This window comes from Lactuca virosa, chromosome 4, assembly GCF_052849685.1.
Source record: "Lactuca virosa cultivar CGN04683 chromosome 4, Lactuca_virosa_CGN04683_v6, whole genome shotgun sequence".
Lineage (NCBI taxonomy): Eukaryota > Viridiplantae > Streptophyta > Magnoliopsida > Asterales > Asteraceae > Lactuca > Lactuca virosa.
In genome coordinates this window covers 286738280-286810368 of record NC_136429.1, presented here as the reverse complement: position 1 = coordinate 286810368, position 72089 = coordinate 286738280, and the positions used below count along the sequence as shown (strand labels likewise).

The 72089-nt window shown below is 40.7% G+C and overlaps 2 long non-coding RNA genes across 2 annotated transcripts; both read right to left on the bottom strand.

The window, feature by feature from the left end:
- Positions 1–38807: 38807 nt before the first annotated feature.
- On the bottom strand, positions 38808–40146 carry LOC145169335 (uncharacterized). The gene is made up of 2 exons (XR_013742440.1): positions 40073–40146; positions 38808–38976 (listed from the first exon to the last, which is right to left on the bottom strand). It is a non-coding gene; the product is annotated as an uncharacterized LOC145169335 (long non-coding RNA).
- A 6601-nt stretch (positions 40147–46747) lies between these two features.
- LOC145169010 (uncharacterized) lies at positions 46748–48107 on the bottom strand. The gene is made up of 2 exons (XR_013742238.1): positions 48013–48107; positions 46748–46916 (listed from the first exon to the last, which is right to left on the bottom strand). It is a non-coding gene; the product is annotated as an uncharacterized LOC145169010 (long non-coding RNA).
- Positions 48108–72089: the final 23982 nt, after the last annotated feature.

Below are 72089 nucleotides of genomic sequence, written 5' to 3'. Positions count from 1 at the left end.
CGTCAACCGGGTTAAAGGAACCGCTATGTTGGAGAAATACTAGATGAATCTCCGATAGTAACCCACCAATACAAGGAATCTCTGAATCTCGGATGGAGACCTCAAAAACTCCCACCTCATCACCGCCTCCACCTTGGCCGGATCGACCAGAATACCGTTCTGGTTGACAAGGTGTCCTAGAAACTGCACCTCGTGCAACCAAAAATCACACTTGGAGAACTTTGCTTACAACTTCTCCCTCCTCAAAGTCTCCAATACTTCCCTCTGATACTTCTGATGCTGCTCCTGAGTCTTGGAATAGATCAAGATATCATCAATAAATACAATCATTGAACAGTCCGACATAGGTGTGCATACGCGATTCATGAGGTCCATAAACGCGACTGGAGTATTAGTGAGCCTGAAGGGCATCACCATGAACTCGTAACGACCATAACAAGTCAGGAAGGCTGTCTGATGCATATCCTCCTCTATGACCCTCATATAGTGATATCCCGAATGCATATCAATCTTTGGAAACCAAGATGTGCCTTGAAGTTGATCAAATAAATTGTCGATCATCGGGAGCGGGTAACAGTTCTTTACCGTTAGCTTCTTCAGCTCATGGTAGTCGATACACATCCGATGCGACCCATCCTTCTTCTTCACAAATAAGATCGGTGCTCCCCATGGTGAATTACTTGGCCAAAAAATTCCATTGTCAAACAGCTCATGTAGCTGTGTAGATAACTCCTGCATCTATGGAGGTGCTAATCGATAAGGTACTTTGGCTATCACAGCCGCACCTAGAACCAAGTCAATCTGAAACTCCACCTGCCTCACCGGAGGCATTCCGGGCAATTCCTTCTGGAACACATCCAGGTATTCTCATATAGTCGATACATCATCCACAGTCACCTTATCCTTTTCCCGAGTATCCATCACATAGGCCACAAACCCAGAACATCCCTGCTGGAGATAACACCTGGCCCTCGCTGCTGAACAGAGAGTCGGCTCACGCTGAGCACCCTCACCGTGGATCACCAACTCTCCCCCACTTGGGGCTTGAATACGTACCAACTGAAGCCCACAACCAATCATTGACCCATTGGGGATCAGCCAACCCATCCCTACAATGACCTTGCTCTCTCGCAGGGGAATAAGAACCAAATCAATCGGATCCTGCTCACTAAATAACGCCACAATGCATCCCCAATGAACCCTCGACACTCACACCGGATGGTCATCAACAATCTCAACCTCTAGTGGATAATCCAACTCTCTCGAAACATCGTCAAACCTCTTTTTAAGCGCAAGAGATACAAAAGATCGGGTAGCCCCCGAATAGAATAAAACCAACACAGGAATACCGTTCACAAGGAAAATCCCTAAACAACAACACAAACATATAATCATGATAATTAACATAAATAAAAAGGTAAGTAGAAAATACATACTCGTGACCACATCAGGTGCTACACGAGTCTCCTCGGCTGTCGGCTGAATTGTCGTGCTCTGAATAACTGGCGCCTCCGCCTTGCCCTGGAAGCCATCAGTGATCCTCAGAGTCATCAGAGATGGTGTTGCTACTAGTCCCACCATTTCTAAACTCGGGAAGTCGACCTTCTTATGTCCCCTCTGATTGCAATGAAAGTAAATAAGATTAGATACCTGGGTGGTGGTAGTGGTAGTACAATCCCTGCCATGGCGCCCTATCTTGTTGTACTTATAGCAGCTCGAACCACCCGCCCTGCAGACTCCATCATACGCCTTTCCGCACTTTCCACAATGGCCCCGACCCTGCTGGCCCTTCGATCTAGAATCGAAAACCTTGGGTTTCTTCACCGAAACCCCAGTCGTCTGCTCATGCTCTGTCTTCCTCTTCCCTATGTGCTCCAAATCAATTTCCCATTCTCGGGCCCTAGATATTATGTCATCTAGTGTCGGGCAGGCGGAATTACTAAAAAACACCCGAATATCTGATCTCAACATGTCATGGTACCGAGTCTCCCACATCTCCTCATCTACAACATACTGGGGTACCAATAACGCTCTCTCTCAGAACTTTGCGATAATCTTTGCCATGGTCTCAGTCGTCTGTTGCATATCTAAAAACTCCCTTGCTAGCTGTTGAACCTCAACATCTGGTGAAAACTCTTCTCGGAAACGGGTAACACAATCCGACCAGGTCATGGCCTCAATGGATGGGGCTCCCAGAGCATAGCCAACCTCCTCCCACCAATCATGGGCTCGCTTCCCCAGACATGCTGCAACAAACCTCACCTTCGACCCCTCAGGTTAGAAGCTACTCATCTGAGCACATTCAATATCTGCAATCCATCATCTGGCGGTGATAGGGTCCTTCAACTTAAAGAATTCCAGCGCCCCACATCCCCTGAAATCCTTGAAGGAGAGACTGTGGGCTCCATGCTGAATAGCGGCTAGATCGGCCCTAAAGATCTGAAGGCGATCCTCCAACTTAATGATACCCTCCTTGATCGACCCAAACATCACCGGGGTCACATCAAGGATTCCTATAGTAATCTTGGAAGCAATGAACTCACGTAATCCCTCGTTAAGTGGTTCGGTATCCGAGCCCGAACCAGATCCAGATCCTAAACCTCCTGCCCCATCGTGTGTCATCACCATGTTGAAACATAACACATAAGCAATCAGTACACACACGAAGAATTTCACACTCTCGAAGTTTCTTGAATTCATCACAGTTTTGCTTTTCTTGGGTATAGATCCTGTGCTTTCAGTAGTACGGGCCGAATACTACCTTCCACACCTATCTATACCTTCCCCAAGGACTGTCACAAGTCCTACAAGTCACTTCCTTTCTATCTATTACTCCTCTCATATCATAGAGCGTCCTATGCGCCAAGACAAATTCCAAGAACTCCTTAGGGTTCCTTTCCTCACCACTCTCTGCTATTAGCTACAGAATGAACTCTGTCTAATACCAACTAACTACCACTCGAATACAATTACATACTATCGGTATGAGATAATTCTTCGATTGAAAGGTCTCACACTACAACGGTTAGACTCAGACAAGAGTTGCGCAATAGAGTTAAACCTAACCTTATAAAATTATATAATCTGAACAATATGTAACACAATGCATTCGTCCATTAGTTAGCTGATATTACCGAGAATTCCTAAAAGCACAAAGCAAGCATCATTTGAGCATCAAGTAATTCGAATCAAAACATAACCTAAACATGCTATCCTATCAGATAACTAATCTATACTAACATGTAGATCTATAAGCTCATATAATAGGCACATAAAGGCATCTCTCCTAGCATTCTATCATGCAATATTGAGTAGATCCTTTCCTTAATCTAGCATGTGGTTCTCATATCATAGCATAAAACATATAACATGTATGGGTATTTTGTGAAGACTAACTTGAGCTTGGCTGACTACACGCATCACACCCCTTTATTTTACTAGAAATTCCTTAATAAAATGTTTATTCTTTTTTTTTTAAAAATCTACCAAATCCTCAGTTTAAGTTTAGATATACTCAAGAGTGTGCCTGAATCCCTCAAACCAAGGCTCTGATAGAAACTTATAACATCCCAAATATTTCAGATAAAAATTTCATTTTTAATTCGTTGCAAAACATCCAATAAACATGTCAAAACAACCAAGTGTGAAACATGGTGAAATAATATAAGAGTACAAAATCCCAAAATCACATAATGCGAAAAACATGGGCGAATGCGGTGTGATCAAGCCAGACCCTTCCCTTTTGAGCTGGAAGTACCTAAAACATAAACTGAAAAGCCATAAGCATAAAGCTTAGCGAGTTTCCCCAAAATACCCCATACCATATATGCATAATAGAAAAAAGATAACTGGGTCTATTTTTCCCCTTCGATCTCTTTCAACCGGTACTTGGTATGTTTCACCCCCTTCGGTCTCTATCAACCGGCAGTGGTTCTACTTCACCACCAGTAATGGGTATATTTCACCCCCTTCGGTCCCTTTCAGTCAGTATAAGATCTATTTCACCCCTAAAGCTAGCATACAATCATAACAACAAGAGTCACAGAGACAACAAACACATATAAGCATAGCGGGAAATTGTGATAAAGAAAACTATCAACCTCTAAACATAATTCAGTGGGCCGAAATTGGTGTCTTCGACCCACGAGTATAGTGAAGAAAACTCACCTCAGTTTGAAGATAAACAAATCACACTCGGGCTGCCGGATCGTAAAATCCCCCACTGAAGCACAAATAGTAGAACCCTAATTAGTAATTAGGCCATTAACCCAAATCGAGAGTCCAAATCCTAAATCCTGACTCCTAGGGTAAAATGGTTGCTTACCCTTCCCTCCCAAAGCCCGAAAGGCACTCAAAACCCAATATGGGCCCAAATCCATAAAGGCCCAACTCAGAAAGACTTATAGCCCAACAAGGGCCCAAAACCCTAAAGTCTAAAGTAGACCAAAAAAGGTCCAAAACTCCATGGTGAATATGCTACGTGTACCATCAGTACGCCTGGCGTCTGAGTGCTACCATGATCGGGATCCCACGTGCGTACGCTCAGCGTACACCTATGTACGACCCAGTTGGGAAAATTCTCATTTTAAGGTCTTAATACGTTAAGACCTGACGTCCAAATTTCAAATATATCCTCCTAGGGATGTCCTTAACAATGAAGTTGGCAACTTTATCCCTTTGCATGCCTTAATAGGACTCAAGTCATATATTTAGTATTTCACTTCCATTATGTGGTCACTAACTCATGCATCATTGACCTATAGCCATCAAGATGCAAGCTTTATGGATCAAGCACCTGAAAGACATCAAAAGGAACATCTCATAACATCTGGAGTAGCATTTACTCACAAGGGTTCATCCGTGGGGCCAAAATATGCTAACTTTCCCACAAAACTAGATCTGGACATAGGATGAACAAGGTTCAGACTTTATACCTCCAATAAGCTAGAAAGAGTGAATAATCTCTGGATCTACAAGCTCCCTCTTGTCCAAAGCTTCTTTACAAGTCTTCTTCTTCTTTAATATGCACCAAACACACCAAAACACACACAAATTGGTCGATCTCTTGGGAAAATGGAATAGGGTTTCGAGGTATAGCTAAAAGAGGCAATGAAGGCTGATAAGGTGAGGGCTTGGGAGACTTAATGTGTTTAAATATGGTGCAAACCCTAAAAATTTAGGTTTTCCCCTGACTGACGTACGCCCTGCGTATGCATGGGTACGCCCAATGTACTAGGGGAATACCTTGTCTCATGCATGCTTTGAAGTACGCCCGATGTACCTTAGGTACGCCTAGCATACTAGGGTCCAAGTAAAAAAAAATGAAATAATTTCTAAGAGTTTACCTGAAAAATCGGGTATTACAACTCTCCCCCACTTGAATCAGACTTCGTCCATGAAGTCCACCTCTGCAAACAACTCTAGGTAATGCTCTATCATCCTTAGGCTCCCATGTCTATTCCGACCCCTTTCGGTGCTACCACATCACCTTTCCAATTTAAAAACCTTTTTTCATAGAGTCTTCGTCTTCCTGTCGAAGTTGGCCACTGGTCTCTCTATATAGTTTAGGCTGTCATCCACCTGAATGTCTTCCAATGGAACCACTGCGAAATCATCAACTAGAAATGTCCACAACTGAGAGACGTGGAAAGTGTTATGGATCTGGCTATGCTCCTCTGGTAGATCCAAGCGATATGCAACCCTGCCCACTCTGGTTAACACTCTGAAAGGACCAATATATATGGGGCCTAGCTTACCCTGCTTCTCGAATCAGATGAAAACTTTCCAAGGTGAAACCTTCAGGAGTACCATGTACCCGACCTGAAACTCTAAGTCTGACTGGAGTCTATCTATGTAGCTCTTCTGCCGACTCTGCGCTGTCTGAAGTCTGCCACGAACCTGCTGAATCAACTCAGACGTCTGAAGTACCACCTCCGAACTCCCCATAACTCGTTGACCGACCTCATCCCAATATATCGAGGCCCTACACTTCCTACCATAGAGCATCTCAAAAGGAGCCCGATTAATGCTGGCGTGATGACTGTTGTTATACGAAAACTTTGCCAAAGGAAGATATGTATCCCAACTCCCGCCAAAATCTAGTACACATGCTCGAAGCATGTATTCCGAAGTCTGGATAGTCCGCTCACTCTAACCATTAGTACTTGGTTTACAAAACTCATTTTCTTTATTAAAACGAAAGTTTAATGATGGTCTCATTAAGTTGGATTTCAATATTCACAATGAAACAATTTGAGAAAATCAAAGGTTTCAATAATAAGGAATAAAATTAATAAGTGAAATTGACTAAGTATCTCTCACAAAATCTATTCATGGATTGAAAAGATTACATAAATCACTTATGTAAAATTATTTGTCAAGCCTTTTGTTCTTTAACTACTAATCCATAAAGATACATGCGAATCATCTTCCGATACAAATTGGATTCACATATATCAAATAAATCAAGCTCATTTGGCTTAAAAAAATCTATCTTTTTGAAGTTGGTATATATGTTTCATATTTATATAGCCATGATGATTTTGATATATATTAGTTTAAATCAAATATCATTTGATTATTTAGGTGTTATGATCAGAACTATCAATTTAATGAAAGTTTACATATTTACTTCATAAATGGGATTATGAGAAAATATTCTTTGACACAGAATACATCTTTTCAGAACATGAATGTGAACATCCGTTAAACGATAAGTAAATATAGATTTATTCATAAATTTACAAACGTTACATGTCCCTATACGAATAGGTACAAAACATCAATTGTTCAATTACAAACTATAACAACACAAAATGCCATTCGTTTGTAATCACTTGATTATTTCTTCCAATCATCACTCAATGAGATTTAGAGGAGCAGTTCCTATTTTGGTGTCTAATTTCTTACACAAAAGAAACAACACTCATCATTTGGTCCTTTCTAGATTTTTAGGTTTATGCTGTATTTCCTTTAAATGAACTATATGTATATTTGAGTACACAATCTATTAGACTTCCTTTTTTTCATTGTTTGAACATATTTGAAGCTCATTCTACTATTCATAATGAATATCTGCTTCACTTGATGAGACTTCTCATATGTTTTATAATTATCCAAGACTTTATGCAAGTCAAGGTCAATAACTCCAGTATTATTTGAGATACATCAATATCATCACAATAATACTTCCATAAAAGCATCATGATCAGACTGACTAGTTTGCAAAGGTTGTTTAGGTATGGGATCTTTCAATATATGTAATTTCTATTTATTCTTAAGGAAGAACCTTAAGGTATTATAACAGTTATAGAAATCATAACCATCAAATTTTACTACTTCTTAAAACTAAAAAAAAGAGAAAGGATTTATAGGGCGTAAGAGTATTAACAGTTATTTACAAAATTTAACAAGGTTTCTGTGACAACCCGAACCTTTTTCAGTCAACGAAAGTCAAATCCTGTTAAATAAAAATTTCGAATTTTATTTATTTTGTCAATTTTGTCAATCTCGTAAGGGTTGAGAACAACTTAGATTATATAAATTAAATTTATATAAGGGTCGGGACTAAAATCGTGCGAAGAACCAAGTTTTTCTACGAAAATCAGCAAAGTCTCGTTCATCCCGGTGTTTACAGCCGCAAACGTGTTTACGACCGTAAACCGTTCACAGCCGGAGACCGCACCTCCGACCGTAAACCCAACATATATATAGCTGATTTTTACCCTCATTTCTACACTTCTGGCCGAAAACTCAACATTCTCTCTCTAAACCCACCAACCGAAAACTCAAGTTTTCTCTCATCTATCCTCCGAAGATCATCCAATCCACCTTGGATCTTGTTTTGGAGCATCAAGCATTCATCATTTCATCAAATCAAGCACTTTTCATTCTTGGGTTTACGGCCGTGAACCTTCAAATCTTCATATTTTCACCAAGAAGACCAAGAACAACCTTCAAATCTTCAAATGCCGAGATCAGTTCACAGACACAAACCATTCAAAGGCCGGAATCAGTTCACGACCGTAAACTACCCTAAATCGTGAACCTTGGCTGTAAACCCACTTTTTCCACTTCGATCGAGTCTCGGTAACATTTCTAAACCAAAAGGAAGTGTTTTCTAACACTTTAATTAATGGGTTCACTAATTTAAATACAAATATGTGTTTAATTATTATTAGGATTCCGTTAATTTCACGTACAACAACTCAAGAGTCCTCACTCCAGTCTCGCTGTCCAGCACATACATGTAACCAACTGTGAGTTCATACCCCTACACGTTTACTGTTTTTAACATTTTCAGGGGGAGGATACAAGCAAGACACAAATAAATTTTGTGATATTATATAAAGGATTTAAACAGGATTAAAACTTATGGGATTAATACAATCAAAAGATCATTATATTTTTTGAAACACTTAGATATTTCATCCCTTCTGTAAAATGCTGAGCATAAGGGAAGTTTTCAACCATAATTGTAAGGTTTTCAGAGTAATACACGAATTGAATACATTAACATACATATAAACTATAATAGGTATAGCTTATGGAACATTTACCTTATTAATGCACGGGACATAGATTCAACGCGAATAAACATATAAACTATATAGGGTATAGTTTATGGATCATATCAACAGTCATTTAAATTCAAAGGATTCATTTTATTCTACACTTAATCGTTAGCATAGCATTTTATGAGTGAGCATCTACGCGTACTTACTTAAGTACTAACAAAATTCATGAGATTATAACCAGAGTCTCCTGGAGGGAGAACGTGAGTTTGTGTATAGATCTATACGGGACTGACAATTTCACACTACAACTGTTAGCTGCAGTTAGGACGACATGCCTGGGTGACAAAGTCATTTCGATTCCGACACCTGAAGAACGTCGTTCAGACAATTTAATGGTCAAGTATGGTTATAACAACTCATAAATTTGGTACTAAATAATACGATTAATGTATGAATGGTAACAACTTCAATTAGTTTTATTTTAAATAATAGAACTACTATACATACTGGAGGATTCCAGGGTTTTTGTACAAGAACATACTATACATTACTGGTGATAGCCAGGGATTTCATACCATAGTTTTCATGCAAAACAATACTATACCATACTATTGGTGGTGTCCAAGCATATAAACTAACACTTTCATATACAATTATAGGACACTGTAACGAACATACACTTCGGTCTTAGGGTTAAAGACTAATTTTCAAAACTAAAGAGAATATTGGATTTTCTTGAGAGCATGTAAACATTTTACAGATTCACAAACATGTTTTCATTTCAAAAGCATACTTATGAACTCACTAGCTTTAATGTAGATACTCTTTCAAAACCACTTGTATTCTCAGGAAATCAGTAGACAGGTACTCCCGTAGGCTTTTGAGAAGACGGAGCTTATAGTGTCTCGTCTTTTATACTTTTGTTATACTTTTGTTGTATACAAACTATGTATCAAACATATGTAAATATTTTACTTATTCAATGTAATGGTTGTATTTAATTTGATTACTATGATGCAACTGTTGTGATACTTTACTTGACGTCCTCCACCCCCAAACGTTTCCACCGTTTCGGTTTGGGGGTGTGACAGATTGGTATCAAAGCATTGTTTATAGTGAACTAAGTATATCGAACCTTACATGATATACAGCTATAAAGGCTAAGGGGCCGTAGCGATCTGAACTAAAAGTATACTTTTAAAAATCTAAGTATTTTATAAGAAGTATACAAGTATACATACATACCAGAACCAGTATCACAAGAAGAACAAAACAAAAGTATTTAGATATTGGACACTGCTGTTAAACCTGGGCAATTATGTAATCATATCTGGAATAAATATAGCCTGATCAACTATATTTATTTGAGATATGAGCAACATGTGTTTGGGAGTGATGGTGGTGTTGCAGCAAGTCTAAAACTTACCAAACTCCATACAAAAGAGAACAATAGAACAGACCACACAACCTAAAATACTATAGGAGTATTTTGTCTAGAGCCAAAAACATTGTAGACATTTCATTCCAAGTGTTTCTATTTATCTTTCTAGCGATTTTTACTTGTATTAGTAGACTTCTTCTGTAAAATCGCTTAACAGAACGCTTTAGCTATCAGGTTGAGATATATCTTGTTCTATATCACCTGACATCCGACAACTATAGAGAACTTATCTTCGTTTCTCTCATGAATTATTTTAGAGAAAGATGCCTCCGAAGAAGAAGTCCAACCGAAAGAACAACGATCCTCCACCGCCTCTACCTCCTCAGTTCGATCCTGTTATGTTCCAAGCAGCAGTTACAACCACTGTGGCTGCCGCAATGTCGCAGATCAATTCTAGCGGCACTAGCGGATCGGGAAGTGGTACCCACCCCCTTAATCTTGATGGTGGCCAGGGACACCCGAAGGAGTGTTCCTACAAGACTTTATGAACGCAAAGTCCAAATTATTTGACGGAAATGGAGGTGTCATTGCCCTAACTCATTGGTTTGAGAGGATCGAATCAATTTTTGAAAACTGTACGTGCCCAGAGGCAAGCAAGGTGAAGTTTTCCGCCTGCACCTTCACCGATAGAGCACTAACTTGGTGGAATAGCCGAGTCAATTCCCTAGCTCTGCCAGTAGCCAATGCCATGGGTTGAGAGAACTTGAAAGAACTAATGCTCGCGGAGTACTGTCTACGGGGCGAAATGCAAAACTGGAGCACGAGCTCTGGAACCTGAAGATGAAGGGTTCCGACATTGCTGCGTACACTGCTAGGTTAAGTGACCTGGCTCTTCTGTGTCCCGGGATGGTCACCCAGGAAAGAAAGAAAATTGAGAGGTACATATGGGGATTGACACCCCCAACTTAAGGGAACGTCTTGGCTGCTAAACCTCTCACATTTGACAGCGCCAAGTGTCTTGCGCAGACTCTGATAGATCACGGGGATAATCATGAACCCGTAGCAGCCATTATTGAAACACCTAAGGAGAGTGGTGGGAAGAAAAAGTTTTGGAATAAGTGCAAGGGCCAGTCTTCACAGGAGCCCTCCAAGAAGCAACAGACAGTGGCAGTCCACGCTGCTACCGTTCCTGCTGCTGTTTCCACTACTCCAACAACTCCCAACCGTTATGCTGGAAACCTGCCCTTATGTAACAAATACAACTTCCATCACTTGGGAGTTTGTAGAGAAATGCAATGCAACCAATGTGGTAGAAAGGGGCACACAACTCGTTTCAGCAAGACACAAGTCCAACCAACCAATCAGGCCTCTGGAGCTGGAGTAGGCAAACACTACTATGGCTGTGGAGAAACCGGGCACTTCAAGAGGAATTGCCCCAAAGAAACAACTGCTGGCAACACATGGAAGGTGCTAGAAATAGGCCAGGAGGAGACAGTTGCTGATCCCACCGTAGTTACGGGTACGTTCCTCCTCGACAACTCTTATTCATGTATTCTCTTTGACAGTGGTGCGGAGAGATGTTTTGTCAGTCATGCATTTAAGCACTTACTCAAACACAAATCCCAACCTTTAACAGAAACATTCATTGTTGAGATGGATAACGGAAAGAAAGAGAGTACTAACGATGTATTCGTAGGTTGCACCCTCACTCTGAACGATTATTCCTTTCCAATCGACCTTTTGCCGATTTCTATAAAAAGTTTTGATGTCATCATCGGCATGGATTGGTTGAGCCCCAATCATGCTGATATTCTCTATTATGAAAAAGCCATTTGCCTCAATCTGCCATCTGACGAAGCCCTCGTTATCTATGGTGATAAACTCAGCATGAACCTTCGTATCATTTTGTGCATCAAAGCCCAAAAATACCTATGAAAAGAGTGACATGCATTCTTAGCCCATGTCATCAACGAAAAAGAAGAAGTTAAAGACCTCGAGAGCATCCCCGAAGTCTGTAACTTTCCCGATATCTTTCCCGAGGATCTTCCCGGAGTTCCTCCCGAGCGCCAAGTCGAGTTCCGAATCGACTTAATTCCCGGAGCTACCCTCGTAGCCAAATCCCCTTACCGCCTAGCTCCAACGGAAATGCAGTAATTATCCAGTCAACTTAACGAACTGCTCAACAAGGGATTCATTAGACCGAGCTTCTCACCCTGGGGAGCATCCGTCTTGTTAGTTAAGAAGAAGGATGGATCTTTCCGGATGTGAATTGATTATCGTGAGCTCAACAAGCTTACTATCAAGAACCGCTACCCTCTTCCCAGAATCGACGACCTTTTTGATCAACTTCAGGGAGCGAGCTATTTTTCAAAGATAGACATGCGATCGGGGTACCATCAACTACGAGTCCTAGAGAGTGATGTTCCGAAAACAACTTTCCGAACTCGATATGGTCACTACGAGTTTGTAGTGATACTCTTTGGTCTAACCAACGCACCCGCTGTATTCATGGACCTGATGAATAGGGTGTGCCGTCCATTCCTAGACAAGTTCGTGATAGTATTCATAGACGACATACTTATCTATTCACGAAGCGAGGAAGAGCACAGACAACACTTAAGACAAGTTCTACAAACATTGAGAGCCGAAAAGCTTTACGTGAAATTCTCTAAGTGCGAGTTTTGGATTAGAAAGGTAACTTTCTTGGGTCACGTAGTTAGCGAAGAAGACATACATGTGGACCCCTCAAAATAAAGGCAATCGAGAATTGGTCAGCACCGAAGACGCCCACAGAAATCCGTCAATTCTTGGGTCTTGCTGGCTACTATCGCAGGTTCATCCAAAACTTCTCAAGGATTGCTAAGCCTCTTACCGCCCTGACTCAGAAAGGCGTAACCTTTAGTTGGGGAAAACAACAAGACACTGCATTCCAGACTCTGAAGCAAACCCTATGCAGCACACCTATCTTGTCTCTTCCTGAAGGGACAGAAGACTTCGTAGTTTACTGCGACGCCTCCAATCAGGGGCTAGGCTGTGTGTTTATGCAGCGAGGAAAGGTTATTGCCTATGCCTCGAGACAGATAAAGACACACAAAGTCAATTATACTACTCACGATCTTGAGTTCGGAGGAGTGGTCTTTGCGCTGAAAATCTAGAGACATTACCTCTACGGAACCAAGTGCACTGTCTTCACCGACCACAAAAGCCTCCAGCACATTTTTGACCTAAAGGAGCTTAACATGAGGCAGCGGCGATGGGGAGAGCTATTCAATGATTACGAGTGTGAAATTCGCTATCATCCGGGTAAAGCCAATGTAGTAGCTGACGTCCTTAGCCGGAAAGAGTACTCTAGTCGCAGAGTGAAGGCACTGACACTGACAATCCATTCCCATCTGTCCGCCCAAATCAGAGAGGCTTAGCTGAAAGCCTTGAAACCAGAGAACATGATAGATGAGGCCTTGAGGGGAATGGAAAAGAACATAGAAATCAAGGGAGACAAAGTTTATTATTTCATGAACCGGATGTGGACCCCAAAGTACGGCGGTTACAAGGAGGTTGTCATGAACGAAGCTCACCGGACTAGATACTCCGTTCACCCAGGTTCGGATAAGATGAATCTGGATCTCAAAAAACTCTATTGGTGGCCAAACATGAAAGCAGAAATTTCTACCTTCGTGGGCAAGTGCCTGACTTGCGCCAAGGTGAAGGTGGAATATCAAAAGCCCTCAGGTCTACTTCAACAGCCAGAAATACCTGAGTGGAAGTGGGAACGAATCACAATGGACTTTATTACCAAATTGCCCAAGACCCCGAGTGGCCATGGCACTATCTGGGTAATCGTCGACAGATTGACTAAGTCTGCCCACTTCTTGCCAATCAAAGAAACATACAAGATGGAGAGACTGACCCGAATCTACATCAAAGAGATAGTTCGACTGCATGGTGTGCCTGTGTCCATTATCTCTGATCGAGATCACAGATTCACCTCGAGATTTTGGCAGTCATTGCAGAAGGCTCTTGGAACTAAGCTGGATATGAGCACAACTTACCATCCACAGACCGACGGGCAGAGTGAGAGAACCATTCAAACCCTAGAAGACATGCTAAGAGTGTGCGTTGTCGATTTTGGTAAGTCATGGAATACCTATTTTCCATTGGTCGAGTTCTCTTACAACAACAGCTATCACACTAGCATCAGGGCTTCTCCATTCGAGGCCCTCTATGGCTGTAAGTGCAGATCTCCTCTGTGTTGGGCTGAGGTGGGTGAAGCGCAACTAGCCAAAGGTCAAGTCCCTGATAGCACTCTCACTGGCCTAGAAATCATCCGAGAAACCACCGAAAAGATCGTACAAATCCGAGAATGACTAAAGGCTTCAAGAGATAGACAAAAAGAGCTACGCCGATAAGAGACGAAAACCCTTAGAATTCCAGGTTGGTGACCGCGTTCTGTTAAAGATCTCACCCTGGAAAGGCATGATACGCTTCGGAAAGCATGGAAAGCTAAATCCGAGATACATTGGGCCATTCGAGATCCTCGCTAGGATCGGCCCCGTAGCTTACAAACTCCATTTACCCCAAGAGCTTAGCAGCGTACATCCCTCTTCCACGTGTCGAACCTCAAAAAATGTCTATCCGACAAGACTCTTGTGATCCCACTCGATGAAATCGAGGTCAATGAGAGTCTTAACTTCGTGGAAGAGCCAATCAAAATCATGGATAGGGAAGTCAAGCGAACAAAACAAAGTCGCATCCCGATAGTGAAGGTTCGCAATGCCAAGCAGGGACCCGAATTCACTTGGGACCGCGAAGACCAGATGCAACAGAAGTATCCATATTTCTTTCCCTAGTCCATAATTGTAATCGTTTTAGAATTTCGGGACGAAATTCCCTTTGTCGGGGGGATGATGTGACAACCCGAACCTTTTTCAGTCAACGAAAGTCAAATCCTGTTAAATAAAAATTTCAAATTTTATTTATTTTGTCAATTTTGTCAAGCTCGTAAGGGTTGAGAATAACTTAAATTATATAAATTAAATTTATATAAGTGTCGGGACTAAAGTCGTGCGAAGAATCAAGTTTTTCTACGAAAATCAGCCAAGTCTCGTTCATCTTGGTGTTTACGGCCGCAAACGCGTTTACGGCCGCAAACGCGTTTACGGCCGTAAACCGTTCACGGCCGGGGACCTCACCTTCGACCGTAAAACCAGCCTATATATATATATATATATATATATATATATATATATATATATATATATATATATATATATATATATATATATATATATATATATATATATATATATATATAGCTGATTTTTACCCTCATTTCTACACTTCTGGCCGAAAAATCAACATTCTCTCTCTAAACCCACCAACCGAAAACTCAAGTTTTCTCTCATCTATCCTCCGAAGATCATCCAATCCACCTTGGATCTTGTTTTGAAGCATCAAGCATTCATCATTTCATCAAATCAAGCACTTTTCATTCTTAGGTTTACTGCCGTGAACCTTCAAATCTTCATATTTTCACCAAGAACACAAAGAACATCAAGAACGGCCTTCAAATCTTCAAAGACCGAGATGAGTTCATGGCTGCAAACCATTCAAAGGCCAAAATCAGCTCACGGCCGAAAACAGTTCACGGCCGTAAACTACCCTAAATCGTGAACCTTGGCTGTAAACCCACTTTTTCCACTTCGGTCGAGTCTCGGTAACATTTCTAAACCAAAAGCAAGTGTTTTTATATAAAGTATTTAAATAGGATTAAAACTTATGCGATTAATACAATCAAAAGATCATTATATTTTATAAAACACATAGATATTTTATCCCTTCTATAAAATGCTGAGCATAAGGGAAGTTTTCAACCATAATTGTAAGGTTTTCAGAGTAATACAAGAAATGAATACATTAACATACATATAAACTATAATAGGTATACCTTATGGAACAATTACCTTATTAATGCACGAGACATAGATTGAACGTGAATAAACATATACAACTATATAGGGTATAGTTTATGGATCATATAAACAATCATTTAAATCCAAAGGATTCATTTTATTCTACACTTAATCGTTAGTATAGCATTTTATGAGTGAGCATCTTCGCGTACTTACTTAAGTACTAACAAAAGTCATGAGATTATAACCAGAGTCTCCTGGAGGGAGAACGTGAGTTTGTGTATAGATCTATACGGGACTGACAATCCCGCACCGTAACTGTTAGCTACAGTTAGGCCGACAGGCCTGTGTGACAAAGTCATTTCGATTCTGACACCTCAAGAACGTCGTTCAGGCAATTCAATGGTCAAGTATGGTTATAACAACTCATAATTTTGGTACTAAATAATACGATTAATGTATGAATGGTAACAACTCAATTAGTATTATTTTAAATAATATAACTACTATACATACTGGAGGATTCTATGGTTTTTATACAAGAACATACTATACATTACTGGTGATAGCCAGGGATTTCATACCATAGTTTTCATGCAAAACAATACTATACCATACTACTGGTGGTATCCAAGCATATAAACTAACACTTTCATATACAATCATAAGACACAATAACGAACATACACTTCGGTCTTAGGGTTAAAGACTACTTTTCAAAACTAAAGAGAATATTGGATTTTCTTGAGAGCATGTAAACATTTTACAGATTCACAAACATGTTTTCATTTCAAAAGCATACTCATGAACTCACCAGCTTTAATGTAGATACTCTTTCAAAACCGCTTGTATTCTCAGGAAATCAATAGACAGGTACTCCCGCAGGCTTTTGAGAAGATGGAGCTTATAGTGTCTCATCTTTAATGCTTTTGTTATACCTTTGCTGTATACAAACTATGTATCAACAAGATGTAAATATTTTACTTATTCAATGTAATGGTTGTATTTACTTTGATTACTATGATGCAATTTTTGTGATACTGTACATGACGTCCTCCACCCCCGAACGTTTCTGTCGTTCCGGTTTAGGGCTGTGACAGTTTCATTTAGTATTTTCAATATTAATCCTTAAAAATTAATATATTTTATTTTTTCTAAAACATTAATTTACTGAAGTCTATGATCCAAGTAACGAAACAAGTAAATTATAGGTGACTATAACATTCGAGATTTGATATGTTTCCTTTTTAACCCTTATTGTAAAATTTCTACCATTTAAGTCCCTAGCTAGTACGCAGGGCATAGTCTATGATTACGCTTAGCATATTAGCTCATCGATGGATCGTAGGTTCACCCACATACGCGGGGCGTATGTGGCAGTACGCATGGCATTCGTAATGCAAGGCCAAACCCTAATTTTTAGGGTGTGCCCTATTTAAACAACTTAAGTCACCCTTGGACCTTCTATTGAACAGCCTCGATCTATGCTTACTCTCATATCGAATCCCTAAGTGTCATTTGTGAGATTTGAGCTTGAAGTGAGTTTTGGTGGTGTTTTTGGTGAAAAGGAAGAAGAAGAACACATGAAGGTTACTTGGGAGTGGCTTGAGCTTGTAGATCCAGACTCATCTTCATCTTAGCAAGCCATTTGAGGTAAAAAGATCTCATCTTGATGGTTATTTATGCTAGATCCCACTTAGAGTGTTATTTGTGTATTTTTGGGTCTTTTAAGCGATATTTGAGATTATGGTCTACTCCAGAAGCCATGGGCATTATATCTTAGAACATTTGAGGTCCCTTGTCCATAAAAATGCAACCTTTATGAGTTATTTTGGTACATGCATGTGTTAGGTTCCTTGTTATGGTTCTCATTGAGTTTTGGGTCTTATTAAGACATGCATGAGAGTAAATTTGCCAACTTTACGTGTGTTAAGTCCCCATTTAGGATCAGATCTGAGAGTTTGGCATGATGACTTAACCGATTAAGTGTTTAATGGGTAGGATCAGTTGTTTACGGAGTATGAGGGGCGTACTCAGCTCGTACACCGCACATACTGGCCCTGGAAGGAGTACGCTAAGCATAAGCCTGAGTACGCCCAACGTACTCAGATTTTTGACTTTTGGGTTGACTTTCATGGGTTTGGGCCATATTTTGGGCTTTTTGGGTTTGGACCTTGTTGGGCCATTAGAATTTTGACTTTGGGCCATGGATAGACTATGGGCTTTCTTGGAATTAGGTTTGTGATGATTTTTAGGCCCAATTAGGAAGTTGGGCCATATTAGGCCTTGGGATGCCATTTAGGAATTCAGGCCTTTTGAGAAAATGGGTTGGGCCAAGTAAGAAAAAAAGTAAAATGGTCTTTTACGCTGGATGAGGGACAAGTAATTTACATCCTTGAGTATGATATTTATCTTTGTGATTTTTTCATGTGTTTATGTATTTGTAAGTATACCGGGTGGGGCCCGATGCCAGGCGGGGCCTGATGACTGACAGATCTGTTCCGAGCGGGGCTCGATGCCGGGCGGGACCCTTTATATGTTTGATATGTATGGTATGTGGTATTTTTGGGAACTCACTAAGCTTTGTGCTTACGGTTTTCAGTTTATGTTTCAGGTACTTTTGGTTCAAAGGGGAAGAGCTCGAGATGATTGCGGTGCACACACCACATTGTTCCGCATTTTACATGACTTTCATGTGTTGAGAGAAAAACTTGAGTCACACTTGAACAAACGTTAGAACAAGTGATAATGCGGAATAAAGTTTAACTCAAAGGATCATTAAAGCTCAACGATAATAATAAGTTAGAGTTAGAAGGTTAGAAAGTTAGATGTAGAAATATAAGGAAATATAAATGACAGCAAGTATTATATCAAGTATACACTTCAGTTGATTCTTAACAAGGAATGTAATCAGACCAAGTTAGTATGTGAGATCAAACTTAGTGATTAAGTCAAGAATGACTTGCTCCGAGGAGAGATCACAAATAGTTAAGATTATATTTAGGTTGTGAGTAAGAAGAGAGTAAGATGAAAGATAAGATTCAAGATGTGTCAGAGATGTGTATTCATTCTAAAAATGAGAACTCTATTTATAGAGTCTCGAAGATTACAAAAGTCTTATCTGTTAAAGGTTGCCACGCAGGGTATATTGGATAAAGGAAAGTACTTCTAGAAAACAGATAAAAGACTAAGCTAAGTGTTGATGACAGTGGTTGCAGTTCTTGGCTACTGTGCAGAGTTGACTGTGGTTCCTTATGACAACTTCGGATCTCTTATAAGTTCAAGAGGGTTACTTTAATGTTTCAACAATTTCCCCCTAAGTGACCTCTTCAAATTTTCTTTCAAGTGTTGAGCTTGAGGAACTTGATGAGGATCCACCAGAACTTCCTGACTTCCTTAAGCCATGCAATCCTCCTTGAGATTTCAAACTTCACTTCGGCAGTCGTGTGTTTAGATTTGTTGACTGCAGCCTGAATAATATCCAACTGCTTCCAGGTCATGCGATTCATGGCAGTCATTGGGATGAAGTATTTTGTTTCATCATTTAAGCGTTTGAAGATGACTCCAAGATCTGGGAAGTTATTTTCTCCAAGAGATCTTTCTTGAAAGCCTTCAGTTAGGACTGGAGCTGGTTCAAGAGGAGGAAGGTTGAATTTTTGATCAAGTGCCAGGTGGATTTCATCATCAATTCTTGTGAAGTCACACACAGTCTCTTTTAGAAAGGTACAAACGCTTTCATAAGCAATCTTCATCCTCGGGTGCTTTTCAGACTTGTTCTGAAATACCTTTGCAATCAGGAAGACTTCTTCCGGGTTCATGCAAGGGAAATCAGCTTGGGTTCGGACATAGTCTGAGCTTCTTCTGGTAAGGGTATATTGGATGAATTATGCTTCATGAATTTTCGAGGCTTGTAATTTTTTACTACGGAGGGTCTGTCATTCGACCAGATTTTCTAAGGGCAACCTTTTATTGTCGGGAATACTGCGGTCAAAGGGTTCAAACACTGTGAAGTATTTTGCATTGGGGGATATGGGAATGTCCCAATAACCGTCAGAAGGAGGTTCTGCGTATGTGAGATATGGTTTGTAATCTTCATCAAGTAATCTTCTATGCGGATTGACCCAGGAGTTGATGAGGGATTCATCCATTGTGATATCAAGACCATTTTCCCTCCAGATCAACTCAGCAAATTTTGCTGATCTACAGTCAGCTTTCTTCTGTTTTGTTGCAGGAGAGTCGTCAGAGTGTTCGTATGACATATGAGAAGCAAATTTTTTGAAATGAGGGGGAGTCTCGGGTCGCTCGGGAGAAGGATGAGATTTTTGAATTGGTGGTTGTTGTGGTGGTGATTGATGAGAATCTAGAGTTGGTGGTTGTTGCGGTGGTGATTGATGACTTGGACTCTTTTGAGGAGAGGGAGTAGGTGTTTTCTTTGGTGAAGGATGAGGAGTAGGAACTTTGTCATGAATGATGGGATGCTGATGAGATATTTGTTCTGTGTTTTGGTCTTCACTTCCCCCTGTTGAGGGAGGAGCAGTCGGTACTTCCTCAAGCCATTGCCGAAGACCATCAATCTTTCTACAAACTTCATCAAACTGAGCCTTGAGTGCATCAGCAAGCTGTTGGTTGTTTGGGATTGCGGTGCTGATGAGAAATCTGTGAATCTCCTTGGTGAGACGCAAGATTTATGGACCATGAAAATTGGAGGATAATAATCTGCGGAGGCTGTTGATGGTTGACTGTAGGACCGAGATGGCAGACTCATAGGCATTGTGTGTTTCATCAACAAGTTTCTGGGACTGAGCAGATTTATCTAAAATGATAGATTGAAGATCAGATTTGATGGAAGACACTTCGGGGATAAGTTTTTCGGCAGTTGAGATGAAGTGTTGATGATCAGCCTTGCGACTGTTATCCAGGGCTCGGATGCCCGTTTCCACTTTAAGGGAGATGCGTTCTGCGGCAAGACGCTCTCTGGTTTCAAGTCTTTCAATACGTTTGATGAGAGACTGCGGGCCAGTCAGGTCCTCAGATTGCGGTTGAGAGGATTTCACCGCAGCGAGAATCTGATCCACTTTATCTTGTAGGGATATGAATTCTTTTTGGGAGACTGCTAGCTTCTTTTTCTTCTTCTTGTTCTTGGGCTTAGAAGTGGAATGTTGAGATCCACTTGACTCTTCCTATTCATCGAAAATCATCATGACATCATCTGATGGGTTCGGTTGATTTACCTCGTTCATGTCAAAGTCATCAAAGCCAAAGGTGGGAGCGAAACTCACTTCAATTGCGGTTCCATCGTCTTGGGAGTTATCAGCAGCAGTTGTAGGAGGGGGCTTGGATGAACCTGCATCAACTGGATTGGATTGAGCATTACGGAGGGTCTCAGCCATTTCATCCATCCAGTTCTGTACCTTTAGAATTGTAGATACGGTGTTGGCATTGTTTATGGCGTCGGCCTAGTATTTGGCTACCGTTTGAATTTCTTGTTCCTTGAGCTGAAGCTGTTTAGATTGTTGATCTTTTCTTGCTGTTAATGCCCTTCGAAAGGCTTCAAACTTTTTGATACCTGATTCATATGTGGGTCGATAGCGAGCAAACGTGTCATCTGAGTCATAACCGTTAAGTCCTTGAAAACGCACCGAGGTGTCCCTCGGGTTCACAGATCCTTGCACATTTGTGCTCACTGTGCCTAAACCACCTAGATTAGATGTAAGCAAAGTAGGATTTCCGGAGCTTCCTCGGTCTCCTTGACCCGTGGTTAAGTTTGGCCTTGGCTCCGTTCAGGCATGGGCTGAAGAATCGCCCTGCGGTTGGGTAGGTGTATTAATTGTTTGGATTACAGTGTCTAGAATGAAGCGCAACTACGGTTCCTCAAAGAAGTGAAGTATGGAATCCCTGGAGACCTTAGGGCGAGAAGCACCAATTAAATCCTCTTGGGATTTCGTTGGGGGAGAGTCTCCACGTTTGGATGAAACATATACACTTGTTGTATCTGAGTAGTTAGGAATGGTTGAAGAGAATGGGTCTGCGGCCACCCCAAGGACTACCGGAGCCTTTTGAGAGGCTGCGGCATCTGTACGGTCACACATTTGGCCAGGGGATTGGGTTTTCCTTTTCTTAAGAATAGCAATTGGTAAGGAATCATCATCATCAGACTCTTCTCTAAGTTCGAAGGCAGGAGATCGATTGGATTCATCGTCAGAAAACACAACGTGTTTGAGCTTCATTTTCTTGGTTGGTTCAGCTTCCTTGGATGGGTTACTTTTCTTCGGAGTTGAATGTTTCTTGCTAATACCGTGGGGGCCTTGCTTGGATGAGACTAACTATTTTTGTCTCTTACCAAGGGGTAAGTGAGATAAGGTGGTAGCAGATCGAGCTGCGGATGATTCTGGTTGATTGGGTGCAGTAGAGGCCAATATGTTTTAACTGGGAAGAGGCAGGATAGGAAGGTATGGGTCAATACCTTCCGTAGCCTCAATATGATCTGTGACTATTTGGGTCTCAAGTCGAACCGTAGTCAAGATGTGAATGGGTAAACGTCTGATTGGTCCAAAGATAGATTGATCTTTAGAAGGAGCGTACCTTTTGAGATCTCGTGGGATGAAGAAGTGGATGTCATTGCCCATGCTGATCTTAGCGTCTGAATGAAGATCCGAAATGCAGAGAGCCCAAAACCTTGCAAATGTGAGCTCCGTAGGGTTTTCTCTTGGAATTTCCTTAGAGATGTACTAAAGGAAATCATCCCATAGGATTTGGCCGTAGTTGACATCATGGCCGGTGAAGATGCTCCAAACTAGTTCCAGTAACTTGAGGCCCATGTTGTCTATGCCTCCGGTTTGTCCAGATAGGCTGCGGATCACGAAGTGGCACTCAAGCTGCCACACCGCAGGCAACTGGTTCTTCTAAAAATTGCCTATGCCCTTGATCTGCTTCTGGTATCCCATTTGATACAGAGTGGAGGTGATGTCTGTGACACTTGGTGAAAAGAACTTGGTTGAGGGATGCACCAGGAGGTTCATAGCAGTAAGAAACTTGTTCTTGTTCAAGATGACTAAAGAGTCATCTACCACGTTCTGATGAACTTCTTGCAGATTATTGAGAGGACGATATGCTGAGAAAGCACACATGAACAATGTGGAGATGGGAACCACATCAGTGAATGCGTCGAATGGTCCAAAGAGTGGATGATTGGAGATGAACTTGATCATGAGACGAATCGAGTCATTGTATGAAGAGTGATCATCGAAAATTGCCCTAAAATTGCTAGATGCAATTGAAGGCGATTGGTTCCGAGTAGCAGAATCGGAACCAGTAGGTTGAGCAGAGGCTGATGCTTTTGATTGTTTCTTGGAGATTCCTGATTTCACCATTTTTGAAAAGGTTGAAGAACTTGCAGAAAAACTTGAGGTGCAAGAGGGAAGAAGATGAAGTTGTTCGTTTTGAGTTTTTTTTTGAGTTAATGAAAAGTTTTTTTGTTCATTTTAAAAAAAAAGCATTTAATGAAATGCCAGGCCCAATACCGCATGTCTGATGAACATGTGGTGAGGGGCGATAATCCATTGAATAAAGGTAAAATTTGTAACGGATTTGACGTTTTGGGGGTAAGTGGAAAAGACAGTTTAAGGAAAAGATTATCTAAAAGGATTTCTTTTATTGGAAACTAATTTATTTTGGCATCACACCTAAAATAGGTCTGACAAAAGGTTTATTTGAAAAGAAGACCTGAAACGATCATATGCGACAAAACGAATATTTTTGAGAATGTTTTTCTTATTTAATGAAGGATCATTAAATAGCACACAATGTTTCAAGAATTTATAAAGTAGTTGAAAGTTCCATCACTATGATTGCGGTTTGAGTCTTTATCGCGGATTAGGACTCCATTGCAGATGAATGGTTAGGTAACTGCGGTAGGGGAAACTGAGAAGAACACTTGAACACCATCAGTAATAACAAAGAATAATGACCTTTGAAATATAAGTATGATATATGGTTACGGTATATGCGGTAGATTGCGGTACATAAAATGTACTGCAGTGTACAAGATATACTGAAGCCATGTATGATAGATATATTTAGTTAGGACCGCAATGGTGACCAGAGAGGTCTGCGATACCTATCAATTCAAGAAGAATTGCGGGTCCGGATTCATCATTCCTAACATTTGTAAGAAACTGTTGAGTTTTGTAGAGTCAAGTGCTTTTGTGAATACATCAGCAATCTCTTCGTGAGTATGAACAAAAATTAGTTCAATGTTACCTTTCAAGATGTGCTCTTTAATGAAGTGATACCTTAGTTCAATATGCTTCGTCTTTGAGTGATGAATAGGATTGTGAGAAATTGCTATGGCACTCTCCGAATCACAAGTAACTCGGTATCCGCAACATTCTATTTCCGTAGTCCATAAGTTGCGTTTTCATCCACAAGACTTGTGAACAACAGCTGGCTGCGGCCACATATTCAGCTTCTGCGGTAGATAGTGAGACACAACTCTGTTTTCTTGATGACCAACTTACGAGTCTTCCACCAAGAAATTGACATCCACCGGAAGTGCTTTTTCTGTCCAATCTATATCCAGCATGATCTGCATTAGTGAATGCTTGTAGGCTGAAATCGTTCCCTGCGGGATACCAGAGGCCTACAGACTTGATGCCCTTTAAGTATCTAAGAATCTGTTTGGCTGCGGTCATGTGAGATACTTTCGGATCGGCTTGGTATCTTGCGCATACTCCTATTGCAAAAACAATGTCTGGTCGGCTTGCGGTGAGGTACATCAACGAGCCAATTATTCCTCTATAAGTTTTGTGATCCACTGATTCACCGGAAGGATCAGCAGAAATCTTATATCCGAAGGCCATGGGGACCTTGGCCGAGGAACAGTTGTCCATTGAGTATTTCTTCAGTAGTTCAGAGGTGTATTTCTCCTGATGGATGAATATCCCTTGAGGGACTTGTTTCACTTGAAGGCCTAGAAAGAAATTAATTTCTCTATTCATGCTCATTTGGAATTTGTTGGTCATGAGCTTTGCAAATTCATCCACCATTGCCTGATCAGTTGATCCGAAGATGATATCATCCACATATATTTGTACAAGCATGAGGTGATTACCATTTGCCTTTCTAAATAAGGTGGGATCAATCACTCCTCTTTTGTAGCCGGACGAGACAAGGAATTCAGAGAGAGTCTCGTACCAAGCTCTTGGTGCTTGCTTTAGACCGTAGATAGCTTTTTCAAGCTTGTAACAGTGATCTGGGAATTCAAGACAGTCGAAGCCCGGAGGTTGCTGAAGATAAACCTCCTCTTTCAATTCACCATTCAAGAAGGCACTTTTTACATCCATTTGATGTACATTGATATTCTTCTGAGCAGCATACGCTAAGAAGATGCGTATGGCTTCCATTCTGGCTATTGGGGCGTATGTTTCATCATAATCAACACCTTCAAGTTGACTATACCCCTTAGCGGCCAGTCTCGCTTTGTTTCGGACTACCGCACCGGATTCATCCAATTTGTTCTTGCACACCCATCTGGTACCAACAATAGTGTGACCTTTTGGCTTCGGAACGAGTTGCCCCACTTTGTTTCTTTTAAACTCTTCCAGTTCCTCTTGCATTGCTGTAATCCAATCTGGCTCCATTAATGCTTCTTTGATGGTTCGGGGCTCGACCGAAGACATAAATGTTGCATAGTGACAGTGATCAGATAAGTCTTGTGAGGATCGACTTTGGATGCATGCTGATGGGTTTTCGATGATTTGACCTGGTGGGTGATCCTTCGTCCATACGTGTAGACGAGGTTGAAGATGGTCAGCGGCTGCGGTGGATGGGATGTCCTCAATATCTGAAGATTCTGCGGTTGGGGACGACAGTTCCCCCTGGACTTGTGAGCAGCCCACTAAATTGTCTTGATTTGGGAAAGTGCGATTAGAGTTTTCTGGAGCAAAAGATGGAGGTTCCCCCTGGATTCCAGACGGGATTTCCCCTTGAACCTGAGAAGGTTCCCCTGGATTGTTGGAAGAGTGATGATCCTTGGGTCAGTTCTTGTGTCAATGTTCTCTATATTGTCATCATCTGAGCCAGAAGAAACATTTGATGGTAGGGATTCTCTGCGGATAGGAACTGGAGCTACATCATCAAGTACTGGAACCTCGATGGTTGTCACTTGATCCGGAGTGGAGCTTTCCCCTTCAACCGGCGAGGTGGAAGTATTGAGTGATACTTCATTGGATAGAGATGGACCAGATACGTCGGCAGGCTACTGTTGAGCTTCCGGGGACACAAGAACTTCGGATAACTTGGTTGTCTCTACGGGGTCGAAGAGATCATCATAGTTTACTTCAACTATGTTTAGTGGACCCGAAGAGGCAGGAATATCACTTTCCAGGATTGATTTGCTTTCGGTTGATGGAGCGATGTTTCGGTCGTAATGGTCATCGAATTTGACATCGAAGCTTTCGACTATTAGTCTTGTGCATCTAATGAGAACCCTATAAGCTACTTTGTTTTTTGAGTAGCCAAGAAAGATGCCTTCATCAGACTTTGGTGCGAACTTGTTAAGATGATCTCTTTTGTTGATCACAAAACCTATACACCCAAAGATGTCGAAGAATCGGACATTTGGTTTGCGGTTTTTAAGGCCCTCATAAGGAGTTTTACTGAGACGCTTGCAAACAATGCTTCGGTTTTAAACAAAGCATGCTATGGCCACTGCTTCGGCCCAGAAGTAAAGAAGAAGGTGTGCGAAGTTAAGCATAGACCTGTCTGCTTCTACCAGAGTTCAGTTTCTTCGCTCTACTACTCCATTTTGTTACGGTGTGTAGGGAGCTGAGAAGTTGTGAGTGATACCCTTTGAAACCAAGAAACTGTTTAAGAGATGGTTGGTAAACTCGGTTCCATTATCACTTCGGATGCAGCGTACTGGTAACTTGATCTGAAGATCAATTTCTTTGATAAAATTGATCAATATCTGCGGGGTTTTGGATTTGAGTCTTAGGAAGAAGACCCAAGTGAAACGAGTGAAATCATCAAGTATAACCAGTATGTATTTTTTGTGATGAAGACTGGCTACGGTAGCTGGACCGCAGAGATCAATATGCAGGAGTTCCAGTGGTTTAGAAATTGAAGAATCAATCACGATGGGATGGCTTGCCTTTGATTGCTTGCCACATTCACATGCAGGAAACGTGTATCATTGCTGAATTTGGGAATTGGAAGACCTCGGAAGAGTTTTCCGGTGACCAGATTGTTGATGTATCTGAAATTAAGATGAGCTAGCTTGCGGTGCCATAGCCAACTGACTTCAGAAACTGCTTTGGATAGAAAGCATCGCTGCGGTTTCCCAATGATCAGAGAGACGTCTAAAGGATACATGGTTCCTTCGGACTTGGATTTGATCAAACAGGTGCTTCTATCACTTGTCATTATGTAGCAGTATTCATTGTCAAATTCAACTCTGTAACCTGCTTTACATAGTTGGCCTACACTTATGAGATTTTGTTTAAGGCTTTCTACATAAGCAACATTTTGAATAGAAAATTTTCCTGTAGTAAGAACACCATAACCTCGGATTATTCCATTTGCATTGTTACCGAAGGTAATATTTCCACCATTGCTGATTGGCCTCAAGTCGTGAAGGTATTCTAACCTTCTGGTCATGTGCAAGGAGCAGGCACTGTCGATTAACCATTATTCTTCTTGTTCTTCCTTGCACAACGCCTGAGAATTACACGGTTAGTTTGGGCATCCAAACAAGTTTGGAGCCCGGGGCTACAGATGAATTTTTTATGGATGCACGAGTCGAGTTTGTAGGGACAGGTTTCGTGTCAACTTTTAGGCCTAGTCCCGGGTGTTTGTGAATTTTTGGAGTGTTGCGAGATTTAGAAAAGTTACGAGCTTTTTGAAAAGAACCAGATTTCACATGAGATGAACCTCTTTGACAACTACACTAACATGCAGAAATTTTGTCATTTACCCTGACACTTTGTTTGGTCAGCGGTCTTAATGAAGAGGTAGGCTTGTGACCAGTCCGAGAGAGGTGAGATCTGATAGTAGTGTTGTTGGTATTTGAAAAAAGTACGTTTTACAGTAGTGGTAGCACGTGTAGATCTTTGGGAGAGTGATTTCTTAAAACTTTGAAGTGATTTTAAAAGTGTTGGAGTTGGTAAAATCCCCTTCCATTTTGGGTCATCTGAGGAATAGATTTGAAAACCATTGCTTCGAAAGGACTTTACTTTCTTTTGGGTTGTGTCAGACGTTTTTGAAATGGCTGTTGAAATTGTACATTCCTTTTTGTTTGTTTTCTTGATTGAAGAGTTTTTTGAAAGATAATGTGAGAAAACAAACTTTTCTGGACTCTTAGATTTTGAAATTCTGACATGTTTTTTGTTTTTTGAAAAGATTTCCCGATTTTTGCCTCGGGATCAAATTTCCTCTTTGAAAGCCTTTTTAGCCTTGGTTTTTGGAGAATCGCAGTCATTGATGTTCAGTTGCAGTTTCCTTGAAACCTTTGATAAATTTTGAAAACGAGGGCTAGATTCATCCGAACTAGAAGATTCAGGATTTTGAGAGCATTGACCTACTTCAAAGTTCTCTATGCGTACTTCATGATGAATTGGCTGAAAAGTTACTGAGTTTTTGACTGGGGGCTGCGGTAAGGATGATCTGACTACCGTAAAATAAGTCTGAGTTGGGACTTCTGTGGGACACTTGATGATAGACAAATGAACTGACTGTGGTCCATGACTGCAGTGAGAGACACTGCGGTCTGAGGGCAGGGCTGGAAAGTCCATTGAGACTTCGGGACCTTCTATGACAATTTCCTCATCAACAACTGATGAAGTCTGAGAATTGGGATAGATTGTACCACAAATAGGGATTTGATCACTTGAGTGACCGGAAAATTCAGGCATAATTTCCTCAATGACATAATTGTTACTCAGATTATGAAGTCTACCGAAGTGAGCTCTGATGTATTCGGGAAAAGTTTTGTCATTGACTGGGAAATGGAACTCTCGGTTAGGAGGGACATAAAGTCGATCTTTGTTAAACTGGGGTGAGGAATCCTTTGCGGTAGGATATCCATTGGACCAACCCTAATTATAGGTGTTATCTACGGTTCCATTGTTCACAAGATTTTCAATAGCTTCACTTTCATTGAACAGTTTTTTATTAAAAGATTTGAACGTACAATCTCACTCTGAGCTAAGTCTCTTTGGTTCAAAGCTATTTCTAATTGTGTTTCACTCAACATTCTTGCATCTTTCTCTAACTCTAATTCCTTTTCTAACATAGCTACTTTGAGTCTTTTGTTATCCAGTCGTCCTCTTACGTGAAACATCTCTTGGGATGCTATGTTCTTCTCATCTAGAGCTTTGTTATAGTCTGTAAGGACGGCAACACATGTGTCATTAAGATTGTCTATGAATGGTTGACAGTCATGCATGATATAATTTAGAGTTTGAATCATGAGTTTTACATGTTCGACGATGCTTAGAGTCCCATCCTTTGCCATGTAGCAGTAGTTCTTTTCCAGCTTTGTAGACTCATCATCATCCGCAGTTGCCAGCATGCAAATCTTGCCTTTTCCCTTGACGTTGCTGATGTCTTCATCTTCATCTCCGGATGACCAAACTTGATGATCCCTTTTTACATGGGCTACGTATGCCCTTGCGTTTTCCTTATCCTCCAATTCTTGAGCCATTCTAAGGTAGAATGCTCTATCTTTCACTATATTGGCTTTGCAGTCTTTTGCAAAGTGATTCTCCTTGTTGCACTTGTGACAAATTACAATGTCACTTTTATCTTCTGAAGAGGTACCAGAGTCAATTGAATTGATGGGCTTTGGTGCCTCTTTGGGTTGAGTGGTATGAGGTTGCAGTGGTGGGTGAGGATTTTTGGGATATCGAGAATGATTATTCTGAGAGTTGAAGTTGCGGTTGAATGGAGGTTTGTTGAACTGCTGATTTTTACGAAAAGAAGGAGGTAGTAGCCGGTTGAACTGTTGGATAACAAGAGCAATAGCATTCTGAAATTCTTCTTCATCATCATACTCTGAATCAGCTTCGTATGACTGCGGAGGATTGTCATACGAGGTAGAGTAAGATTGAGTATGTGGAGCTTGTGCTATAAGAGCAAGTGGTCCTCCGAAGTCAACACATTCTTTAAGTACAGTGGATTCTTGTGCTTGCAGTTCACCGTAGAGCTTGTAGAGAGATAAAGAGTGGATCTTTCTATCTCCTCAGACTATCATCTTGGCACTCGTCCAGTGTCTTCCCAAACCATTAAGAAATTGAAGATTTGTCTCATGGTTGCTTCGGATCGTGCCAGCATTGGGTAACTTAGTGACAATCAGATTGAACCTTTTGAAGGAGTCTTCCAAACTTTCGCCAGTATGAGCTTTGAAATTATTGAACTCATTGAGTGCGGTTGTGAGCTTTTTATCTTGACCTTGTTTTGTACCTTCATATAAGTTTTTGAGAACATCCCAGATCTCTTTTACTGATTTACAATTTATGATAATGTCGAAATTGTCAGGAGCAACTCCACAAGAGATTTCATAAAAATCAACAGCATCATTTTCCATTTTATCGAGGTCATCTTTGGTGGGACGATTCAGGGCTGGTTGACCTCCTCCTAGTCTGGCTGTGGTGCCGTCGGTTTGAACTGGTGTAAGAACAGGGACATGTGGCCCTTCTTCTACAGATCGACATACATCTCTTCCAAGTCTCCTTAAGTATCTTTCCATCCTCTGAGACCAGTGATGATATTCGTTTGCTACCAGTATTGGGGCTCTATTAAAACCACCAACACCGTTGGAAACGTTGAGAGATAATGCTTGTGCCATATTTCCTTGTTTTTGAAAAAATAATTTTTTTGTTGTTTTTTTTTGAGAAATGAGCTTCAATGGTATAGAAGGCCTTTTGAAAATCAGAGTTTTGCTTCAAAAAGCAACCACTTTGGCTCTGATACCAATTGTTGAGAGAAAAATGTCACACCCCCAAACCAGAATGGCGGAAACATTCGGGGGCGGATGACTTCATGTAGTATCATAACAGTTGAATATTTGTAAAGAAAGTAAACACAACCATCATAAATATAATTTAAAAGTTACATTGTTGAATATAATACATGTTTGAAAATAAATTACAATATGATGATTTAATAAGTTTTAAGACTGACCTCTTAGCGTCCCTTCTCCAAAAGCTGAAGATTTACTTGTATTACTGAATCCCTGAGAATACAAGCAGTTTTGAAAGAATATCAGCATAAAGCTGGTGAGTTCATAAGTATTTAGTTTTGGTGGAAAATGTTCTTTGATCCTCTTGAAAAGTGTTCCTCAAGAAAATCCCATATTTTCTTAATAAAAGCATGTTTGAAACCCATTCCTTCCATGACTTCCAGATTCATACAGAAACATACAATCCAAGGAGTCATGGAATGAAGATGAATATCCATTAGTTCAATGTTAAACCATCCGTTTATGAAAATACCGTGTTATCCTGGGAAAATCCTATATTTTCCCTAAAAGTAGGTTGTTGGTTATCCGTTCTAAAATGAAGTATACGAGTATCTACCATACTTATGTCGTTAAACGTAGTTTTCTTTGAAAAATCCTGGTTACTCCCAGTGAGGTATATTAGCCTTATTACATAAATAAAACTAATAAAAACGTGGTGAACTAAATCCTGAAGGTATTATTAATATCCTCTAGTAATCAATTGATTCTTACTCTGAGGTTAGTTCACTCGATCCATTATTACGTAAGTAAATCGCTGTTATCTACATTGTGAGTTTTATAACCATACATTAACTTGATATGGCACGTATCGGGGCCAGTATCCTTTATGACTTTATCACCCGTAGACCTGTCGGTCCCACTGTAGCTAGCAGCGAGGTGCAGGATAGTCAGTCCCGTATAGATCTATACACAACAGTCACGCTCCCCCTACAAGAGATTCTGGTCATAGGTGATAGTCCTACACTTTCTTTCGGTGGTGAGTGTTACCAAGGACGTGTCTCCAACGTAGACTAACAAATTTACAAGTAATAGTGCTGAAAACCCTTTTTGTAATTAACATGAATCCTTTATAAAATGATATCTTTTACTTCATGATTCATAAGTTTATTGCCTTAGTTTTGAAAACTGTTTCTGCGAGTTGATTTCTTAACCCATTTGGTAAAACTGTTTTCCATGTTCAAAGTATATTGAAAATATAATTATCTTAAACAAAATAATATACTTTGAGCCCAAGATTACTTGTGCTTTTGCTTGTATTCCCCCCCTGAAAACATGAAAAACTCGGAAAAACGTAGGGGTATGAACTCACCTGATAAGTGGTGAATCGGGCATTGTTTCGTTTCTCTGAAGGATTATTCTTGACGAAACAGCGGGTTTCTGGTGAAAAACTGGGCTTCACGCGGGTAGTACCTCGACTGGAAAGACTGTTTTTCTCGGGAACTTCGGGCGTCGGGACTTGCGTCGTGTGCTAGGGGTGTTACCGGGGCTTCGGGGTATAAGTTGCACGCAAAACGAGGCAATAATGAGAGAGAGAGAGAGAAGAGTTTGAGCACCAAAACTCGGCAGCTCATGACATCTATTTATAGGGTGCTGGAACCCCGATTTACGTTGGGCGTAACTTCAGAGTACGCTGGGCGTACTCCCTCTACAAGAAGTACACTGGGCGTACTCTTCGGATAAGCTTTGGTATGCATGCCTCAAACTTCAAAAATTCATAACTTTTGCATACGAGCTCCGTTTTTGACGTTCTTTACATCCACGCATAGGTGAGAATATGCTCTACAACTTTTGTTTAGACTCCATTGGCTGATTTTGACTTTGTTTTTAATATATATCTTTTTAAAGGCCAGGACAGGAAAAATCCGTTAAAAATCATAACTTCTTCATCCGATGTCCGTTTTCGTCTGTCTTTTTACCGTTGTACTACTATTGTTGAGACCTTTAATTCTTGTTTAGGCTGCGTCTACTAAAAATCGTTCGATTTTTATTTCGAGTTTTTAGCTGTCTACCGCTGTTCTAAAGCTTAGAAAAATCATAACTTCCTCATACAAAGTCAGATTTGGACGTTCTTTTTATGTACGCTCACAGTTTGTTATTATCTACGACTTTTGTTTTGATACTTAAGGATAAAAAGCGTTTTATTGAAATTTCACTTTTTACGCTTAACAGTGTTTTACCGGTTTTGTCGCAAATCTTTGATTGATCATAACTTCTTCGTTATAACTTGGATTTTAGTGTTCTTTATATTTATGAAAACCTTGTTACGATATCTATCACTTTATATATCCCAATTGAGATTTTTGAACATTTTCATTTTTGACGCTACTTTGATTATTTCAAAAATAGGTTACAATACTTGATTTTAGAATATTACATTGACTTGTAATATCGGATTGTCACATCATCCCCCCCGTTAGATGGAATTTCATCCCGAAATTAATTCTAAATTAAGTATTTATGGACTAGGGAAAAGATGCGGGTGTTATTGTTTCTTCTGACCTTCGCGCTCCCAGGTGTATTCAGGTCCTCGCTTGGCATTCCAGCGGACATTCACAATGGGTATGCGACTTTGTTTTGTTCTTTTAATTTCACAATCCATGATTTCTACTGGCTCTTCTACGAAGTGGAGACTCTCGTTGATTTTCAATTTCTTCCAGAGGGATGACGAGGGTCTCATCGGACAAGTACTTCCTTAAGTTGGACACATGAAAGGTAGGACGTACGTTATTGAGTTCCTGTGGTAATCGAAGTTTGTATGCTACCGGGCCATTCCTGGCAAGGATCTCGAATGGTCCGATATACCTTGGCTTTAGCTTCCCACGTTTTCCAGAACGTATTAATCCCTTTCAGGGTGAGACCTTCAATAGTACCCAGTCCTCAACCTGAAATTCCAAGGGTTTTCGTCTCTTGTCCGCATAACTCTTTTGTCTATATCTTGAAGCCTTTAATCGTTCCCGTATTTGGACAATCTTCTCGGTCGTTTCCCTTATGATTTTCGGGTCTGTGAGAGTGCTCTAAGGTACTTGTCCTCTAGCTAGTTGTGTGTCACCCACTTCAGCCCAGCACAGAGGTGATCTGCACTTGCAGCCATAGAGGGGTTCGAATAGAGCAACCTGGATGCTAGTGTGATAGCTATTGTTGTACGAGAACTCGACCAGTGGTAAATGGGTATCCCATGCTTTACCAAAATCGATCACACAAGCTCTTAGCATATCTTCCAAGGTTTGAATGGTCCTTTCACTCTGTTCGTCAGTTTGTGGGTGGTAAGCGGTACTCATGTCTAGTCTCATTCCTAGAGATTTTTGTAGTGACTGCCAGAACCGCGAGGTGAATCTACTATCTCTGTCTGAGATAATGGATATTCGTACCCCATGCAGTCACACAATCTCCCTGATGTATGTTCTAGTTAGTTTCTCCAGCTTGTCTGTTTCCTTTGTTGGTAGGAAGTGTGCGGATTTGGTTAACCTGTCGACGATCACCCAAAATGGCATCAACTCCACCTGTTGCCTTGGTAACTTGATTCTTAAGCCCATTGAAATCCGCTACCACTCCCACTCAGGTATTTTCGGTTGTTATAGTAAGCTTGTGGGTTTTTGCTCTGAAGTTTAAGATAAGACTCATCCTTGGCTCATCCATCCTCACCTCGTGTATACGAGTTGTATATAATTTAAATCGACAAAACGTTCGGTTGGGTGGTTCTGCCCCAAGTCCACAACCAGACAAGGAACAGGAAGTAGGGCGAAATCACACATCCTAAATCTTGTTGAGTCTAAATTATATGCCACTCTTGCATATACACCTAGCAGCGATAGATTAACCTAATGAGTTCTTCTACTCTATTCTTGAACTTGACCTGCAGTACAAGTGGTCTTCCTCGGAGATCTCTTGGGTATACAACGGGTGGTTACTGACTTTTGAGACTTCTTTGGTGCTTTCTGTTTCAAGTTTTCTATCTATTGAGCAGGCTAGAAGGTGTGGTACCCCTCGCATGGGTACTTCTAAAGTTTTGAAGTGAGAGATGATATAAAGGTTTGTGTTATGGATTGGAAGAATTTCATCTGACAGCTGATTAAGGAAAAAGTTCTTTTACACGGCATAAAAAAGATTGGCATGGTAAGCATCAAGCCAAACCATGTCGGATGAGGATGTCGGAACTCCTCAGCGAAGTAGATATTAAGTTATTCTGGAAGAGATGATTACTCGGATGACGAACAATTCTATGTACATAAGTTTTCAGCGCCTTCAGTTTTATTCTGTTATTTTGCTACGAATCCCCTTTTAATTCAAAATTTGGCGGATACTACTAATACGAGGGTTCTGATAAATTTTGAAACTATGAACTTTCATGGAAGGACTCCTACTAGGTCTCACTATCATCGCTTGGTGCACACAAGTCATGTATAATTAAGATTGGTAAGACAGTTGACTGAGCAACCCTGCCCTAAATCCACAACCAAACAAGGAACAAGAAATGAGGCGGGATCACTCACTTTAAATCTACAAATCTTAATTATAAATGTCCCTAATGCTTACACTAAGCCATCATAGCTTACCTGATAGGGTTCTCAGTTTTATATGAATGCTGTGATTTGGTTCGAATGAGAGAGTAATTATAATTATTATTAAATTATTGGGGTTTGGAAGCATACCAAACTATAGCAGGGTTCTTTTATGTTTCCCCATTCTCTGGGGTCAAATTCCTCATGCTCCCCCATCGTTCTTCTCTGTTGGACAGTCACTCTTGTAATGTCCTTTCTCACCACAAAGATGACATATTGGACTTGTTCCAACGTTTGTAGTTGAAGTGATGAATTTGACCGGAGTCCTACAGAAACGGGCGGTGTGCCCCTTTATGTTGCATCTATTGAAATGCAGTACTCGACAGACTCCATGATGATGGTAGTTGCACTTGCTGCAGTATGGGAGGTTTCCTAAGTACGGTGTGGTCAGTGTTGGGATCGCAGGGCTGATGGGGGTATTGACTCCCCCAGCTTGTTGCCCTTCTGTAGGTCCTTGAGTTGAACAACTCCCTTTCTTGTTCTTGAACATTCGTTTCAGAAAATTAGGTTTGAGGTTCGGAGTGTCTTTACCAGTAGGCACTTGTTGCTAAAATTGATGATCACCACGATCGGGATTGCCAATCACATTTCTACTAACATTTGCGTTGTTAGCATTAAGGTGAGCCATGACAGCTGCTACGACTGATGTGACTGCAGCTTGAAATGTAGCCGCATCTATCTGAAGGATTTGTGTTTTATCGGAAGGTTGGTTACGTTTCTTCGGAGGCATGATTCTGATACAAAATGAGAAAATGGGCTCGTGAGCGATTATGGTTGGCTTTAGATGTATTCCAATAATTCATATTAATATAATTTTTTTTGTTTCGTCATATTTATCTCAAAGATTTGACCTACATCCCTATGATGCAGTCCTGGTAAAAGAGTAGAATGAAGTTTCTAGAATGGTTACCAGACGAGTGTCATCCGAACGAAGTTATCTATGGTTGGTGGATACTATGATTCAATTTTCGAAAAGATTTGAAAGTAATTCATAATAGAGTCTACAATAAATCGACTTATGAATTTGAGAAGTAATCACTCTCGATTGAGATTTCGTGATCCGAATTATTGTTATTAGCCAATACAGGAAAAGACAATAAGTTCGAATCCTAATGTGAGTAATGTATTCATTAACTCACTAGGTTGCATTATTTATTAGTTATTATTGTGACGAAAAGGCACTCAAACACTTCGCGTGTAACACGTGTGGTCCTCCTCCGTTCTCCGTTTTATTCTGGGTGATAATGATTTGTTCTCTCCGGATATTTATAGGGTGTCCTTCTCCTTCGTAGGTATATTGAATTTCTGTGCCGTCTTACTTCCGATTCTTACACTGATCTCCGTCACCTCATAATGAAGAGTTCGAATCTCGGAAGTTCATGCGATTGTAAGTTTTTCGCATTGTTATACTGTTCTCGATGATTCAACCTGCATATATGTTATGTTTCTATAGTACTGCAAAAGCATTTAAGTTATTAAGACAAAATATTGACGTTAACATTTTAAGTTGGTTTGGTTTTTACGCGGAGGCATCTTTTACTATAAAGGTTAAAAGATAAAATGATTGTAAGATATCAAGAATGAACATGAATTTGATATCTCATAACTAAAACACTTAGTTCGATAGGGATTTTGTAAGGAATTGGAATTAGAAGTTCAATACAAGTACAACTTGTAATAGAATAATGTGAAATTGAGTGGTTATTATTCAAAATGTAATAAGTAAATGTCGATTATATAGGTGTATTAAGTACATAGAGTTTGGAAAACTTGTCCTTAAACAGGTCTACAATACACCACAATTCTGGGGAAAACATCGACATTAAAATGACCTACCGAAAATGGGTTTTCGCGGTCGAACTGAAAAATCATGAAAAAAATAACTCTAAGACATCTTCGAAGACTTAGACTATAACCAAAATAGTAAACAGAGGACGAGTAGGGTATCATCTACTTCCTACTAGATGCGGTCCTGGGTTTGGCTAACTGGCGTTCTATTTCGAATACACGCCTATCTTGTACAGCACGATGTTCTCGTAATCGTTGCACTTCGGCTTGCGAAGCCGCCAGTTCTTCCTACAAGAAGTTGGTACGATCCCTTATTGCGTTATGATTGTCTTCCAGGTTGCGAAGATGAACAGCGTCAACACCAGTGGTAGCCTCAATCTGCACCACTCGGTCGATGATAGCTCTTCCCTGTTCCGTGTTGCGAGAAACACGACGAACCAGCACAGGAAGTGCTCAATTTGCTGAACCTCCAACTTCTAGATTGTAGAAGCTTCGGTCTCCTTGGTAGAGGGAATTTTGACCTTGTTCATGACTCCACATGTCTAGGTTCATAGCCCATAGAGGCGTGGGGCCTTTAAAGTTCGGATGAGGGTTTGGGTTCTGAGTAACTGGAGGTGGATTGTAAGCTTTTGATTCGGAACCGTCGTCCTCGTGAAAGACTTCAGCATAATCATTGTCTAGGGGAAATTGCAAGCTCATCTTCTGGTTCGGCACCGAGCCAACCAGCATTCTCTTGATTAGGATAGTACGGATCTCTGGGAGGATGGAATCCAGCCATTTTTATCTAAGCGAGAATAGGGATAAGAGAAATATAAATATAACTTAAGGATAAGAAGCTAATTTTTGTGATAAGACCTACACCGGGTCCTCCTATAATTACCTAGTGTTACAAATCACACACAATCAAGATCGAATAGGCCGTTAGATAAGTAGCTTCACTTTAAGTCCACATCCAAACAAGGAAAAGGGCCTAAAGCGAAATCATAAATCCTAAGCCTATAAAATCTCAATAATGTGTAACTTTAAAGTATGCACTTTGCAATTATAGACCTGTCAGTGAAGGTTTTTAGTTTTTGAATAAGATTCTATTTATTTGACGGTTCCTAGTTCTAACTAAATATCGAGGTTCGCACGATTATTACGGTTCTTATAGTACTACGAAATACTCCTATAGTATTTCAAATTCGTAAGTTTGATTCTAGTATTTTCTTTGGTAAGTTTTTGACTTGTTGTTCACTATTACTTTTCCTCGACATACGTTGGTCACATCTTGGATAAATATAGTTGATCAGGCTATATTCATCCTTGATCTGATTACATACCCCGAGGCCTAATCGTAGTGTTCAACTTGTCTTAATACTTTTGTATAGTTTTGACTATGATACTAGACCGATACATGCATGTACTTATACTTTTATAAAACTAGCATTTTAATTTATCAAAAGTATAGTTTGCGAAAACGTTTTTTTTTCAGAGGGTTTTAGTCCCTTTGCATTTATAGTTTGTTTATCTTATGTGGTTCGATATACTTAGTTCACTATAAACAATGCTCTGATACCAATCTGTCACACCCCCAAACCAGAATGGCGGAAACATTCGGGGGCGGATGACTTCGTGTAGTATCATAACAGTTGAATATTTGTAAAGAAAGTAAACACAACCATCATAAATATAATTTAAAAGTTACATTGTTGAATACAATACATGTCTCAAAATAAATTACAATATGATGATTTAATAAGTTTTAAGACTGACGTCTTAGCGTCCCTTCTCCAAAAGCTGAAGATTTACCTGTATTACTGAATCCCTGAGAATACAAGCAGTTTTGAAAGAATATCAGCATAAAGCTGGTGAGTTCATAAGTATTTAGTTTTGGTGGAAAATGTTCTTTGATCCTCTTGAAAAGTGTTCCTCAAGAAAATCCCATATTTTCTTAATAAAAGCATGTTTGAAACCCATTCCTTCCATGACTTCCAGATTCATACAGAAATGTACAATCCAAGGAGTCATGGAATGAATATGAATATCCATTAGTTCAATGTTAAACCATCCGTTTATGAAAATACCGTGTTATCCTGGGAAAATCCTATATTTTCCCTAAAAGTAGGTTGTTGGTTATCCGTTCTAAAATGAAGTATACGAGTATCTACCATACTTATATCGTTAAACGTGGTTTTCTTTGAAAAATCCTGGTTACTCCGAGTGAGGTATATTAGCCTTATTACATAAATAAAACTAATAAAAATATGGTGAACTAAATCCTGAAGGTATTATTAATATCCTCTAGTAATCAATTGATTATTACTCTGAGGTTAGTTCACTCGATCCATTATTACGTAAGTAAATCGCTGTTATCTACATTGTGAGTTTTATAACCATACATTAACTTGATGTGGCACGTATCGGGACCAATATCCTTTATGACTTTGTCACCTGTAGACCTGCCGGTCCCACTGTAGCTAGCAGCGAGGTGCGGGATAGTCAGTCCCGTATAGATCTATACACAACAGTCACGCTCCCCCTACAAGAGATTCTGGTCATAGGTGATAGTCCTACACTCTGTTTCAGTGGTGAGTATTACCAAGGACGTGTCTCCAACTTAGACTAACAAATTTACAAGTAATAATGCTGAAAACCCTTTTTGTAATTAACATGAATCCTTTATAAAATGATATCATTTACTTCATGATTTATAAGTTCATTGCCTTAGTTTTGAAAACTGTTTCTGCGAGTTGATTTCTTAGCCCATTTAGTAAAACTGTGTTCCATGTTCAAAGTATATTGATAATATAATTATCTTAAACAAAATAATATAGTTTGAGCCCAAGATTACTTGTGCTTTTTCTTGTATTCCCCCTCTGAAAACATGAAAAACTCGGAAAAGCGTATGGGTATGAACTCACCTGATAAGTGGTGAATCGGGCAGCGTTTCGTTTCTAGGAAGGATTGTTCTTGACGAAACAGCGGGTTTCTGGTGAAAAACTGGGCTTCACGCGGGTAGTACCTCGACTGGAAAGACTATTTTTCTCCGGAACTTCGGGCGTCGGGACTTGCGTCGTGTGCTAGGGGTGTTACCGGGGCTTCGGGGTATAAGTTGCACGCAAAACGAGGCAATAATGAGAGAGAGAGAGAGAAGAGTTTGAGCACCAAAACTCGGCAGCTCATGACATCTATTTATAGGGTGCTGGAACCCCGATTTACGTTGGGCGTAACTTCAGAGTACGCTGGGCGTACTCCCTCTACAAGCAGTACACTGGGCGTACTCTTCGGATAAGCTTTGGTATGCGTGCCTCAAACTTCAAAAATTCATAACTTTCGCATACGAGCTCCGTTTTTGACGTTCTTTATATCCACGCGTAGGTGAGAATATGCTCTACAACTTTTGTTTAGACTCCATTGGCTGATTTTGACTTTGTTTTTAATATATATCTTTTTAAAGGCCAGGACAGGAAAAATCCGTTAAAAATCATAACTTCTTCATCCGATGTCCGTTTTCGTCTGTCTTTTTACCGTTGTACTACTATTGTTGAGACCTTTAATTCTTGTTTAGGCTGCGTCTACTAAAAATCGTTCGATTTTTATTTCGAGTTTTTAGCTGTCTACCGCTGTTCTGAAGCTTAGAAAAATCATAACTTCCTCATACAAAGTCAGATTTGGACGTTCTTTTTATGTACGCTCACAGTTTGTTATTATCTACGGCTTTTGTTTTGATACTTAAGGCTAAAAAGCGTTTTATTGAAATTTCACTTTTTACGCTTAACAGTGTTTTACCGGTTTTGTCGCAAATCTTTGATTGATCATAACTTCTTCGTTATAACTCGGATTTTAGTGTTCTTTATATTTATGAAAACCTTGTTACGATATCTATCACTTTATATATCCCAATTGAGATTTTTGAACATTTTCATTTTTGACGCTACTTTGATTATTTCAAAAATAGGTTACAATACTTGATTTTAGAATATTACATTGACTTGTAATATCGGGTTGTCACATCATCCCCCCCGTTAGATGGAATTTCGTCCCAAAATTAATTCTAAATTAAGTATTTATGGACTAGGGAAAAGATGCGGGTGTTATTGTTTCTTCTGATCTTCGCGCTCCCAGGTGTATTCAGGTCCTCGCTTGGCATTCCAGCGGACATTCACAATGGGTATGCGACTTTGTTTTGTTCTTTTAATTTCACAATCCATGATTTCTACTGGCTCTTCTACGAAGTGGAGACTCTCGTTGATTTTCAATTTCTTCCAGAGGGATGACGAGGGTCTCATCGGACAAGTACTTCCTTAAGTTGGACACATGAAAGGTAGGACGTGCGTTATTGAGTTCCTGTGGTAATCGAAGTTTGTATGCTACCGGGCCATTCCTGGCAAGGATCTCGAATGGTCCGATATACCTTGGCTTTAGCTTCCCACGTTTTCCAGAACGTATTAATCCCTTTCAGGGTGAGACCTTCAATAGTACCCAGTCCTCAACCTGAAATTCCAAGGGTTTTCGTCTCTTGTCCGCATAACTCTTTTGTCTATATCTTGAAGCCTTTAATCGTTCCCGGATTTGGACAATCTTCTCGGTCGTTTCCCTTATGATTTTCGGGTCTGTGAGAGTGCTCTAAGGTACTTGTCCTCTAGCTAGTTGTGTGTCACCCACTTCAGCCCAGCACAGAGGTGATCTGCACTTGCAGCCATAGAGGGGTTCGAATAGAGCAACCTGGATGCTAGTGTGATAGCTATTGTTGTACGAGAACTCGACCAGTGGTAAATGGGTATCCCATGCTTTACCAAAATCGATCACACAAGCTCTTAGCATATCTTCCAAGGTTTGAATGGTCCTTTCACTCTGTTCGTCGGTTTGTGGGTGGTAAGCGGTACTCATGTCTAGTCTTATTCCTAGAGATTTTTGTAGTGACTGCCAGAACCGCGAGGTGAATCTACTATCTCTGTCTGAGATAATGGATATTCGTACCCCATGCAGTCACACAATCTCCCTGATGTATGTTCTAGTTAGTTTCTCCAGCTTGTCTGTTTCCTTTGTTGGTAGGAAGTGTGCGGATTTGGTTAACCTGTCGACGATCACCCAAAATGGCATCAACTCCACCTGTTGCCTTGGTAACTTGATTCTTAAGCCCATTGAAATCCGCTACCACTCCCACTCAGGTATTTTCGGTTGTTATAGTAAGCTTGTGGGTTTTTGCTCTGAAGTTTAAGATAAGACTCATCCTTGGCTCATCCATCCTCACCTCGTGTATACGAGTTGTATATAATTTAAATCGACAAAACGTTCGGTTGGGTGGTTCTGCCCCAAGTCCACAACCAGACAAGGAACAGGAAGTAGGGCGAAATCACACATCCTAAATCTTGTTGAGTCTAAATTATATGCCACTCTTGCATATACACCTAGCAGCGATAGATTAACCTAATGAGTTCTTCTACTCTATTCTTGAACTTGACCTGCAGTACAAGTGGTCTTCCTCGGAGATCTCTTGGGTATACAACGGGTGGTTACTGACTTTTGAGACTTCTTTGGTGCTTTCTGTTTCAAGTTTTCTATCTATTGAGCAGGCTAGAAGGTGTGGTACCTCTCGCATGGGTACTTCTAAAGTTTTGAAGTGAGAGATGATATAAAGGTTTGTGTTATGGATTGGAAGAATTTCATCTGACAGCTGATTAAGGAAAAAGTTCTTTTACACGGCATAAAAAAGATTGGCATGGTAAGCATCAAGCCAAACCATGTCGGATGAGGATGTCGGAACTCCTCAGCGAAGTAGATATTAAGTTATTCTGGAAGAGATGATTACTCGGATGACGAACAATTCTATGTACATAAGTTTTCAGCGCCTTCAGTTTTATTCTGTTATTTTGCTACGAATCCCCTTTTAATTCAAAATTTGGCGGATACTACTAATACGAGGGTTCTGATAAATTTTGAAACTATGAACTTTCATGGAATGACTCCTACTAGGTCTCACTATCATCGCTTGGTGCACACAAGTCATGTATAATTAAGATTGGTAAGACAGTTGACTGAGCAACCCTGCCCTAAATCCACAACCAAACAAGGAACAAGAAATGAGGCGGGATCACTCACTTTAAATCTACAAATCTTAATTATAAATGTCCCTAATGCTTACACTAAGCCATCATAGCTTACCTGATAGGGTTCTCAGTTTTATATGAATGCTGTGATTTGGTTCGAATGAGAGAGTAATTATAATTATTATTAAATTATTGGGGTTTGGAAGCATACCAAACTATAGCAGGGTTCTTTTATGTTTCCCCATTCTCTGGGGTCAAATTCCTCATGCTCCCCCATCGTTCTTCTCTGTTGGACAGTCACTCTTGTAATGTCCTTTCTCACCACAAAGATGACATATTGGACTTGTTCCAACGTTTGTAGTTGAAGTGATGAATTTGACCGGAGTCCTACAGAAACGGGCGGTGTGCCCCTTTATGTTGCATCTATTGAAATGCAGTACTCGACAGACTCCATGATGATGGTAGTTGCACTTGCTGTAGTATGGGAGGTTTCCTAAGTACGGTGTGGTCAGTGTTGGGATCGCAGGGCTGATGGGGGTATTGACTCCCCCAGCTTGTTGCCCTTCTGTAGGTCCTTGAGTTGAACAACTCCCTTTCTTGTTCTTGAACATTCGTTTCAGAAAATTAGGTTTGAGGTTCGGAGTGTCTTTACCAGTAGGCACTTGTTGCTAAAATTGATGATCACCACGATCGGGATTGCCAATCACATTTCTACTAACATTTGCGTTGTTAGCATTAAGGTGAGCCATGACAGCTGCTACGACTGATGTGACTGCAGCTTGAAATGTAGCCGCATCTATCTGAAGGATTTGTGTTTTATCGGAAGGTTGGTTACGTTTCTTCGGAGGCATGATTCTGATACAAAATGAGAAAATGGGCTCGTGAGCGATTATGGTTGGCTTTAGATGTATTCCAATATTTCATATTAATATAATTTTTTTGTTTCGTCATATTTATCTCAAAGATTTGACCTACATCCCTATGATGCAGTCCTGGTAAAAGAGTAGAATGAAGTTTCTAGAATGGTTACCAGACGAGTGTCATCCGAACGAAGTTATCTATGGTTGGTGGATACTATGATTCAATTTTCGAAAAGATTTGAAAGTAATTCATAATAGAGTCTACAATAAATCGACTTATGAATTTGAGAAGTAATCACTCTCGATTGAGATTTCGTGATCCGAATTATTGTTATTAGCCAATACAGGAAAAGACAATAAGTTCGAATCCTAATGTGAGTAATGTATTCATTAACTCACTAGGTTGCATTATTTATTAGTTATTATTGTGACGAAAAGGCACTCAAACACTTCGCGTGTAACACGTGTGGTCCTCCTCCGTTCTCCGTTTTATTCTGGGTGATAATGATTTGTTCTCTCCGGATATTTATAGGGTGTCCTTCTCCTTCGTAGGTATATTGAATTTCTGTGCCGTCTTACTTTCGATTCTTACACTGATCTCCGTCACCTCATAATGAAGAGTTCGAATCTCGGAAGTTCATGCGATTGTAAGTTTTTCGCATTGTTATACTGTTCTCGATGATTCAACCTGCATATATGTTATGTTTCTATAGTACTGCAAAAGCATTTAAGTTATTAAGACAAAATATTGACGTTAACATTTTAAGTTGGTTTGGTTTTTACGCGGAGGCATCTTTTACTATAAAGGTTAAAAGATAAAACGATTGTAAGATATCAAGAATGAACATGAATTTGATATCTCATAACTAAAACACTTAGTTCGATAGGGATTTTGTAAGGAATTGGAATTAGAAGTTCAATACAAGTACAACTTGTAATAGAATAATGTGAAATTGAGTGGTTATTATTCAAAATGTAATAAGTAAATGTCGATTATATAGGTGTATTAAGTACATAGAGTTTGGAAAACTTGTCCTTAAACAGGTCTACAATACACCACAATTCTGGGGAAAACATCGACATTAAAATGACCTACCGAAAATGGGTTTTCGCGGTCGAACTGAAAAATCATGAAAAAAATAACTCTAAGACATCTTCGAAGACTTAGACTATAACCAAAATAGTAAACAGAGGACGAGTAGGGTATCATCTACTTCCTACTAGATGCGGCCCTGGGTTTGGCTAACTGGCGTTCTATTTCGAATACACGCCTATCTTGTACAGCACGATGTTCTCGTAATCGTTGCACTTCGGCTTGCGAAGCCGCCAGTTCTTCCTACAAGAAGTTGGTACGATCCCTTATTGCGTTATGATTGTCTTCCAGGTTGCGAAGATGAACAGCGTCAACACCAGTGGTAGCCTCAATCTGCACCACTCGGTCGATGATAGCTCTTCCCTGTTCCGTGTTGCGAGAAACACGACGAACCAGCACAGGAAGTGCTCAATTTGCTGAACCTCCAACTTCTAGATTGTAGAAGCTTCGGTCTCCTTGGTAGAGGGAATTTTGACCTTGTTCATGACTCCACATGTCTAGGTTCATAGCCCATAGAGGCGTGGGGCCTTTAAAGTTCGGATGAGGGTTTGGGTTCTGAGTAACTGGAGGTGGATTGTAAGCTTTTGATTCGGAACCGTCGTCCTCGTGAAAGACTTCAGCATAATCATTGTCTAGGGGAAATTGCAAGCTCATCTTCTGGTTCGGCACCGAGCCAACCAGCATTCTCTTGATTAGGATAGTACGGATCTCTGGGAGGATGGAATCCAGCCATTTTTATCTAAGCGAGAATAGGGATAAGAGAAATATAAATATAACTTAAGGATAAGAAGCTAATTTTTGTGATAAGACCTACACCGGGTCCTCCTATAATTACCTAGTGTTACAAATCACACACAATCAAGATCGAATAGGCCGTTAGATAAGTAGCTTCACTTTAAGTCCACATCCAAACAAGGAAAAGGGCCTAAAGCGAAATCATAAATCCTAAGCCTATAAAATCTCAATAATGTGTAACTTTAAAGTATGCACTTTGCAATTATAGACCTGTCAGTGAAGGTTTTTAGTTTTTGAATAAGATTCTATTTATTTGACGGTTCCTAGTTCTAACTAAATATCGAGGTTCGCACGATTATTACGGTTCTTATAGTACTACGAAATACTCCTATAGTATTTCAAATTCGTAAGTTTGATTCTAGTATTTTCTTTGGTAAGTTTTTGACTTGTTGTTCACTATTACTTTTCCTCGACATACGTTGGTCACATCTTGGATAAATATAGTTGATCAGGCTATATTCATCCTTGATCTGATTACATACCCCGAGGCCTAATCGTAGTGTTCAACTTGTCTTAATACTTTTGTATAGTTTTGACTATGATACTAGACCGATACATGCATGTACTTATACTTTTATAAAACTAGCATTTTAATTTATCAAAAGTATAGTTTGCGAAAACGTTTTTTTTTCAGAGGGTTTTAGTCCCTTTGCATTTATAGTTTGTTTATCTTATGTGGTTCGATATACTTAGTTCACTATAAACAATGCTCTGATACCAATCTGTCACACCCCCAAACCAGAATGGCAGAAACATTCGGGGGCGGATGACTTCGTGTAGTATCATAACAGTTGAATATTTGTAAAGAAAGTAAACACAACCATCATAAATATAATTTAAAAGTTACATTGTTGAATACAATACATGTCTCAAAATAAATTACAATATGATGATTTAATAAGTTTTAAGACTGACGTCTTAGCGTCCCTTCTCCAAAAGCTGAAGATTTACCTGTATTACTGAATCCCTGAGAATACAAGCAGTTTTGAAAGAATATCAGCATAAAGCTGGTGAGTTCATAAGTATTTAGTTTTGGTGGAAAATGTTCTTTGATCCTCTTGAAAAGTGTTCCTCAAGAAAATCCCATATTTTCTTAATAAAAGCATGTTTGAAACCCATTCCTTCCATGACTTACAGATTCATACAGAAATGTACAATCCAAGGAGTCATGGAATGAATATGAATATCCATTAGTTCAATGTTAAACCATCCGTTTATGAAAATACCGTGTTATCCTGGGAAAATCCTATATTTTCCCTAAAAGTAGGTTGTTGGTTATCCGTTCTAAAATGAAGTATACGAGTATCTACCATACTTATATCGTTAAACGTGGTTTTCTTTGAAAAATCCTGGTTACTCCCAGTGAGGTATATTAGCCTTATTACATAAATAAAACTAATAAAAACGTGGTGAACTAAATCCTGAAGGTATTATTAATATCATCTAGTAATCAATTGATTATTACTCTGAGGTTAGTTCACTCGATCCATTATTACGTAAGTAAATCGCTGTTATCTACATTGTGAGTTTTATAACCATACATTAACTTGATGTGGCACGTATCGGGACCAATATCCTTTATGACTTTGTCACCTGTAGACCTGCCGGTCCCACTGTAGCTAGCAGCGAGGTGCGGGATAGTCAGTCCCGTATAGATCTATACACAACAGTCACGCTCCCCCTACAAGAGATTCTGGTCATAGGTGATAGTCCTACACTCTGTTTCAGTGGTGAGTATTACCAAGGACGTGTCTCCAACTTAGACTAACAAATTTACAAGTAATAATGCTGAAAACCCTTTTTGTAATTAACATGAATCCTTTATAAAATGATATCATTTACTTCATGATTCATAAGTTCATTGCCTTAGTTTTGAAAACTGTTTCTGCGAGTTGATTTCTTAGCCCATTTAGTAAAACTGTTTTCCATGTTCAAAGTATATTGATAATATAATTATCTTAAACAAAATAATATAGTTTGAGCCCAAGATTACTTGTGCTTTTGCTTGTATTCCCCCCCTGAAAACATGAAAAACTCGGAAAAGCGTATGGGTATGAACTCACCTGATAAGTGGTGAATCGGGCAGCGTTTCGTTTCTAGGAAGGATTGTTCTTGACGAAACAGCGGGTTTCTGGTGAAAAACCGGGCTTCACGCGGGCAGTACCTCGACTGGAAAGACTGTTTTTCTCGGGAACTTCGGGCGTTGGGACTTGCCTCGTGTGCTAGGGGTGTTACTGGGGCTTCGGGTTATAAGTTGCACGCAAAACGAGGCAATAATGAGAGAGAGAGAGAGAGAAGAGTTTGAGCACCAAAACTCGGCAGCTCATAACATCTATTTATAGGGTGCTGGAAGCCCGATTTACGTTGGGAGTAACTTCGGAGTAGGATGGGCGTACTCCCTCTACAAGCAGTAGGCTGGGCGTACTCTTCGCATAAACTTTGGTATGCATGCCTCGAACTTCAAAAATTCATAACTATCGCATACGAGCTTCGTTTTTAGCGTTCTTTATATCCACGCGTAGGTGAGAATATGCTCTACAACTTTCGTTTAGACTCTGTCGGCTGATTTTGAATTTGTTTTTAAAATATATCTTTTTATAAGGCGGGAGAGGAAAAATCCGTTAAAAATCATAACTTCTTCATCTGATGTCCATTTTCGTCTGTCTCTTTACCATTGTACTACTATTGTTGAGACCTTCAATTCTCGTTTAGGTTGCGTCGGCTAAAAATCGTTCGATTTTTATTTCGAGTTTTTAGCTGTCTACCGCTGTTCTGAAACTTAGAAAAATCATAACTTCCTCATACAAAGTCAGATTTGGATGTTCTTTTTATGTACGCTCATGGTTTGTTATTATCTAGGACTTTCGTTTTGATACTTAAGGCTAAAAAGCGTTTTATTGAAATTTCACTTTTTACGCTTAAAAGTGTTTTACCGGTTTTGTCGTGAATCTTTGATTGGTCATAACTTCTTCGTTATAACTCGAATTTTAGTGTTCTTTATATTTTTGAAAACCTTGTTCCGATATCTATCAATTTATATATCCCAATTGAGATTTTTGAACATTTCATTTTAGAACATTACATTGACTTGAAATATCGGGTTGTCACAAAAAACTTGAGTCACACTTGAACAAACGTTAGAACAAGTGATAATGCGGAATAAATTTTAACTCAAAGGATGATTAAAGCTCAACAATAATAGTAAGTTAGAGTTAGAAGGTTAGAAAGTTAGATGCGGAAATATAAGGAAACATAAATGACAGCAAGTATTATATCAAGTATACACTTCAGTTGATTCTTAACAAGGAATGCAATCAGACCAAGTTAGTATGTGAGATGAAACTTAGTGATTAAGTCAAGAATGACTTGCTCCGAGGAGAGAGCACAAATGGTTAAGATTATATTTAGGTTGTGAGTAAGAAGAGAGTAAGATGAAAGATAAGATTCAAGATGCGTGAGAGATGTGTATTCATTCTGAAAATGAGAACTCTATTTATAGAGTCTCGAAGATTACAAAAGTCTTATATGTTAAAGGTTGCCATGCAGGGCATATTGGATAAAGGAAAGTACTTCTAGAAAAACAGATAAAAGACTAAGCTAAGTGCTGATGACAGTGGTTGTGGTTCTTGACTGCGGTGCAGAGTTGACTGCGGTTCCTTATGACAGCTTCAGATCTCTTATAAGTTTAAGAGGGTCACTTTAATGTTTCAACATGATGTACTTGGATGTTTATTGATATACTCTGATTCACTATGGTTTTATGATACTGTTTTGGATAATGGTTTTATTAATTTAAAAAATGAAAATTTTAGTCTTAATTTTTGGGAAGTTACAAGTTGGTATCAGAGCCTTATTTTGAGGGATTCGAGCATACTCTCGGGTGTGTCCGAACTCAAGCTGAGGGTTTGGTAGATTTTTTTTTTAAAAAAAGAAATGTTTTATAAAAGGGTTTTCTAATAAAAGAAAAAAGTGTGGTGCATGCAATCGACCGAGCTCAAGTATGTTTTCCCAAAATACCCATACATGTTTTATTATATGCTTTGATTTGTGAATCTATGAATCACATGCAATTAGGGATAAGGATCTGCTTAGGATTTTCATGATAGAATTCTAGGAGAAATGCCTTTATATACCTATTGTATGAGCTAGTAGACTTGCATGCTAGCATTGATCAGTCAGTGATAGGATGACCTGTTTAGGTTATGCTTGTTCCGATTACTCGATGCTTGAATGCTGCTTGCTTTGTGTTTTTAGGAGTTTCCAGTAACTTCAACTAACTAGTAAGTGAATTTACTAAGTTACATATTGTTAAACTAAATAATTTTAGAAGGTTATGTTTTAACTCTATTGCGCATCTCTTTTTTGAGTCCAACTGTTGTAGTGTGCGAACTTTCATTCAAAGAATTATCTGGTGTCGTCGATATGTAATTGTATTCATGAGATACTTAGAGAATGTTAGGGGAGTTGCTTCTGCAATTGATTGCAGGGAGTAGTGTGGGGGTTGCCCTAGGAAAACCTAGGAAGAGGTTTAGTACAGGGAGCCTTATCTTGTTGAGGATTGTATGTATGGATAGGGAGTGACTTGGAGGACTCACAACGATCTTTGAAGAAAGTACAGATAGATGTGGAAGGTAGTATGGGCCCGTACTACTGGAAGCAAAGGATCCATACTCGAGTCAAGGAGAGCTGCGATGATACCCGGAAGCTTGTAGAGTTTGAGACTCCTTGATATTTATTTATGTGTGTTCTGATGGTTTAAATGGTCTATTTTCAGTATGGTGCCCCTTCGAGGAAGACCGGTTAGTTTTCCTAGTGTCCGAGATTACCCACAGCATACTCGAGCAGACTCTTGTGATCTTTGGTACGATCAAGGAGGGCATTATGGAGATTTTGGATGAGCGCTTGCGCGCTTTTTGGCCAAAGATGTTGGCATTGATGGGAGCTTGCAATTTGAATTTCTGTGAGTTTTGGGTATGTGGAGCCCCAGAGTTCTTCGGGAAGAAGAACCCGATCGCGAGCAAACTTCGGTTAGCGTATGTGACTAATTCCTTCAGTACTAGTAGTTTTACAGATGGGGCAAAGGCCAGACATGCTTCCTGTCTTCTAAAAGACAAAGCCCGAGACTGGTGGGGGGAGGTAGGACATGCATTGGGAGGAGGTGTTTGAGTCCATGACTTGGGAGGATTTTTTGACAAGATTTTGGGCCGAGTTCGCACCTGTTATTGAGGTCCAGTAGTTGGCGTGAGAGTTTCAGGATCTCCGCCAGACTATTGAGACGGTGGCTGAGATCACTGCTATGTTCCGCGAGAGGGCGTTGCTGGTTCTGCAGTATGTGGCGGATGAGGAGATGAGGAAGGCGAGATACCATGAGATCTTGAGGAGTGATAGCTGGCAGTTTATGAGACGATCCAATTGCAAGACACTGGATGATATTATAGCGAGGGCCAAGGAGCGAGAGATTGATTTGGAGATGGAGAGGAAGAGGAATTCGGACCAGGTTCAGGGTTCGGAGAGCGCGGGCAAGAGGACCAAGGTTTTTTATTCGAGTTCGAGAGGCTAACAGGCCCGAAGCTGTTGTGGCAAGTACGACATGACGCACAATGAGGCGTGCAGGGTGAGTGGTTCTGGCTGCTTCAAGTGCGGCCAAACGAGTCATATTAGCAGGGATTGTACTGCTACTACCACCACCACCCCAGTATTTGATTTGATTTGCTACCATTGCAATCAGAGGGGCCATAAGAAGGCTAATTTTCCGATTTTGGCTGCAGCAGGACCAGTGGTAGCACGCGCTCCAGAGACTCTACAGATTACTGATGGCCGCCAGGGTAAGGCGGATGTGCCTGTTGCAAGGAGCACGACTTTTTTAGCTGACAGCCGAGGAGGCTCGTGCAGCACCCGATGTGGTGACGGGTATGTATCTTCTCTTTATCTCTTTACTTATATTGATTTGTCTTCTTATATTTGTTTTTTTTATTTTAGGATCGCTCCTTGTGAAAGGTATCTCTGCGTTGGTATTGTTTGATTTGAGGGCTACCCGATCTTTTGTATCACTTGCACTTAGCAAGAGGTTTGTTGGAGCTCTTCATTGAGAAAATACTCCTTGTTCTTGTACCTTAATATGATCCTTAAGGTTTAGATCCAATCAATGTAGTTTGGAACAATGAGCTTCTCCCTAAAAAAGAATTGCAAGGAGAGAGAAGTTCGAAGGAAGTGGTGGAGGAGGAGGAGGAGGGTGATTGTTATTGTTATTGTTTGGCATTAACATATACAAAAGAGATAGTATATTTAGTTTGACTTCATCCTTTAAAATAATTTACCCATAATATTTTTTTTACTAAGCTAGGATGTATATATGGCTTTGTAATGTGTAAAGTGATGTCATACACACACCACAAAGTTATTTAGGTAGGCAAAACTATTTTCCAATTTCATTCTCTATGAAACTCCTAGAACTTTTGAGATTATGACATGGTTATTTAGGTAAGCAAAGCTCTTTGCCAATTGACTGTCAATGGCATGTTAATCTTGGATTGTGGTCATTTTATTTCTGTAATAGGGATGTTGAACAAATGGTGAATCAACGATGCAAAAAATTGCGTGATCCTCGACTCAAGTTACACTCGAGATTCGCGAGATTTACATCATTTGTAACCATAATCCTCACGTTGATGTGCCGAATAACCGCACATGCTCCATCAACAAATTATATGGAAATGTGTATTTTTCATGTGTAACACATGATTCATGTTTTTAATAATATAAAATGAGAATTTATTTTATTAATTTTAGTTAATACTTTTAACGTGGAACATGTATCATATCAAACCCTTTCGGTTAGTCCAGTATGAAAATGAAGATAGGCGGTGAGGGTGGTAAGCTATAAGCTTTTAAAAACCAAACTCATTTAGAATCTAAGAGACCTCCGTAAACCTCTCTTTTAGTATTAGAACATGTGAGCATGGTCATGGTTCGAGTGATAATGTTTTAATTAAATGCTTGAGGGAACATGCCATAATTTTGTCATACTTATACTAGTCAATCTATATAATAAATTTAAATCTTTTAAATTTATTTCTTATAAAATATTCACATTTAATTCTCTATTAAATAATATTTAATATTTTAAATTAAATATTCAGATTTAAATTCAATTTAAGTAATATTTAAAATTTTAAACAGTCAAATTTTAAATCTAATTAAAATAATATTTAAAACTACGAGACTTATCAATTTGGATTTATCTTAAATATTCAAATTTAATTAACTATTAAATACTATTTAAAATTTCGAACTTAATTTAAATATTAAGATTTAATCTTTTTTTAAATAATATTTTCAATTCAATAATCATCCAAATCGAAAATTAGAAAATTTCCGACGGGGCGCGCCAGATCTATTGAGGCACGTCGCATCTGACGAATAATGTTTTTTCTTTTTTCTTATTTATAAATGCATATTACTAAAACCTAATCGTTCTGATACCACTGTTGGATTTTGATACAATCTATACACACTAGTTTTATGTAATGAAATACAAAAAATAACCCTATGTGTACATGCATCCTAAGGATCTACGTTTTTACTGTAATAGAAATCTACTTTCAAAAATAAGAATGGCTATTCCTGATTTCTCGATTGAGATCTTTGTGATAGCCATACATGCAAAAGATGACAAGGACCCAAACCATGATTCTTCTAGTGGAATCACACCCAAAACACCCACTAGAAAAAATGTTTCTTTAGTAGGGAGGTTTGAAAATCTTAATAACCCAAGGAGGGTTACTAATTTAGTATAAAAGAGAGGAAAGGGGAGGGGGGGTATGGACATTTTTAAGAGAAAAATATAATAAAAAGGAATTGACTACTATCTCTCTATTTATAGTCTCTAGTTTAATTCAAATTTCAAAGGATAATCCTTATCCTTATTTGAATTAGTCCATATCTTTTTATCCCTAGGATAAAATCTATCCCTATCATATTTTGGAAGGCTATGTAATATTCCAATTAAACACTAATGAATTAATTAATATTCAACCTATTATAAAACTATTTAATTAATTCAAAAATAATTTCCAGTTCATTTATTAATTCATAATAAATTAATAACTTTTTTCTCCTAATTCTTTATTGCTTAATTAGGTTATGAGGGCAACCCAGAAGGACCATTCCATTATTAGAAATATTACCAATTATATAATGACCTTGGACAATCAATCCAACACTTGTGACATGTTTGCACCAGATACTAGTGAGTTCCTTGTTTCCATCACTGCATATCCTTTGGTGCATATCAACCACATGTTGATCATGCCACGGTCCTAAAACTTGATATTTTGAGCTTCCACTCCATCAGAATTTATACTGAGTAGAACTAAAACTATTGTTATCCAAAATCTTGGAATATATTAGTGTCATAAGTCCCAAGAATTTATCCATGAACTTTATAATGTTGTAATTTTTTTCATAAGATATTATCTATCAACTTATATTGAACACCTCACATATATTGTTTAATAACATACCCGACAAAGCTCTACATGTAATCATAAACATGTAATATTAGTTTAGTGGTTTTTTCACACCCCGACCAGCATTTCAACGTCATGAACGTGGGATGTGGCTCTTGTATGACCAAAAGATTTCGGTCATGATTCTGTTTTTGTTCGTTTATATTCTTTTAGATTTTTAGCCTTACAATCGCATAAGTGTGGGGTTATGTTTCACAATAAGCATGATTTAAGCTGATATTTGTAACGCCCTGTTCCGAATCAATTCCTAATTCGAGGCAATGGCCCGAAGAGCAGTCATCATAAGGATGAGGGCCTTTAAAAAGGTAAGATTTAGGCCCATTTGGATGTGGGTAATGTGGATATGTGACCCAATAGTTCGGTTTGCACTTTGGAGTCAAAGGGTAAAATGGGAATGTAGTGTTTCAGACTTATTTAATGAATTATGGATTTTAGTTCGATGTGTTTTAAGTCAAAAGTAATTAGATTGGGTTGTAGAGCTCCTCAATACCTTTCTGTGGATATAAATAACGTCGAAAATGGAGTTAGAATGAAGAAGTTATGACCGTTTGAAGTTCGGGTGGTTTTCGACCAAGCTGAGTACGTTGGGCATACAAAAAGGTGTACGTTGGGCGTACTACTGGAATCCTGAGTACGTTGGGCGTACCAGGAGTATGTTGGGCGTATGCAATTAGTGTCCAAACCCTATTTTCCTGGTTTAAGCCCTATTTAAGCTCCTTAACTCCCCCAAACCCACTCCATTCTCAGCCTCCACCCCTCCAGCACCCCTTTCATGAAACCCTAACCTTAGACGAGCCTTTTGAGCTAAAAGAAGGTGATTTTTAGTGCTTTGGAGTATGCATGTTGCACCTTAGAGAATAAGGAACTTCTTGTAGAAGTGTTGGTTGCATTGGAGCTTTAGATCTGGACTTTGTTCACCTTGATCTATCTTCTAGAGGTATAAAGTTTGAATCTTGGTGATGCATTTGTTATATCTAGCTAGTTTTAGATGTTAAGATCTTTTGGTAATTTTAGTGCATAAAGTTTAGATCTTTAAAGTTTGTGACCTTGTTATGGATAAAGTTGGAAACTTTATCCATCTAAACATCATCGTGATTCAGATCTGAAGGTTGAAGACTTGGACTTAATGGATTAATTTGAAAAAGTTGCACTTTTGGTACCATTTGATGCTTAAAGGCTAGATCTTGGTGGTTTGGACCATTTTAATGGATATAGTTGGAAACTTTATCCATTATGAAGCTTTTAGGATCCATATACATGTATCTTGACCCTTCTATATCTTCCTTGAGAGTGGCATGATGGCTTAATGGATTGATAAGTTAAGGTTTAGCTTTTGGACCTTTTCTAGACATGGAAAATCATAAAGGTTGAAACTTTATGACTTAGAATGATGTTGTGGGAGTAGATCTGATTGTTGGATGAAAGGAATTAAGAGATTAAGCACTTAATGGAAAAGTGTCATTTGGACGGGTACATCGGGGGTACCTTCGAGTACGCTGTGCGTACTCGTACAGGGTCCCGATTGTGGTTGGTAACTACGTCATGCGTAGTTCAAGTATGCCATGCATACGAACTGAGTACGTTGTGCGTACTTAGCCTGAAGTTTTATTTGTTGACTTTGACTTCTGTTGACCGTTAACTTTTGACCAAGTTTGACCTTGGGCCAAACTTGAGGGTTTTGGCCTATTAACTAAGATTTTATCTTATTTTGGTATTGATAGCTCGGGAAGTCGGCGGGGCAGCAGCTAGGGATTCTTTCAGGAAGCTTCTGCAATCGAAGTGAGTTTTCCTCACTATACCCAAGCGTCGAAGGCACCAAGGCCGGCCCTTTGGATTGTTATTCTGATTTATTACTGTTATGATCTGTTAGATCAATATCCTGGTAGATAGGATGTTTCTATGTGGTTATGATCTGTTAGATCGGTATCCTGATAGATAGGATGTTGCTATGCTTAGTGATCTGTAGATCGGTTTGACTGTCTGTAGACTGTTATGTGATTATCTGATATATGTGCATACGTTTGATTGGTGGTTGAGGCTTTTCTGCTTTGTGCATGAGCCAAAGACCAGGGCATTCCAACCTGATGGTTGAGGGCCGAGAGTATTCTATCTCGAGGATGATTGGACTCATAATATATGGGAATTCCGACCCGATGGTTGAGGGCCGAGAGTATTCCATCCCGAGGATGATTGGACTCATAGTAAGTGGGCATTCCAACCCGATGGTTGTGGGTCGAGAGTATTCCATCCCGAGGATGATTGGACTCATAGTATGTGGGCATTCCAACCCGATGGTTGTGGGCCGAGAGTATTCCATCCCGATGATGATTGGACTCATAGTATGTGGGGCATTCCAACCCGATGGTTGAGGGCCGGGGGTATATGTTGGAACCTGAAAGTGAACCTCTAGCAATCCTAAGTACTCATTCCGAAGTATGTATGTTCCGAAGTGGAGAGTGGTTCAGAATCTGTCCAGACTAGGAAAGAAGACGTGAAGCTAAAGGCATTCCGGAATGACTCTCATTTCCAGAATGGATGCTGATCCGGAGCAAGTCTATTTTGTCTTAGTGCATTTATTATATTTTTCTTTGTATTGATGTAACGTTTCATAGGACTTAGTCTGTAGTTGTATTTGGACAATCAGAATGTCAGAATCATTTCTTTTGTCTAGTCCTATGTAAGCAATTTAGTTAATTCGCCGTAACCTTCACTCATATTTATAGGAGCATTCAATACAAGTCAACAACGGATCTTTCACTCACTTTTGGCATTTTCTCTAAGTTTATTCAAAACATTCTTCTTGTTCTTCATTTATTAACTTTACCGTGATCAGTTATTCTTGTTGTTCATTTAATGACTTGATCATCTGTTGATTATATCGTCTAAGACTTTACTGGTCTTTCCAGGCTTGACTTGAACATCTATTAGCAAGCAGACATTGATCTTAAGCATTTACTCAAGGTTTGAGTTCTCAAACCTTGTCCCTGCGCATTGATCTTGTTCTCACAATTGGTATCAGAGCTTGATTGGTTGTCCTTTGAATCCATAAGATCAGATTATAGTTGGTTTGAAATTACCTTGGTATTTCAACCATTTCTATGATAAGGATAAAAGTTCTTCTATATACCACTTTAGCTTGAATATATCTTAACTTCAATGGATGCTTCTAATCCTCATCAAATGATTTCAATGCAAATCGCAAATAGTGTGGGTGGTCCTACTCGTGCCCCATTACTAGTTGTGGAAGAATATGATCACTAGAAAGTTAGAATGGAAAGGTTTTTACTGGCCAAAGATAAAGGTGAACAAATCTGGAGATCCGTCAAAGAAGGTCCTCATGTTCCTGTAAGAACAGTTGTAAGAGATGCAGCTGCTCAGCTCATGCGAGAAGATGAAGCTCGCTCAACTCCTCTAACTGCAGATAATATCGAGAAGTTGCATGCTGATCAAGTTGCTTTCTCAGAAATGGTGTTTGGTATTCCTCCTTCACTCTTTGAGCTCATCAAGCTATGCAAATCAGCCAAAGAGATTTGGGACACTATTCATGACCTGATTGAAGGTTCATAAAATATGAAGGACAAGCGCCTCACCTCAGTTGTCAACGACTTCAACACCTTCACTACCACTCCTGGTGAATCAGTGGCCTCAGCCTCCAACCGTTACCGAATCGTTGTCAACAACATGACTGCTCATGGGATTGTCCGAACTCCTTTGGAGTATAATCTCAAATTCATAAACAGTCTCGGCAAAGGATGGGGAAATGTAAAATCTTGTCTTCAAAGCAATGGTTCCTTAAAGAAGTTGAAGCTCTATCAACTTTTTGATGAACTTCAAGGACATGAGTCCAATGTTGCTCAAACCATAAGGGAACTTTCCAGAGGACCTCTTGCCCTTGTCAATGCTTTCAAATCAACCATTCCGAACCCATCTACTTCAGATCCCTTCAAACCCATTGTTCCATCTGTTGAAACATTTGCACCCATTTTACCCACACAAATCTATCCTGCTGATGACTCCGAAGCCATGGACTCTGAACTCCGTTTCCAATAGGAATTCGTTCTACTCTCAATGAAGTACAAACATCCTTTTAATTCTTCTTACAAACCATACCAAAACCGATTTCATGCTCCTCACCATAACAACCCTCAACCATACTTAGCTCCGGAATCTAAACCAACTTCGGAAAATCCTCCTGCATACAAACCAAACATCACTAAGCCAACTCTACTCCGGAACCCTCTCATAGTTCCAAATCGGACAAACCAAAAATTGTGTGTCATAAGTGTGGACATGCAAACCATTTTGCTAAAGATTGCCTGGCTGATGCTCCGCAAAAACCAAAAGTCAAGGATTCTGCCTACTACGTCCGAAGAGCACAAGAGATGGCTGAAAGTGAAAAGCCTTTGTTACAACGGTTTCAAGAAATGTTGAAGGATATTGGTCATCCGGGGGTGATGATGATATGGTAACTAGAAGGAACATGTGTCTGATGGCAAGACAAACGGTTGAATGTGATGAAGGATATTGGTCTTCTGGGTCGGAAGATGAATATGATGTTGCTAAACCTCACTACTGCTACATGGCCACCAATGATCCACTCCCTCAAAGCATCGTTCAGCAGGTAAAATCTATGATCTCTGATAATAATTTTTATTTGTCTCTTTGTGAACCTTATCTGATCCAAATCCAAACAGATATGAACACCATTTATAAAGCCTATGAGTCTTCCATAGAAGCCAGTAAGAAGAAGGCTGTGAACTAAGTCGTCTTAGGTTACGTTTTGAGGATAAAAAATTGAAAATCGAGTCTTTAGAGCATGAGCTTGTAATGTCAAACGATGAATGTATCATTTTGAAAGATAAATGTGAAATCACCTATTCTGAACGAAATGTTTTAATTGCTGATAACAAACGTCTCAATGCAAAGATAGATGCTTTGCATAACTCTGTAGACATGCTTGAAGCGGACATTCGGATGACTCATGATTTTCGTCATCCATGGTCTAAAGCACCTGGTCTCGGAAGCGAGTTTCCGAAACCAATTGTTAGTCCCGTGAAGGAATTGCAAAATTTGACTTTCATGGGAGAGGTTCCGAACATTAAACATTCGGACACCCCTGTTTCTCCCTTGTCACCACTTCCTGAGACTACAGACCATTTTGAGTCCCTAATTCCTGAGTTCAAACCAATAGTTGTCAAGTGTCCTGATTCCACGCCTCTTCCGCCTCTGATAAACCTGTACCTGAATCGGACCATGGATTTTCATCACAGTCTTACAAATTGTGTAGATTATGTTCCTAGAAGTAATCACGTGAACAATTGTGTGATTGAAGAAATTATTCCGGAGACAACTGAAACTACTGCCTCTGAGTTTGTATGGGCATCCTTAGATGATAAAGTTGAAGTCTCAAGTTGTGTGTCCTCTGATTCCTACGAATCGGATTCCTTAGTAGTCTCAAAAGCTAAATTGGTTCCCATTACTCCTGAGTTTAGGAATCCATCCGAAGGAAAAACCTTAAAATCCTCATCTCATCCTAAGAGAAAACGAATGTTGAATAGGAAGGATATTGTAGATCCCAAAGTAGAAGCTCGAAATGCACATAAAAAGGAAGTTAAGACTAGGCAAAATTCCAGGTTCATTGCAAACTCCAAACCAAGGTTATCTCGGAATTCTCATCCATCAACCCTTAGTCAAAACTCATTTGTTCCCACTAAGATCCTCAAAAGACCTTCTGAATCTCCTAGTCGTGTAGAACCCAAGAAAATAGAAAGTTCTACTCAGCCTAAGTCTCGTGTCAATGCCACAACAGTCCAAAACACTTCTCCTCGGACTGTTTCATCTGTTTTTTTTGCAAAATCTTATGGCACAATTTTTAAACCCAATCTTTCAAAAACCAATATGTCATCAAACAAATCCATAAATGCAAGGAAAACAACTATTTCAAAATCTTCAAAGAAAAATCTTGTGTGGAAAGTCAAAACTCCTGTTAATGGAACACCAATTCCGGAGGTCACAAATGTTACCAACACTCCGGATGTCAAAGGTCCAAAGAAACCAGTTCAAAACCTTCAAGTAATTGAATATGACTACTGGATAGATGAAAAGCCATTTTCCTTCTGTCTGTTTCCAAAGAATTCAAAGAATACCACCCAGAAACACAAAGTTGTTCCTAAGTCACAATCAAAGTCCAAAGCCCGTGCCTACGTCCCAAAGTCTAATTCGGAGCCTAAAAACTCCATTACTCACTAATTCTGTAGGCACTTTGTGCTTCAGAGCAAGAAACAATATGGTATATTGATAGTGCTTGCTCCATGCACATGGCGGGGCAGAAAGATTTTCTGCGAGATCTAAAGCTTTCTCCAAATGCTGGTTACGTGACGTATGGCAACAACTCCAACTCTCAAATTCATGGTTATGGGACTCTCACCAATGGAAACTTCTCTATTTCACATGTGGCTTATGTAGCTGATTTAAAACATAATTTGATAAGTGTTGCTCAGCTCACTGATTCAAATCGACGTGTGGAATTTTACAAAAAGTATAGCTATGTAATGACTGAAGACCGGAAAGAGTGTTTAATCAAGTCGCTTCGTAATAAGAACATGTACCCACTCGACATCAACATGATTATTGGCAAACCGCAACTCTTCCTTCTCTCCAAAGCTGTTCCTGACGTCAGTTGGTTATGGCACCGAAGGCTCGCTCATCTAAACTTTTGATACATGAATGATCTTGTATCTGGCGAAATGGTGAGAGGTTTACCTCTTCTCAAATTCAAAAATGATCATTTATGTGCTGCTTGTGAGTGTGGTAAGCAATCGAAGAAGGGTCATCCAGTTATCATCGAAAATTCCATTTCGGAACCATTGGAGCTTCTACACATTGATCTTTGTGGACCATCCACTGTAGAAAGTCTTCATCATAAGAAATACATTCTTGTGATTGTTGATGATTTTCCATGGTTCACTTGGGTCTTCTTCCTAAGGCTGAAATCCGAAACAGCCTCAGAGCTCATCAACTTTATCAAAGGAATAGAAGTTCTTATAAAACTCCCAGTCAGGAGAATCCGAAGTGATAATGGATCGGAATTCGTTAATTCCACCATTGAAAAATTTCTCGCAGAAAAAGGAATCGACCACAACTTCTCAGCTCCCTATACTCCACAACAAAACGGTGTAGTCGAAAGACGCAATAGAACTCTCATTGAAGCTGCTCGATCCATGCTGAACTTCGCAAATCTACCACTCTATCTTTGGGCTGAAGCTGTATCCATTGTCTGCTTCACTCAAAACCGTAGTATCATCAATCGACGCCTCAACATGACACTGTACGAAGAAATGAATGGTCGGAAGCTAACAATCTCGTTCTTACATGTCTTCGGATGCAGATGCTTCATCAAGAACAACCGTGATCAGCTTACCAAGTTCCAACCTAAAGCTGATGAAGCCATCTTCCTTGCGTACTCTTCAAAATTGAAAGCTTGCAGAGTTCTTAACCGGAGAACTCGTGTTCTGGAAGAAAGCTTTGACATTACTTTCGATGACAACTTCATTCGGAATTCTGGCACCACTCACATTATGGAGTCCGATGCTCCTCCACCAGGATATTCGAACCCTCAAACAATTCGTGAAGTTGACTTTGAAACTCTCTTTGGTCCTTTCGAAACCGCTCTTGATTCGGAATCTCGATCAAGACCAACTCTCATTCCAATCCCCACTTCGGAAGCTCCAGTCTCACAAAATGTCTCCGGTCTGATCCCAAGCCTCCCTCCATTTGATTCCGAACCGTTTCAACCTTCTCAGTTTGAGGGGGAGAATGATACTCATCCCTCTTTGAATCAATTGTGGATGGCTTCCAAGATGCAGCTGCTGATTTCGATGACTCCAATCCTCTCAACATTAATGAAAATGAAAACTTCTTTGAGTTCCTTTCTGATGATGATGTCAACCTCTCTGGTTCAGAAGTTTAGAGGGAGCATCATCCCAACATTCAAATCATTCAGGGGGAGCAAATCAATTCCACTGTTGATATCAGATCGACGGCTGCACAAGAACTCCCACGATTACATGTTTGGACAAAGGATCATCCTCCGAACCAAGTAATCGAAAACCCCAATGCTGGTGTATAGACTCGTTCTGCTACTAGTATCCAAAATGAATGTCATTTCTCAGCATTCATATCCATGGTTGAACCCAAATCCATCAAGGAAGCATTGGAGCATGCTGACTGGATTACAACCATGCAAGAAGAACTGGCAGAATTTTACCGAAATGAAGTTTGTACTCTCGTGCCTCCTCCTCAAAATCATCCCATTGTCGGTACGAGATGGGTATTTCGCAACAAACAAGATGATGTAGGAGTGATCATTAGAAATAAAGCAAGGCTGGTGGAAAAAGGATTTACTCAGATCGAAGGGCTCGACTACGATGAGACCTTTGATCCTGTTGCATGTCTTGAAGCCATCATAATCTTTCTTGCTTATGTTGCTCATAAAGGCTTCAAAGTTTACCAACTGGATGTTAAGAGTGGCTTTCTTAATGGTGAACTTGACACTGAAGTATACCTTCAACAGCCCCCCAGATTTATTAATCTCTCCTTTCCGAACTACTGTTATAAACTCCGGAAGGCTGTCTACGGACTCAAGCAAGCTCCTTGGGCATGGTACGAGACACTCGCTGATTTTCTCAAACGCTCCGGTTTTCAAAGAGGAATTCTAGATCCCACTTTATTCCGAATATCAAATGGAAAGCATCTCATGCTGGTACAAATTTATGTGGACGACATCATTTTTGGATCTACGGATTCATCTATGGCTGTTGGCTTTGCTAAACTGATGATCAATCGATTCTAAATGAGCATGAATCAAGAGTTAAGCTTCTTTCTTGGCCTCCAAGTCAAACAGACTAACAGAGGAATCTTCATTCACCAAGAGAAGTACATTTCAGAACTCCTCAAGAAATACTCAATGGACACCTGTGCCTCTGCCAAGGTACCAATGGGCTTCGAACACAAGATCTTTGCCGAGCCTTCAGGTGTTCCTTGTAACATCATGATTTTTCAAAACAATTTTTTTTAATTTTAAAACTCATAAAACATATGTCTCATCATTGATTCTCAAAACACAGCAAGTTTTCAGTACAATTATTCAAATCAAGGATCCACAATCATAGCTCCATATCAAGAGTGTGTGTCGGGTAAAAGACCATTCTACCCCTCCAATGGTCGAAACACTGATCTAGCCTCCGCCTAATCACATACAAAAAATATATCTTCTTAATAAAAGCTCTCAAAGGCTATGCTAATCCCTTCCTATACTCTCTCAGAAGGGTAAAAGACCATTCTATCCCTCCAATGTTCCAAAAGTCCACTTGTTGACTAAACCCTAAAAGTCAACATAAGTCAAACCTAAGGAGTACGCGGCGCGTACCAGACTCCTACGTTGGGCGTACTCGACCGCTATGCTGATATCGGGCTGATTGAGCCCTATGCCCCGCGTACTGGGATTTACGCTCAGCGTACGTCCCAGTTTCACTGTTATCTCATTTATGGTCTTAATCAGTTAAGACCTTGGCTCAAAATACAGATCTGGACCCCCTACAGCCTCCTAATCCATAAAGTCGAAGACTTTACGCCTTTGCATGGTTGTAATGGTCATCAACATCCAAAACACACCACTTCCTTCACTAAAGAGCCCATATCGCATGCATGGCTCACTCCTAACGTCCAAGATTGGATTTTTATGGATCTATACCTCTTTATACACTGAATATGGACTGATCAAGGTCTTATGGAGCTCCTTTACTCATAAAGTCTCCACCTTTGGGACAAAATCCCTAGAAATGGCCCATAATGCACAAATCCAAAAAGGTTAAGAAAGCTTTGAGCTTTTTACCTCCAACTGATGCTCCAACCTCTGAAAGTTCAGATCCAAAGCTTCCACACAACTCTAGCTTCTTCAAAGGCACACAAGAACACTATTAAGCTCAAACACACACACACAAGCTCTAGAACGAGGGTTGGCACTCTTAGGGTTTCACTTTCTAGAAATGGTGGCTAAAAGTGAGGCCATAATGTTCCTTTTATAGGGCTCACCCCCACAATTAGGGTGTTAGTCTGAACCTAGTACGCGCAGCGTACACTATGGTACGCCCAGCGTACTGGGTAGCCTCAGCGTCAAGAACAAGCTCGTGAGTACGTGCAACGTACCCTCCAGTACGCCCAGCGTACTTAATTGCCAAAAGATTATTCCAAGACTAAGTTTGACAACTTAGAGAAAAAGAAAGGATCAAAGGAATATACCTGAAATCCGGCATGTTACAATTCTCCCCCATTAGAATCAGACTTCGCCCTCGAAGTCTTGCTCTGCAAATAACTCGGGGTACTGCTCCCGCATCTCCGACTCTGGTTCCCAAGTCAAATCTGACCCCCTCCGATGCTGCCACTGGACCTGAACCAGAGGCACTTCCTTGTTTCTTAGAACCTTCACCTTCTGATCTAGGATCACGATCAGTCTCTCGATGTAATTCAGGCTCGCATCCACCTGAATGTCCTCTAAAGGTACTACTGCCGTCTCATCAGCCACACACTTCCGCAAGTAGGACACATGGAAGGTGCTATGGATCTGGCTCAACTCCTCAGGTAGCTCCAGCTGATATGCTACCTTGCGAACCGTGGCAATCACCCTGAAAGGTCCAATATATCGAGGCCCCAACTTGCCCCGCTTCCTAAACCGGATCACTCCTTTCTATGGGGAAAATTTCAGAAGCACAAAGTCTCCAACCTGGAACTCAAGCTCGGATCGTCTTCTATCCGCGTAACTCTTCTGACGACTTTACGCTGTCAGCAACCTTTGTCTGACCTGCTGAATCAGCTCGGTCGGCTTCAGCACTATCTCAGTGCTGCCCATAACTCTCTGCCCCACCTCTCCCCAACAGATGGGAGTACGACACCTCCTCCCAGAAAGAAGCTCAAAGGGAGGCATACCGATGCTCGAGTGATGGTTGTTGTTATAGGAAAACTCAGCCAAAGGTAGGTATGAGTCCCAACTCCCACCGAAATCCATAACGCATGCCCGAAGCATGTCCTCAAGCGTCTGAATCGTCCGCTCACTCTGTCCGTCTGTCTGCAGATGGTAGGCGGTACTAAAATGCAATCGCGTTCCCAACTCCTCATGGAACTTCTTCCAAAATCTGGAAGTAAAACACACATCCCTATCCAATACTATAGATGTCGGTACTCCATGCCGTGCTACCACCTCTCTCACATAAATCTCTGCCAGCTTCTCAACAGAAGAGCTCTCACTGATAGCAAGGAAGTGAGCACTCTTCGTCAACCGATCCACAATCACCCAGATCGCATCAACTCCACGCGCCGTTCTCGGCAATTTGGTGATAAAGTCCATCGAGATCTGCTCCCACTTCCTCTGGGGTATCTCCAAAGGCTGTAATGGACCGTGAGGACGTTGGTGCTCAGCCTTGACCCGGCGGCAGGTCAGGCACCTCTCTACTACCCATGCTACATCCTTCTTCATACAGGGCCACCAATAGTCTCTCTTCAAATCCAAATACATCTTAGTGGCCCCTGGATGGATCGAAAATCTCGATCTAGGCGCCTCCTCCAGCAAAATGCTACAAGCTCCGCCCGTATCAGGCACCCAAACCCGACCTCGAAAGGTGATAAGTCCTTGGCTGTCCATCACAAACTTGGATACCTGCCCAATCACCCGCTCCCTCTTGCGGTTCTATGGTCTCACGACCTCCCCCTAGGCCTCTCGAATGGTATCCATCACCGGAGTCATCAGAGTCATCCTCATGCATAAATCCTGTATCAGGGCACTCTCCGCCTTGTGGCTCAAGGCATCGGCTACCACGTTAGCCTTGCCCGGGTAATACAGAATCTCACAATCATAATCCTTTACCACGTCCAACCATCTTCTCTGGCGCATATTCAGGTTAGGCTGATCCATCAGATACTTCAAGCTCTTGTGGTCCGTGTAAATGGTACACCGAACCCCATACAAGTAGTGGCGCCTGATCTTGAGAGCGAATACCATCGCCCCCAACTCTAAATCGTAGGTGGGATAGCTCGTCTCGTGAGGCTTCAGCTGCCTCGATGCATATGCTATCACGTGCCCCCTCTGCATAAGCATTTCATCCAACCCTGATATGGATGCATTACAGTAAAATACGAAGCCCTCCATCCCCTCAGGAAGAGCTAGCACTGGAGCTTCGCACAATCTCTGGCGAAGAGTCTCAAACGAGGTCTGCTAATCGGGACCCCAAACAAAAGCAACGCCCTTCCGGTTCAACTTGATGAGAGGAACAACAATCTTGGAGAAATCTCTGATAAACCTCCGGTAGTAGCCGGCCAACCCCAGAAAACTCCTGATCTCGGTGGGGGATCTCGGCACCTCCCAACTCATAACCGCCTCAATTTTGACCGGGTCGACGAAAATCCCATTCTGATTAACGACGTGCCCCAAGAACTGGACCTCTCGTAACCAGAAATCGCACTTGGAGAATTTGGCATACAGCCTCTCCGATCTCAATACTCCGAGAACCTCTCTCAAATGCTCCTCATGCTGCTCTCTAGACCTCGAATACAACAAAATATCATCAATGAACACGATCACCGAACGATCCAACATAGGTCTGCATACCCGGTTCATGAGATCCATGAATGCTGCTGGTATATTGGTGAGCCCGAAAGGCATCACCACGAACTCGTAATGCCCATAACGAGTTCTAAACGCCGTCTTCGGAATATCCTCCTCACGAACTCTCATCTGATGATAACCAGACCTCAAATCGATCTTGGAGAACCAAGATGCACCCTACAACTGATCGAACAGATCGTCGATCCTTGGAAGTGGATAACGGTTCTTGACCATCAGCTTGTTCAACTCCCGGTAATCAATGCACATCCGGTGCGAGCCATCCTTTTTCTTGACAAAAATGATCGGTGCTCCCCACGGCGAGCTACTCGGCCGGATAAATCCCTTTCCCAACAGCTCCTGAAGCTGGGAGAATAATTCTTGCATCTCTGGCGGCGCAAGGCGATAAGGTGCCTTGGCGATAGGTGCCGCCCCCGGAAGTAAATCAATACGAAACTCCACCTGTCTCTCGGGAGGCACACCAGGTAACTCCTCCGGGAACACGTCCGGGAACTCACTCACAACCGGAACCTCAGCGACCGAACTCGGTCTCACTGAATCATCCCGCGTATCCGCCACATACGCCAGAAAACCGATGCAACCCTGCTGCAAGCTCTGCCTAGCTCGAGCAGCCGAACAGAATGTTGGCCCAGATCGGGTACCCTCGCCGAATACCGTAAGCACTCCCCCCACTAGGGTTTCGGATGGTCACCAACTGATGCTCACAGTCGATCATAGCTCTGAATCGACTCAACCAGTCCATGCCCACGATGACACAGACATCCCCCATAACGATAGGTACCAAATCTATCGAAAACTTGACTCCAAATATCTCAAGCACACATCCCCGGATCACATCAGTCGCAAAAACAGCATGCTCATCAGCTATGGATACTCTCAAGGGTCGACTCAACGTCTCTCGTTGGATACTGATGTGATGGCTAAATGCTAGCGATACAAAGGACCGACTCGCACCTGAGTCAAACAACACTAAAGCAGGTACAGAACTCATAAGAAAAGTACCTAAGCACAACACAATATGCACCATATATATATAAACAAAAGAAAAGCAAAAGATCACATACCAGCCACAACGTCGGGTACTGCGCGGACCTCCTCTGCTGTCAATTGGAAGGCTCTACCGCGAGCCTTCGGTGCCTCGGCCTTCACTGGCCGACCCTCTGAAGATCGAGTAGAAGAAGGCGCAGATCCCTACGCTGATCCCTGAGGTAACTGCGGGCACCCGGCCTTCCGATGGCCAGTCTGGTTGCAATGAAAGCAAACCGAAAATCCATTGGGGCAATCCCTCGCGATATGCCCCTCCTTCCCGCACTTGTAACGCACACCTGATCTGCAAACTTCATCATGGCTCTTGCCACACTTCCCACAAGTGCGGCCCTTCTGACCTCCCGATCTCAAATCAGCGGGCTTTGCCCGCTTGGCTACCGACTGAGACTGTGTCGGCCACCTGTCCCTCCTCTGAGACTCCGCCTCCTCCCTGGCCTGAGTCTCCAGCTCAATCTCCCTCTTCCGAGCATTTTCCTGGAGCTCGGAAAATGTTCGGTATGTCGAGTTCGCCACGAACTCGCGAATGTCTCTCCTCAAAATACTCAGATATCGGCTCATATGTGCCTGCTCAGTAGAGACGTGCTCAGGGCAAAACAACGCCCTCTCATGAAACATCCGGGTGATCGCAGTCACAGACTCAGTTCCCTGCTTGAGGGACAAGAACTCTTGGGCCAACCGTTCCCTCTCCACCGGGGGAACATACTCGTCTCGAAACATAGCGGTGAACCTCTCCCAAGTCACCACAGTAAGCTCTGCAGTAGTGAAATCGGCTGTCATAAACTTCCACCAATCCTTCGTTCCCAAGCGAAGCTGGTTCAGCGTGAAGCGTACCCTCAGATGCTCCGGACAAGAACATGTGTAGAAGCATCCCTCAATATCAGAGATCCATCTCATCGCGGCTATCGGGTCCTGAGTCCCATCAAACTTTGGTGGCTTCGTGTTGCTGAACTCCCGATACAACAACGAGTCACCCCCTGCGGCCTAGCAGCGGCGACGGCTGCGGTGGCCGCAGCAACAGCAGCATCAGTAATAGCAGCGTACCGCTCATCAAATGTCTCAATCAACGTGGTCTTGATAGACCCAAACATCTCTGGTATCTCAGCTCGAATGGCTGCAACCACCTCATCATGAATCATCCTGTGAATCTCATCATCGCTAACACTGCTGCTCCCTGGAGTGTGGCGCATACCCACCATGATGCCTCTGAAATACGACATAAAACAATCAAAGACTCGGTCGAGATTACTCACACCCGATTACTCAACCCTACTTGTTCCTTGGTACCCTAAGGACTCTTACTTGGGATGCTTACTGATCCGGTGCTTTCAGTAGTACGGGCCCAATACTACCTTCCATACCGTATCCGTATCCACCCAAAGTCCTCCTCCTAGGATCCCAACTCACAAGTACTCTACACTACACAGAATACAGCCTACTCCCTAGCAGGCTTCTCATAAGCTACTCTCTGCTACCTATATGCACTCAAAGCAGCTCACACCAGCAGAACTCCTAGGCTAAGGCATCACAAATCAGGCCACTCTTATCCTAGATATGAATACCTAGCCTACTCTAGCATGCATAGCATATCACATAATATCTCATAACACATAATGTAAGGGTATTTTGGGAAATCACCGTTCGGGCACTGGCTGATTGTACACACTGCTCTTTTCTGCTCTTTTGAACCTTTTACTCTTTTTTAGAAAAAAATCGTTTCTTTTGAAAACTTTTCTCAAATCCTCAGTTTGAGTTCAGATATGCCCGAAGGTGTATCCGAATCCCTCAAACCAAGGCTTTGATACCAACTTGTAACGTCATGATTTTTCAAAACAAATTTTTTTAATTTTAAAACTCATAAAACATATGTCTCATCATTGATTCTAAAAAACAACCAACAAGTTTTCAGTATAATTATTCAAATCTAGGATCCACAATCATAGCTCCATATCAAGAGTGTGTGTACAATCACGCCGGTGCCTTCCCGTGATCCTCTGAGGTACCTGAAACACATAACACATAACACGGTAAGCACAAATGCTTAGTGAGTTCCCCAAAATACCACATACGGCACATAAGCCACTCGAGGCTATAACTCGGTAAGACCCTCTGGTCAATGTGTTTTAGCGGGACCCTCCAGTCCCGTAGCTCATTGGACCCTCCGGTCCGGTCTAGCTCGTTGGACCCTCTGGTCCGGTCTAAATCGTTAGACCCTCCGGTCCAGTCTAAATATCACAAAGCATACATAAATTACAATACACATAATCTCAAGTAAACACATAACACATAAGACCCTTCGGTCTGCACATGGATACCACTCTAGGTAAGGTATAGTGCGAAGACTCACCTCGGGTAACTCGAATGATCTCGAAATCGAAACACTGATCTAGCCTCCACCTAATCACATACAGAAAATATCTCTTTTTAATAAAAGCTCTCAAAGGCTAGGCTAATCCCTTCCTATGCTCTCTCAGAAGGGTAAAAGACCATTCTACCCCTCCAATGGTCCAAAAGTCCACTTGTTGAGTAAACTCTAAAAGTCAACATAAGTCAACCCTAAGGAGTACGAGGCGCGTACCAGACTCCTACGCTGGGCGTACTCGACCGCTATGCTGATATCAGGCTGATTGAGCCCTACGCCCCGCGTACTGGGATTTACGCACAGTGTACGTCCCAGTTTCACCATTATCTCATTTATGGTCTTAATCAGTTAAGACCTTGGCTCAAAATACAGATCTGGACCCCCTACAGCCTCCTAATCCATAAAGTCGAAGACTTTACGCCTTTGCATGGCTGTAATGGTCATCAACATCCAAAACACACCACTTCCTTCACTAAAGAGCCCATATCGCATGCATGGCTCACTCCTAACGTCCAAGATTGGATTTTTATGGATCTATAACTCTTTATACACTGAATATGGACAGATCAAGGTCTTATGGTGCTCATTTACTCATAAAGTCTCCACCTTTGGGACAAAAACCCTAGAAATGGCCCATAATGCACAAATCCAAAAAGGTTAAGAAAGCTTTGAGCTTTTTACCTCCAAGTGATGCTCCAACCTCTGAAAAGCTCATATCCAAAGCTTGCACCCCAACTCTAGCTTCTTCAAAGGCTCATTCTTTTCTTCAAAGGCACACAAGAACACTATTAAGCTCAAACACACACACACACAAGCTTTAGAAAAAGGGTTGGCACTCTTAGGGTTTCACTCTGTGGAAATGGTGGCTAAAAGTGAGGCCATAATGTTCCTTTTATAGGGCCCATCCCCACAATTAGGGTTTTAGTCTGAACCTAGTACGCGCAGCGTACACTATGGTACACCCAGGGTACTGGGCAGCCTCTGCGTCAAGAACACGCTCATGAGTACGCGCAACATACCCTCCAGTACGCCCAGCGTACTCAATTGCCAAAAGATTATTCCAAGGACTAATTTTGACAACTTAGAGAAAAATAAAGGATCAAAGGAATATACCTGAAATCCGAGATGTTACACTCCTGTTGATGAAAAGAAGTACCGCAGAATGATTGGATCTCTGCTCTATCTCACAGCAAGTCGTCCGGATATCATGTTTTCTACATGCCTATGTGCCAGATTTCAAGTCAACCCAAAGATGTCTCATCTTTTGGTTGTGAAACAAATTTTCCGTACCTCAAAGGTACAAAGAGTCTCGGAATCTGGTACCCAACAAATGAAAGCTTCCTTCTTCAAGCTTATTCAGATTCAAACTATGGTGGTCTTCAACTTGATAGAAAAAGCACTTCAGGTGGCTGTCAATTCTTAGGTGGTCGTTTGGTCAGTTGGTCATCCAACAAACAGAGCTGCATTGCACTCTCTATAGCCAAAGCAGAATACATTGCTGCTGTTAGCTGCACATCTCAGGTTCTGTGGATG